This window comes from Pinus tabuliformis, chromosome Q, assembly GCF_031772625.1.
Source record: "Pinus tabuliformis cultivar Carrire ecotype Pingquan chromosome Q, CPIR1, whole genome shotgun sequence".
Taxonomy (NCBI): domain Eukaryota; kingdom Viridiplantae; phylum Streptophyta; class Pinopsida; order Pinales; family Pinaceae; genus Pinus; species Pinus tabuliformis.
The window spans coordinates 654,159,599-654,231,687 of NC_142296.1; the positions used below are offsets into that span (position 1 = coordinate 654,159,599).

At 36.9% G+C, this 72,089-nt stretch overlaps 1 protein-coding gene, 1 long non-coding RNA gene and 1 other non-coding gene across 3 annotated transcripts; all 3 read right to left on the reverse strand.

Annotated features, from left to right (window-relative positions):
- Positions 1–23,534: 23,534 nt before the first annotated feature.
- LOC149221205 (signaling peptide TAXIMIN 1-like) lies at positions 23,535–24,699 on the reverse strand. The gene is made up of 2 exons (XM_089382919.1): positions 24,462–24,699; positions 23,535–23,718 (listed from the first exon to the last, which is right to left on the reverse strand). Exons 1-2 carry the CDS (start codon positions 24,635–24,637, stop codon positions 23,535–23,537), a joined length of 360 nt encoding a protein of 119 aa, XP_089239045.1. The 5' UTR covers positions 24,638–24,699.
- A 13,866-nt stretch (positions 24,700–38,565) lies between these two features.
- On the reverse strand, positions 38,566–53,155 carry LOC149221206 (uncharacterized). Its single transcript, XR_016248818.1, has 2 exons — positions 52,900–53,155; positions 38,566–39,250 (listed from the first exon to the last, which is right to left on the reverse strand). It is a non-coding gene; the product is annotated as an uncharacterized LOC149221206 (long non-coding RNA).
- An 8,645-nt stretch (positions 53,156–61,800) lies between these two features.
- Positions 61,801–61,903, reverse strand: LOC149221207 (U6 spliceosomal RNA). The gene has a single exon (XR_016249781.1). It is a non-coding gene; the product is annotated as a U6 spliceosomal RNA (small nuclear RNA).
- Between the last annotated feature and the right edge of the window lie 10,186 nt (positions 61,904–72,089).

Below are 72,089 nucleotides of genomic sequence, written 5' to 3' on the forward strand. Positions count from 1 at the left end.
TCCATTGTAAAACTTAACGCAAACCAAACAAACATTTGTATTCTTCTATTGGACTATTGAAAATCAAAGCATATAGCTTACTGTTATAATTGGTATTGACTGCAATAAAATTCAGGCTAAATTTTGTTATGATAATTCTTATATGCCTTTTGAATATTCTTATATGGTTGCTCAAGCGCTCGAGTGGTTCATCTCGATCAAGATGTTAAGGTCTCTATGATACTGAGAGATAGTTTTCTATTTAATGGAGAGTTGTTCTATTGTTAAAATGGCGCTAGTGACGATCGGGAAAAGAAATTACTACAACATATCATCTTTATTCTTGAGATTGTCTTTAATGATTTGGTTTGAGATGATCATTCATTCCGAGTGTGGAGTTGTAGAGTGCCCATGAAATTTTTGTACCTCCTTATTCAGCGAATTGCAATCAAACTAATTTATTTAAAAATTTCTGTCATATTTGAAGGAGATCAAATAAGCATATATAACAATGTAGAAATTTTGACTGTAGATTAACCTGATTATGCAATATAACTAAAGCAAAATACTTAATCTAATTCTACAATCAAACTTGCGGAAGCTTAATAGATTTGAGCAAGATCAAGCAGAACACATATAATAGAGAAGAAGAATCAATACACATGAAACATAGAAGAATACTCTGGGGAAAGCCTCAGCTAAAAACCCCGCTATCTGTATTATCATAGAAGTGGAAATATCTCAGGATTACACACAACTTTATCTCTCACAGCGATCCAGCTCTTAGTACGATCCCTCCTGGATACTCACAGGCAAACAAGGCTTCTCACAAACCTTCTCCTCTACCCTCCAAGCCTCCTATTTCCTTGCGCAATTATCTCTGGGATGATCTCCTTCACCCAGTGTAACACTGCTATCACACACTGCTCTAACACACTATCAGAACTGTGCAATCCTCAAGGAACCTTATTCCTTCTGCATGGATTAGTTTCCTTTATAGGAAAATTCATGCAACTGATAGTAACCCATCCTTGACATTTAACTCAAATGGGTCTTTCTCAGAACAGACATGCATGAGTTAATGATGAGAGAATCTTTAGTTATCTGGAGTACACTAGTTAGATGCATGCATGCATTAATTAACTGAACTCACAATTAGTTCCTCAAACAGTTTGGAACTAATTTAACTAATTACAACTCCAATATAGCTCATCCTTATCTCCTTAATTTAAGGGATATTTGTTGCATGACTTCACAAAGGCTTCTAGCTTGAATTTCTCCAACTAATTAACTCAAGATGAATTAATTAATTATTTTTCAAATAACTATTGAGACTAAATTCAAATTTTAATTCTCAATTTTAATTCAAAGACAAATTAAAATTGGAATATTCTTGTTGCCACATTTCAACACTCCCTCTTAACAAGAAAGGGATTTTCTTCTACCCCGATCCTGTCTCTATGGAACTCGAATTTACGCTTTGACAATGCCTTAGTCTCAATATCAACATCTTACTCCTCGGTCAAAATATACTACAACAACATGATCCTCTTCACCACACAGTCTCTGAGATGATGATACCGAATGTCGATGTGCTTGGACCTATCATGAAATAATGGATTCTTACAGAGTTTGATACAAATCTGATTATCACAATAGATCAAAGTTGGATCCATCCTCTGATCAAACAAACCAACTAGAATTTTCCGCATCTAGATGGCCTCACATGCTGCCTGACTTGCAGCCATGTATTCAGCCTTTGTCGAGCTAAGTGCAACTAACCTCTGTTTCCTGATGTACCAAGAAACTGCAGCTGACCCAAGGTTCAAAATTCCTCCTGATATGCTCTTTCGATCTGATGGACTCCCTGCCCAATCTGCATCAGTGAAGCACTATAGCTTCACTCCCTCTGTTTGTCTGTACCATAATCCATATTGAGATGTGCCTCTGAGGTATCTCAAAACATGCTTAGCTGCCTTCCAAAACATCTTGGTAGGCTGAACCATTGCTTGACTTAGCTGGTTCACCGCATAACACAAATCTGGTCGTGTGTTCACTAAATACATCAGTGAACCCACAAGCTGCCGATACATAGTAGCATCCTCCTTCCTCTAGTTACCTGCTAGAGGAGTCTGCATGGGCTTGCACTTCTCCATGTGGAATCTCTTGAGTATCTCATTGGCATACTTGCCCTGAGACACAAACAACTCCCCATCCTTCTGCCACACTTCCATGCTAAGGAAGTAGTGCATGAGACCCATGTATTTCATCTCGAATTCTCTTACAAGGTCCTCCTTGCAAGACATGATCAACTGATCATCACCTGTCAATATGAGATCATCAACGTAAAGTACAATGATCAACTGCTTACCTTCCACCATGATGTGGTACAGGTTCACATCCACTTCACTCTTTGTGAAGCCCAACCCAGTGAAGTAGTTGTCGATCTTGGTGTACCAAGCACGAGGTGCTTGCTTCATCCCGTACAAAGCTCTCTTGAGTCGGCAGACATGTAACTCATGATCGAAGGTCTCAAAACCTTCCGGTTGCTCTATGTACACCTCTTCCTCAATATTTCCATTTAGGAATGCAGTCTTCACATCCATCTGATGGATATTCCAACCCATCTGTGCTGATAGTGCCAACATTGATCTGATATATGATTACCTTGCTACAAGAGCAAAATTCTCATCATAGTCGATCCCCTCAACGTGCAAAAAGCCACGGGCAACAAATCTTGCCTTATGCTTTTCCACACTACCATCAGCAGCTTGCTTTACCTTGTAAAGCCAACGAGAACTCACAATTGACTTGTTCTCTGGTCTTGGAACCACGTCCCAAACACTATTCTGAACTATGGAGTCATACTCCTCCACCATAGAATCAACCCAAATTGGCTGCTGCACTGCATCCTCAAAGGAAGATGGCTCGGTCTCAACACATTCCCCAACAAGGGCCATGTAACCAGTGTACCTCTCAGGTGACCTCCTCTGTCTGCGCTAAGAAGATGGTTCTCCCACATTCTCTCTCGCATCCGAAAATAATCTGTCAGCTTCTCTTGTGCGCTTCCGTCCCTCTCTGGAAGACTCTGCTTGAGTGGATGTCTCCACTCCTGGAACCTCTGCATGTGGCTGCTTCGCATCAGTCTGAGGCTTCTCCTCCTCAGGAACCAAAAGTTCCTCCACAGCCTGTAGTTGGAGCTCCCTCTCAAGGGAAACTTGCATGGCCTTCTCTTCATCAAACTTGAGATCTTTGCAAACCACTATCCTTTGATTGGTAGGCAAGTACACCCAACAGTTGTGAGGTGTATCAGTGTACCCCACAAGTATTCGCAACTCAGCTGTTGGTTTAAGTTTCTTTTGGGCATCCTTGGTCACATGGCAATATACCGATGAGCCAAAGATCCTGAAGTGACCCACATATGTCTCTTCCCGGAGAAAGCTTCCTGTGGTGTCTTCATCCCAAGTATGCGATGCGGGCTTCTATTTTGCAAATAGACCGCTGTGTTGCATGCCTCAGCCCACAAATGAAGTGGTAGGCCTTGGTCATGCAACATCGCCCGAGCTGCCCCCACAATCGTTCTGTTCTTCCTCTCGACCACCCCATTCTGCTGTGGGTTATGAGGTGCCGTTAGCTTCTGTTTAATTCCTTCCGCTGCACAGAAGTCCTTAAACTCTTGAGAGACATACTCTCCACCATTGTCGCTTCTCAAGGCTTTGATCTTATTCCCTGACTCTTTCTCAACCAAAGCTTTGAACTCACAAAACTTTGAGAAGGTTTGGTCCTTCTTCTGCATGAAATAAATCTAGCATTTACAAGAAAAATCATCAATGAAAATCACATAATACCTTTGCTTCGCGGTGGATGTTGTCAAGAATGGTCCACACAAATCAGTATGAACTCGCTCTAAGATCGCTTCAGCTCGACTGTCTCGATCATGAAAGGAAGACTTGGCATACTTTCCCAAGGTACCGCCTTTGCATGTGTCTACTTGCTCAAGTTTACCTTTGGGAAGTCTAGTAGAGATCTGCTACATTATCTTCAAGGCCCCATGATGCAGATGGCCCAACTGCCTATGTTATAACTCGCCAATGTCTTGGCTTTGCACCAATTCTGCTTCCGAACTCAATGCAGCATAGTCATCTACCTCTAGTTTATAGAGATTCTTCACTCGAATCCCAATCCTCTTGGTCTGACCCGTGGCTATGTGTCTTAGGAACGCCTTTCCTTTACTGAAGACAACATCATAGCCTTTGTCCTCCAACATAACGACCAATACCAAGTTCTTCTTCAGTCTAGGTACATACTTTACATTAGCCAAGGTGAGAGGAGCTCCATGCTCCCTTTGAAAGGCAACTGTGCCTTCTCCTGAAACACATTACTTTCCGTCATCACCCATCTCTATGTACATCTTGAGGTCTTTCTCCTCCAAGGTACTAAATAAACTTTTATCGCAGGTCATGTGGAATGAGGCTCCACTGTCCAGATACCAAACACAACCCACCATCGATGAAACCATGAATGAGATGAGGGTAAAATCCAATTCGAACTGAGAGGCTAATGCCTCACCTTCTGATCCTTTCGAGGATCCCTTCTTGGATTTCTTCAATGGGCAATTAGTTGCATAATCGCCCATCTCATGACAATTAAATCATCTCACTTTAGATTTGTCATTCTTCTTCCCTCCATGAGAAGAATTTGATTTGGAATGGGAAGCCTTCCCTTTCCCTTTCCTTGCCTTACTTGCTAAGGCCAGATTTTCTTCATCATCATTCTTTGATGAAGAACCATCTCTTGTGCTCCTCCTAATCTCCTCCTGCACCAGATCTGACCACATTCGTTCCCAATCCGACAGTTTCTCTCTTCCATTCACAAAGTCCTGCTAGCTATTCCAACTCTTTGGAAGACTGAGGAGAGCAAGACTCACCATATCATCATCGGCAGTAGTTATTCCTACACTACCAAGCTCATCTTTGCAGGTGGTGAGTGTTAGCTCTGCTACATGTTGCTGATTTTCAAGAAGTGGAAGTAAGCTCAGTCTTTGGTTTCTTGCTCAGAAGTGGTCTGCATCGGTTATCGTCCTCCTTCTCCTTCACCTTGCTTACTCCCTTTCACCCTGCTGCCTCCGCTTTTTCCTTCATACTCGGCATAAACCTCTGTTCTTAAAACCCCACGCTTCCGTAACCCATCGTCATCCTTCGATAGCAGCCGTTGATCGTTCTGATCCAACAGTCCCCGCCGCAAATAACATGCCCACCTGTCTCCCTTTATCAGTCTTAAAAAAAATCTAATTCCTTTATCGGGTTCGGTTCTAATCGCTATCGCAAATTGCATATGTATAAAGGCTCCCCCCTTGACTTCCGCCAATGTGATATTGCGATGCGATCTAATCGCTATCGCAAATCGCATGTGTATAAAGGCTACGCCCCTGACTTCTGCCGATGCGATATTGCGATCGCTCCTCCGCCGTCCGATCAGTCCCGACAAGATCCAACGGCCCATGCCCATATCGCTATCGCAAATCTCCCGATACCTCTTGCCGACAGATCTCCGCCGTCCATTCATTCGATCCAACGATATTCGCTCCTCCCACTTCCGCAAGCCGCCCGCGCGTTAACTCGCGATCACAGCGGTTTTCCTCCCATCACATCCACCACGCGTCGCCCGATAACTCGCATCGCTCACCCTTGAACGATTACCGCTCACCCTCCAAAAGCAGTGCGATACATACCATTTACCGCCCACTCGCCCATCCCCGCTCGTTATCTTCCGTGTATCTTCTCCGCCCGACGACCGTTGGATCTGTCCGCCCGAGATCCAACGGCTCACGTTTGTTTGCTCCCGCTTCCACCCGATTCCTCCCGCCAAGAGATCGCTGCCGTCCATTCACTTGATCTAGCAGCTGATATCTGTTCCCGTCGTGCTCATTCGTCCGCCATGTAGTCTTCGTGTCCTCGACCTGTATCATGCTTTCGAAGGACAAAGGGGGCCAGTGTTAGTACCCGGTGCATTTCATCTCCAACCACTACATTCAAGAAACAGAATGGCCGAGAACGAGAAGGACCAACCTCGAGCAGATCAGAGCATTTATCAGTTATGGGGCTTCTTTCATACAACACTCCACCTGCTCGAGAAGGACAACAAAGCAGCAGAAAAGATCAAATTCATTCATTAAAGCAAGCAGATTGTAGCAGAGAGTTAAAGCGGTTGGTGGTCCGTTATGACCCCTCCCCGCTTAGAATAGCAGAACATTTTGTAAAGAAACTCTATATATACCCAGAAAACAGATGTAATCTGGGAAATGGGTTGATGGTTGTTGTTTTGATGTAAGGTTCAACTTCTGGAGACTGTAACTACTTTGATACTTGCAGCGTCTGGTCTTCATTTTCAGCTAATACAAGCTTCTTTTGTTGTTAATTGCTCACTTTCCATTTCTACTTTGTTCTAGGTTGTGCCTGTTATGCATTTGTTCATGTGCTCTTGATATTTAGCATTAGAGGGGTTGTCATCCCACCTCTGTGTTGAAGTCTAGTATGTATCATTGAATGTGTTATGCAGGTTTCTATTTACTTAGTGCTAGAGAGCTGTCATCCTGTCTGTGCATTAGGAAATAGATTTGCAGATCTCTTTACTGGTTGTAGCCGGTCATCACATGGTCTTGTGCATCTGCTGGTGTGGTCAGTGTTCTCCATGTTCACCTAATCCTCAAACTATGAGTAATTGGTGGTCTAAAGCCTTGTAGTTTGGGGGTGTTCACCCATGTCTGGAGTTAAGCATAGTAGAAGTGGTTATCTGGCTTGGACAAGCATCATTCCTTCCATTCATCCATCTCCAACATTTTGTTGAGTTTGTAATGTTCCCGAGCATCTCCGAGATACAGCCTAGGAGAGTTTCTTGGGGTGATAACAGTGAGCTTGTTCAGATATGTAGAAATAGTATCGCCCTTCTCCATCTTGATTTTACGAAGCTTATCCTTGAGCACCAGTTTCCTCTGGTTGCTACTGTTCTGATAGAGGTCCTTCAATGTCTTCCACATTGAAAATGGAGTCACCTTCCCATGGAGACTCGAGACAATATGGTCTCGAACTCCCTCCAGAAGAATCTGTCTTGCCTTCGTCACACACTTCTTCCATTAAGCCAATTCTTGTGCATTAGCTGCAACTGGCTTGGGTATTTTTTAATCAATGAAATCCTTCAAACCATTGTCTTCTAATACAAATTCCATTCAATCTTTCCATGCTATGTAATTCGAGTTGCCATCTAGAGCATACTCGAGTCTCAAGCCATTGAATGCCATTGGTGAACTTTGAAGTATGATAAGAATTCGATTTTGCACCTGCAACCAAGAACTTAAACCTCAAATTTCCCTTCTCAATATACTGTTCACAACTTAGATCACCTTTGCTCCGATACCATATAGACATTTTGACTATAGATTAACCTGATTATGCAATATAGTAAAATACCTAATCTACTTCTACAATCAAACTTGCAGAAGCTTAATAGATTTGAGCAAGATTAAGCAGAACACATATAATAGAGAAGAAGAATCAATACACATGAAACACAAAAGAATACTCTGGGGAAAGCCTCAGCTAAAAACCCCGCTATCTGTATTATCATACAAGTGGAAATATCTCAGGATTACACACAACTTTAGCTCTCACAGCTATCCAACTCTCAGTACAATCCCTCTTGGATGCTCACAGGAAAACAAGGCTTCTCACAAACCTTCTCTTCTGCCCTCCAAGCCTCCTATTTCCTTGCGCAATTACCTCTGGGATGATCTCCTTCACCTAGTGTAATATTGCTCTCACACACTGCTCTAACACATTGTCAGAACTGCGCAATCCTCAAGGAACCTTATTCCTTCTGCATGGATGAGATTTCTTTATAGGAAAACTCATGCAACTGATAGTAACCTGTCATTGACATTTAGCTCAACTGGGTCTTTCTCAGAACAGACATGCATGAGTTAATGATGAGAGAATCTTCAGTTATCTGGAGTACACTAGTTAGATGCATGCATGCATTAACTGACTAAACTCACAATTAGTTCCTCAAACAGTTTGGAACTAATTTAACTTGACTTAACTCAGTTAACTGAGCTAACTAATTACAACTCAAATATAACTCATCGTTATCTCCTTAATTAAGGGATAATCTCCTTAATTTAAGGGATAACTGTTGCATGACTTCACAAAGACTTCTAGCTTGAATTTCTCCAACCAATTAACTCAAGATGAATTAATTAATTATTTTTCAAACAGTGAGTGAGACTAAATTCAAATTTTAGTTCTCAATGATAATTCAAGGGCAGATTAAAATTGGAATATTCTTGTTGCCACATTTCAACAAAAAATATCAAAAACATAAAAAACTAGGCATGGCAGAAAAGGCCTCAGCCTTGATGTATTCTTCACATTCTCATAATTAAAAAATTGTTATGATACAATTAACTACAAGAGGTTATTTGTCTCAAGATAGTGCGTCTATTTTGGACACTTCGGTTGAGAAAATATCTCAATCATACACTAATTTAGGAGCCTAACGAGTTGGAGAGAATCTCTCAACCAACTAGGCCTAAATTGACTCCTAACCATGAGGAACAAACTCAATCTAGAAAGGTAGGAATAAATCCTAACTTTCATGATTTAATTAATTTAATATTTTTGGACTTATTATTGTTTTAAACACGAGAGTGAGACTAACATTCCCCCCCTCAATGATAAGTTCAAAATAAGAACTAGGAACCATCTTCCAAGTTCTCATGCTGAAACTGTTGATCCTCAAAAATACTGCCTGAAAAACTGCCAAATATGGATGCCGAAAAAACCTTCAATCTAAAGTGAACATGAATAAGCTACAAGTCTGATTCATCTCTGAATTTTGCTTGACGTTTCCATCACGTGCCAAGCTGCAAAATGATCCATCTGTCCTTTGCTTTCAATCAGCATCCTTTGTCCACTGACAAAATGTTGATGACGCCCACTAGTGAATTTTCTTTGTCCACTGACAAAATATTGAGAATGCCCACTGGAAAATTTGCTAATGTCAGAACTGCTCAATGTTTTTTGTTGAAAATTTCCCACTGTTGCTTTTGTTTGTTCAACGTCCACTGGTGAATTTGTTGATGATGAAACCACCCACTGGCTACTTGATGTTGATGATGGAAAAAATTGTTGATCGCCCACTGGCGAATTTGTTGATGATGCCCACTAGATGCTTTGTCAATGCCCACTGGCTGATGAGGATGCCCACTAGTTGATTTTATGAAGACTTCCAACTGGATGCTTTTTCTAATGTTTTCGAGACTTTCAGTCTCACAACCACCTTCAATTCCATTATCATTTCCCCCCTTTGTTAGTTGAAAGGAGAGACAATCATTTGCACTTGATTTCTGAACTCCCCCCCTTCAGGTGTAGGAGAGTTTCACCATATTCATTTTACTATAGAATTGGTCTTTATGTGAGATTGAATCCTTCGGTAACACATAGACAATTTTTTAATTGCAGATGACCACTTCCAACGATCAATTCATGCATAATTGATCTTCACTCTTGGTGGTTGATTTCACTTGCAACATATTTCAGATGAAAGATGTTTCTTGCCACAATGGTGACAAGGATGGAGGTCAAAGCATTTACTCTCCATATGGCCATTTCATTTACAATGGTTACACTTAACCATATGCTGAGCATTGTCGAGAAAATCAGCACTTACAAACTAAACTGGTTTTGAGAAATATGGAACAAACAAAGTGTTTTATTTATTGTATCCTAGGCCATGTCGATCTTTGTTGAATGAGATTTCTTCCCAAGGTCTAATCACCTCCTTGGAATGACTATCATGTTGTTGTTCTTCATACTTGTTGCTGCTGCTAACATTTTGTCTTTGATTTATTAAATCTTTTGTATCACACTGGGCATCAATCATGAACAGTTCATCGGTTTGACATACTGCATCAAACTGATCAATTTGGTCTTTGGTACTACTTGTTGCATCATTAAGTAGTACAACTGGTTGGATGAGATCACTTGTGTTACAAGTTATATCAACCTGATTGATTAGTTCATCTGTGTTGCAACTTATATCAACTTGCTTGATTATATCATTTGTGTGGCAACCTTCATCAATATGCTGAATAATATTGTTTGTATCACAACTTTCATTTGCTGTTGTGATGAGGTCTTCTGTGTCACAACTTGCATCCTTCTTCTCTAGACATTGTGCATCTAGTAAATCTTGCTTTTCACTTAACTTAATTTGAAGTGCATGAATGAGTTTTTCTTTCACTTCAAGCTCAATTTTGAAGTCTTTCGTTGCTTCTAATGTACTGGCCATTTGATTAATTAAGGTTTGATTCTGCTTCAACTTCCATTCTAGTATTTCATCTTTGTTCTGTAACTCATGATTGCAATCTTACAAATCTTTAATCTCCAGTTCTACACTTTGAAGACGTTTTCCTCCTTTACCCATTATGAGTTTTGACATGTTCGCTTGTACTCGCTTGCTTGATTTTGCTTAATGGTTGCATGTAACACTTGCGGGATTTGAAGATTTCGCTCGCTTGAATTTTGTACTAGGATGAGGGTGTCAGATACCACCGACAATGGACCCAAAGTTTACAATGACAAGTTCAAATGATATTGACTCACTTGAATAGAATTGACTCACTTTACCTCCTATAAATTCACAATTTGGGTGTCGGTGTCAACCGAGAATTCACCTTTACAATTCAACTCAATTTTATTTGAATTGTTTACAAGTTAACTTACAAAATATGATTTTGCAAGTTACAGAATGACCAATTTTCGTTGAATGTTGATGTAGTCTTTTGAAATGCATGAGTTTGTAGTTGCATTAACTTGATTGCCTTGCATGAATTTGCTTGTTGATGTAGAATGCTGATGTTGCCAACTTTGATTATGTGTTGTAATTGCACAAATGCATGTGATTGTTTGTGCTAGATTGAATGCTCGTTGCAACTTCTTAATTTCAGGTGCTTTGATTAATGTGCTTGTTTCATTCACTTGCTTTAGACTCCGTGTGTGTGTTAGATACGATAATTATAGTGTCAAAACTAGATACAAAACATGCACAATCAATCACTACACAAGGTGTACATAATATCCCCTTATTCAATTTCGGGCAGATCTAGGACACTTCAACACAAAAAAAATGTCTTTATTAAGTATTTGAGTACATCAACCTTTCATCTTTACAACATCTTCATTGAAAATTCTCAAGCACAAAGTTTGAGAACTCCTTGGAGGCAAATTGTTTTCAAAAACTAGATGTTTACTTACTCAATCTCTCTCAAAGTAAAATATTACTTTGAATTACAACAATGACTTTCTCCAAAAAAATCACTTATCATTCCAAATACAAAACATTTATTGCTCCAAAATTACAAATTTCTTTTTCACCTTATCACTCCACAAAATCACACCTTATCTCTCCAAAATAATAAAAATTAAAAAAAAATAAAAATAAAAATAAAAATAAAAAAATTTCACTTTCATAAATTTCAACTCCATTCCCTAAAATTAAGAATCATCTCATACAAAATACTACACCTTATTACACCTCCAAAAAAAACTTTTGTTTAAAACTATTACACCTTATCTCTACATCACTTCAAAATGTAAGTTACCGAAAAAAAATACAAACACTACCGATCTCTCCTTGATTTTTTAAATCACTTTGAAAAAAGTGAATTAATTTTTTTGCTTTTAAACATTCACCATAAGTGAATAATGGGAAAATGCATTTGAATAATATTCACCATATGTATAAAAAAGTTTGTAATTTTCTGGGTGCATACCTATAGGCATTTCCTCCACACTGGAAATTTTCACCACAGCAGAAATCCGTGTCTTCACTAGGTGGAATGAGTCCAAACCAGACTCCAAAATTTAAAATGAACGCTTACTTTCTGATACCCGTAAGTCAAAGTTGAACGAAGCACCAATTATATTGTTGATTGCCACAGTGATGGTTTCCGACTACTCACGCTTCATAAATTATGTCAATTCAACATCGCTCAATTTTGGAGGAGAACAGGGCTTGATGAATTCTTCCACGCAACTGGTTTCATGCTGCAAACAGGTTCCATGCTATCCAATGATCTTCCATGGTGCTATACACAGTTTTTGCTGGTCGAATAGGGATGAAAGCAAGAACAACAACAATTTGACGTTGAAGGGATGTCACGGGAGGTAGTGTGGAGGGTGGCTCAAATGGAACGTAAATGCAAAGGCCTGCGCAGGAGTTTGAGGAGAATGGGCTCACAATATTTTACGCACAGCTTAATAGCAATGAACTCGGCCTTCTATGCAATTTTTTTCCTTTGTCATATTCGACATCAACACATTTAATTTGTTTTTCATTGTGATAACAGATAATATTTGGATTGAAAAGAATTAAACAAAATATAAACCTGAGAGAGAAACAATGGCGCCAACAGAGATATGAACCCAACTGTCTCCTTAGCTAAAGAAGTAAGGTCGTAGCATTAATCCTTCTACACCCAAGGAAAAAACGAAGAGGCAAAGCTTTGATACAAAAAAAAAATGCAGGTCACTTCTATGTTGTAGGTATTGCACAGTGGTTTCAATATGGTCTTCAAGTTTTTGGCTCGGCTTTACACTGAGAGTTGACACCCGTCGGAAGGAAATTCAAAAGTAAAAAAAAGCGTTTGATTGGAAGGTGTTTTGCTCTTTTCCTTCTATTAACGTCTTCTTTTGTTTCAACTGAAGTCGAAGGCTATGACATCCTTTGTCAATGTAGCTCAATCCCTGCTAAAGGATGCGGTGGTGAAACAACAAAAAAATGCTTCACTCCATGGTTTTTCAGATTTGACTTGGCCTCTGGTCGCTTGTTTAATGTTCCAGCTCCACAGGAAAACAAAAAAACGCTCCCGGTCAATTAAACAATGCTACTTTTTCAAGCTCCTATAGAATGCCACTGTCCTCAGAAATCAGATTAGCAGAATATAACTTCATTCATCGGAACTAGGCCCTTGGCTCCACAAAGAATGCCACTGTCCTCAGAAATCAGATTAGCAGAATATAACTTCATTCATCGGAACTAGGCCCTTGGCTCCACACAGTCGGCCACGCATAACTCAAAACAAATATATATATTCTCAGTCCATATTGCTCCCATACCACATGTAGGAGATCAAATAAGCATATATAAAAATATCAGAGACATAAAAAACTAGACATGGCAGAAAAAGCCTTAGCCTTGATGTATTTCTCTCTCATAATGCAATGTACAAATAATGATAATAATACAAATAAAGACATGGTGGAAAATGCCTCCGCCTTGATGTATTCTTCACATTCTCATAATTAAAATAATGTTTATGATACATATAAATACAAGAGGATATTTGTCTCAAGATAGTGCATCTATTTTAGACACTTTGATTGAGAAAATATCTCAACCATACACTAATCTAAGAGCCTAACTAGTTGGAGAGAATCTCTCAACCAACTATGCCTAAGCTAATTCCTAACCATGATGAACAAACTCAATCTAGAAAGATAGGAATAAATCCTAACTTTCACAATTGAATTAATTTAATATTTTTGGACTTATTATTGTTTTAAACACATGAGAGAGGTTAACAATATTTCAGTTAAAATTAATTGGAACAAATAATTTGAAAAAAGCCATTTAGTCTATAAGTTAGACTACGTTATTATAAAACATTAATGACCCCACCCTTATTGTGTTTCATCATTGATTAAGCCAAGACATATTATACAACCTAGTATGATTTCATCATTGATTAAGCCAAGACATATTATACAACCTAGTATGAGGGGATGTGGATTTCCTTCCATGCTTCTTAGTTGACGTGCATTTTTAAAAATAAAAATAAACATCTTTAAATAACAAATAAAATTGGCTATAATAAAAAAATATTTTCTAAATAAAAAACTGTGTCTACCATCATTAAAAAAACAAAAAAGAATATACATATTTTCTCTTATTTGATATTACCACCCAACATATGTGGTAAAATATTTCACTCCTATTCTAGGCCATAAATAAAATATTATTCTAGGCCATAAATAAAATATTTTGATATCTGTGTTAAGCAACATAATTTTAGGAGAGATAAATTTAAAAAAAATTAACATAATTTTAGGAGAGATCAATTAAAAAAATTATATGCTGAGTAAAATATATAGTTCTTATACTTTTTAAATTATTTTAATATAGAACTTAAATAATCTATTTGAATATTTATATTAACTAACATATTTTAATGTTGATTATAATAAAATATTTTGATATCCAAAGAGAATAAGTAATTAAAGTTAAAAATACAGTTACTTTTTATTAAAAAGGAGATATATATTTCATTTAATTTTTAATATAAAATTGATATCTCCAAGGGGAGAGAGAACAGAGCCGATGGCGAGGGTATCTGAATCTGTTTTACGCGTTGACGCAACTCGTCAGCCCAACGACCTGGGCATCAAAGAAGATCACAAGATGGGAACTCGATGCCCCCACATTAGATCTAAAGGTGGCTTTGTAGACTATGCCAAACAACTACTCTTCCGAAATCGCCATGAACCAGAGCATGATCTCCGAGAGGCTGAAAAACTCCTCCATTGGCAAGGGATGATTGCACCCTTTCTGGATCGAAGATTTGTCCATGGATAGGGCTAGATCCTATCAGACCTGATCATCCAAAAGCTAAATCAACCCTCACATTGGCCATATCCTGAAGTATCTACTCGATCTGGTTTTTCGCTTTGCAAATCCATCGACTTTGAGTTAAAATGCAACGGAGGGTCTTCTGATAAGTTTGGTAGTCTTCTTCACAGAGGCTTTCTATGATGCTCGAGGAATTTAGAAATAGATCTCAGGTCCTTTGTGGCTAATTGGATCTCGTTGTGGACAAATTTGACTTATTTCTCGGGGATAAGTAACCATGCCCTAGATCTGGTGCACGTTGTAATAGATTGGTCTTCGTTTTGGCTTGATATCTCAAAACCAGAGTCCTACGTAGCAGATCGATCCCCGATGTGGACAGATCTGTATCTCTCTATTCAGATCTGAGTGTTACCACAACGCTCTGTCTGGGAGGAAATGGTGGAGGACTGCGACAAAGAGGGGATGGAGGCGAACTCGATCTGTGGCAATGGGACAACGAAGGTAAAGAAGATGGCCAACATTTATTTTATGCAGATCGACACTATATAAATCGCTGCAAGGTTACAAGGTTGGAGATTGCCCCAGACTCGCAGACCGTTGCATACAAGGGTATTGATTTTCTTGAACTGGAAGATCATAAAATTTCCCAAATCTTCATAAAAACCCCGACAGACAAATCTAGAGTGGTCTGGATATAACCCTCCGATGGGGTTCTCCACCTAAAGCTGAATATTATGAATAAATTGGGATATCCATACCAACTACATCTACGAGGGTAGCTCCTTACAAGATGAGCGAAGTATACATGACTACAATATTATTCCATCTACTTCCATCATTCTCAATCTGAAAATAAGAGGAGGAGCAGCGAGATCAAGTAAATCCAAAGGAACATGAGGTGTTGTTGGATCTAAATTACCCAAAGGAACAAAATCGAATGAGGATCATAACAAAGCTAGTCTCTCATATAAAAACATCCTCCAAGGGAAATCAATAGCTACAACAAGCTCAACTCAGACGCTTAATACTCCCAATCCATTCATCTTGGAACATGCAAATTATGTCCCAGAACTAAACATAGACTACCATAAACAAACAATTTTTGCACAATCTACGAGGCACAAGCCCTCATATGCAGATTTAACAATTTTTGGCTAAAACCAATGGAACTTGTTCACTGGATCTTCACAATTTGGACAACAAATTCTGAGATACACCTTTGCTCCAAAGGCTTCTTCATTGTAAAATTCACATCATTAGAAGAATGAGACATTATCTTATGGGAAGGCCCATGGTTCTGGGGTTCGACAGGGCTCTTCATCACTCCATGGTTTCCAGATTTTGATGCAAACACCATGATTGTATCAAGGATGACGGTTTGGGTAAGGCTACATAACTTTCCTTACACTTTTGGCATAATCAAGTGCTATAAACCATTGGAAATATCTTAGGACGATACATAAAGACTGATGAACAAAGGATGAAAGAACGAATATATACTTTTGCACGCATATGTGTGGAAGTGGATCTCAGTAAAGGCCTACTAGACCACATTCAACTGATACACAACAAGCAGAGCTAGACCCAAATCCTGGATTTTGAGAACACAACTTTCAGATGCCGAATATGTCGCCAAACATGACACTTACAAAACACATGCCCTACTGCCAAGAAAGAGCAGCGAAGAAAGAAGAAAACACGGAAGCAACCAAAAGGATGACAATTCCCCCCAAATGAATTAGATGAGGAAGAAGAAGAAGCAGAAAAGGATCCCATTCCGAATCAGGAAGAACAATACATACCAAAAAAGGAAGAACAAGTCGAAAAGCCAACATAATTAAAAGGCCCCACAATTCAACTAATCATGATATCTAAAGCAAAGGACAATGGAGGAATAAAACGTCAACATGCTTCAGATAACTCATTTTAGACAGCCCACGGGGCTTTGGATTGACGGTGAAGGGGTGTATTGTTAAGGCACTCCTTGCGATAGGTCACCGGTTCAAATCTCCTGTGGGTGCTTAGGTAGTATTAAAAAAAGAAAAAAAAAAAAAAGAAAAAAAGAAACTCATTTCAGACAAGGAAACCACAAAAATAGAAGAAAACCAGCTAACTATGATCTCATCTACGCCATCTCAAGGAGAATGGCGGAAGGTTGAAAAGAAGAAATGGCGAAAAGTCTAACATTTCTCCTCATTTTTTAGTTGATTATCTATGTATGAACTTATGATCATGAGTCCCTGACTAGATGATGAACTTCTTGTAAGCAGCTACAACATGTAATTTTGTTTTCATTAATAAAAGTATGATTTTTTCTTGTTTTCATTAATAAAAGTATGATTTTTTCCTTGGAAAAAAAAAATTGATATCACAAAAAATATTTATAATAATAAAAAAATTCATTATAAGTGATAAATAAAACATTTCAATCTCAACTATGTAGATATTATACATCATTAAAAATAAATAAGAAATATATATATATATATATATATATATATATATATATATATATTATTTTTGTATGGTTAAAAACATTTAAGTAATTTTACTATTCTATATTTTGGCCTTTTTTCATATATATTTTCTAGTTAATTTTGTCTAAACTATAGTAAATATTTGGTGGAATTGTAGGTTTAATTAATGTAGTCTACACAATCCAAGTGTTAAAGGGGATTTTGGAGGCATTGAATCTATTTATGTATTCACAATTTTGCACTGTAATAGAAGTTTGCACTTCAAAGAGATTTGATCCATCTTGGTATATATGTAGTTATTACACAAAGAATAATGAATTTAGTATGAGAGAGGTTCACCACATCAAAAAATAATTAAAAAGTATCTACATTAAAAAATAAATAAATTAAAAAAACACTTACCTTAAGAAATAAAAAAAAAATATAAATCAAATTCAAGTTTAAAATGGATTTACAATAATTTATCCTATTTTAAAATATATTTATCCTAATTTTAATTTTAAGGGTGAATAGCTTGTAAAAAGTTACAAGTTCAAATTTAGAGGAGGATAGAGTATTTATTATTGCAACCATATAAATTAAAGGGCTAATACATGTTGATAATGAAAACGCTTATCTATCTAACAAGATTCTTAATTATGGAGATTCACCCCACTTTACTTTACCATACCATGATTTACTAATACCACATGCCTAAAAAACCATACCTCATATTCATATGGATTTTTTAATTTTAATTTTTATAAATTAATCAATTTAACTAAAAAGAAAAAAATGCATAACTAATTTTGACATAAATCTCAACTTTTGATTTAGGACTGTTGTTACAAATATTTTATAATATTCCATTGCAATTAAATCTATACAATCTACTTAATAATTATTGATAATTACATTAAAATTATAAAAAATTTAGTCCAAAATAAATACATTTATTAATATAATTACACATCATTTGTATCACAATAAAAAAACCAATAATATATGCATAACCTAACATTAAAATTATTATTATTATATAAATCTTATATGTAATATAAATTTTATTTACTCATATTTTTAAAAGTATTTTATTTTTAATTCAATTACACGATTACAGGTCCTTTGTATCACAATAATAAAACCAATACTGCATGCATAACCTATTATTAAAGTTATTATTATAATATAAATTTTATATGTAACATAAATATTATTTGCTCATGTTTACTTGGGGTAGTTTAATTAACGATGAACTTGGAAATAAAGTCTCACTTAACTAGAAATTTTGGGTCCAAATCTTGTGCTATCCCTTTAATCTGAGTGAAAAGTTAAAAGTAATAAAAACATAATCTTGTACAGTGATGTATGGTTTGACTGTAAGTCATTTGGGCGAAGCCCACCAGACAGAAGTTCAAATCTCATTGAGTACAATGACCTACTGTGGTGGAAGCTAAAGGGGCGGATTCCCCAATCCGATCTAGGTGGTACGTTGAGTCTGCTCTTGCTGAAATCACAAGAACTCTGCTCTCTTTTCAATCAATGGCTTACGCATGAGAAATAACAAAATAAGATGATATTTTCCGGAACCATGAGAAATAACACAATAAGATGATAGTCTCCGAAAATTCCGGTACATGATACTGTTATTAAAAAATCAATAAACTTTTAACAAACAGGAGCAGAACACAATTTATATAAACAATATGTTCAATCTGATTACGTTACAAAGCGTAATAAGAATAAAACGGCAAATCCTCAGAGAGCCCATTGTGACAAGAGGTGGGGCATCTCTCAGAGCCGTCGAAGCTCCTCACTGTGTAAAGAGGAGCTTTGATGAGTTCCGTGGCAACCTCTACCAAAATAGTGCCAAGCATAAAGCACGGGCACATCAACATCAGCAGAACACTGTCACAACACAAAACAGCCCACATATATATATATATATTTCAATTTTACTAGCAAAAAATAAAATTGAAAATTATATATATATTTTGGTGAATATACATGTCTATACTATGCTAATAGTATTAGGTTAGGTTTAAAGTCATTTTATCAAACTTCATCATAAATAAATATGTTTTAGTATTTTATAACTATTTTATTTATTCTCAATAATTAGGAGGCGCTCAAAATCATTTTATCTAAGTTCATTATATCTTCAAATTCAATTTGGATAGAGAGAATTTCTATTATTCTTTTAAAGTATCTAAAATAAATCCAATTGAATATATATATAATGCTTAAGGGTTTAGGATAGAAGGTGGTGGGGTGTACTGTTAAGTCACTTTCGTTGCTGGTTCTAAATTCTGTGGTCAAAAATCCAATAATATTCTAGTGTGATCCCTAATAATTTTGACGATTTAAATGCCTTTGGATCAGGGTTTTTCAACCCAAAAATTAGACTAATAATCATCTTTAAAAGAAACAAACAACTTAACAAACAAAATTAAAAAACACACTAACCTGCCAATCCTACACTTAATACACTTAAAACAACAAAATTGAAAATACATAAAAACCCTGCAGTAGGTAAGCAACTGATACAAAAGTGAAAAAATTAAAGCTTCCACGATTGCAAAACTAGAGAACTTGACGTTATACTATGTGATGGGAGGTGGCGATCCTGGTTAGCAAACAAACCCAAGTATCCACGCTGCCATTCCCACCAGGCTTATCAGAGATGCAATGATTGTTAGCGGAATAACCCAAAAGAATCCCCACGGCTCTATGCACTGCCCATCGTTCCTGCAAAATTTCTTAGAGACTACTCCAAAACTAGCGATTTCCTCTGTCTGGTCCTCTGGTTGAAGATCCATGTAAAAGCTCTCGAGTTCGTCTACTGCTACTAACGAATTCTCTCTATATATCACTGCAGTATTACTCACAGGATTTGATGTCTCCACATGGTGCCAGTGCATTCCACTAATAAAGTGAATGGAGAATAGTAGAATAAGTCTATTTCTTGCCCGTTCAGCGTTACTGGCTTGAAATCTGAGGAATTATTCGACTAAAATCTTTTCAGTTGTGCTGATTTTCAATTAAAAAATTCATCATAGTGCTTGAAATAACTATGAAATCATGACAGTTATGGACGTTATGAAAGTGGAGAAGTTGTGTGTGCATAACTAAGTTTGAGATAAGCCCGAGATAAGTGACGAGACTTGCATTACATTTTTAGTGAACAACGACCCTACCAAACTTGGATATATCATAAATTGGGAAAGACAAATCGTTACACCAATCATTATATTTGGGAATATTAAATTTTGACTCAAAGTTAACAAGTGTCACTGGTAGCGGCAATGTACTTGGTGATAAAGGGTGTGGGTGATTAAAAGTGTCATGGCATTTGCCATGTCCCTGTCTAAAGGTATTAGGTGAAATATTAGGCATGCATTAAGTTAAAAATTCCCTTAGTGTTTTTCCATCTGGTTTATTAAGTGAAAATATAAATAAAATGATATTTAATAAATTAGATGAAAAGAGACTCAGTTTAATCATTGTTTTAGTGTATAATAGTTAATATTTGGGATAAATAATAAAATTTAGATAATTGATAGTTTAGAGTGTAAATGAACATTCTATTTTTTTTCCAAAACAAAACAAGAGGTGTAGATGTTCCGTGTGCATATGGAGATTTTGCTATATATATATATTTCCCAAATAAATTAAAGACAAGTCGGACTATATATACCGCTCGGGCTTTTATGTTAGCAATATATAGATTCCTTGGAGCTATTCTTTTGTCCTAAGTGTTGTTCTTTAGTCCTAAGTGTTGTTGCAACCTCAATTGCTGCCCATGCTATTACCTATCGTTCGGCCACATGCACCTGTTATCAGCGTTACTTTTTTCTAATATTTCTTTGATGGTTTTGTGAAAACAATTTAATCTAAACATCGAACCCTTGCCTTAGCCTCCATTATTCGATACCCAGCCTACATTGGCATCAAACGCTTACTTTTGCCTCTATCGCTTGGCCATCATTAAGTCGATTGCAGATTCCCAGAATATTCCAGGATCCAAGGGACATGAGAACAGTCAATTTTTTGACCGCACCCATGTCCTTCAGATCCCAGAATATTCCAAAAATCTACAATCGACTTAAACTCAACTGCCTCCATCATTCGATACCTAGCCTACATTAAATTTCAGTCTTGTTGGGATTGCTGTTATGATGCAAATCCACTATTTGATAGCTAACCTACACTTGTCATATTTTTGGGCACGCTCTCACTCCACTTGCCAATATTGCTGGCATTGTTGTTATGATGCAATCGTGTTTATGGATTTGATTTGAGTTTTGTAATTATTGTATTGTTCTAAATTAAAACTTATGTTAGTCTTTTAGTTTTTTTTGTTGCTTTTATTTCATTTTGTTTTATTTTAAAAAATAGATGTAGTATTTGGTTGTTTTTTTTCGTTATTCTGGTTTCATTTTTACGTTATAATATGTTTGATTATGTAAAGCAATTATCTATCTTGATTTTTAAAAATAACGGATGGAGATCGCTATATAATTTATGCTATCTAGTTTTGTATTTTTTGAGTGGAAAAATTACCATTATTAAATATTATAGTTGTATTTTTCTTGAGTGGAAAAATTATAATTATTAAATATTAGAGTATTAAGGGTTCATTTAAGGGTAGATTTAGATTGTTAAAATTTAAAAGTTTGTTGGGTAAATGACTGATTTTGTGGTTAAAAGTTTATTAATGTATTTTTTAGTTTTTCTAATGTTATTGATTTTAACAATGTAAAGATTATTTTATTTAAATTTGTATGTTGAAGTTATATTTCTTACAAGTTCACTTAGGTTGTTGACTACCATGGTGTTGCGTGGATTTCATCTCAACTTGGGTTTACACACATGTGGAGCTAGTCACATATGGAAATTCAGTAAGATTATAAAAGGTTCAAAATCATAACCTTAATTATGAGTCTAGTCATGTAAAAACACTAACCCAACCCTAAGTGATTTATTAAGTTAAGTTAAATATGGGGCCACTAGGAAAGGAAGGGGTTCTATTCTTTTTATATTGACTACTATTCCATTATTGAGAGTAGAGAGAGGGAGTAGGATAATTGAGCCAACAAAGGAAGTAGAAGTCCTTGTAGTAACCTCGCTGAGGACAATGAATGGAAACTCCATAGAAAGTTCACCTTTCTTTATATTTTCATTTTCATATCCAAGAAGAAAAGAGTGAGGCATATTCTCACCTTTTGGCCAAGTTTTCCAATACTAGATTTGTGTAATATCCCTATCGTAATAACTCAATGTAAAATCAAAGTTACGAATTAGTTACAAAACTAATTCTTGAGGTTCGTGAAAACTGAAATCAAGAAAGGAAAGAAATTTGGATGCATGCAGCTGTTTGCCGAGCGGGAAGTTCAGTTTCCTTTGGAGCGTTTGATAAACTGCCTCCTTCCTCTGCCACGCCCACTTCTGGTCGCCGGATAGCAATAAAAACTAAAGTCCGAAGCCTCAGACGAAGGGTCCGAGGTTGTTGAGGACGCCTGGCAGAGGACCCAGCCACGAGCGCTGCCTCTTCTGCAGCCCATTCTGGTGCGCTCTCTAGGCATGATGAATTGAGCTAGGAAAGCAGAACAAACAGTCAAAGAGGGGAATGCGCAGTGGTTACAGAGGAGAATTCGAAACGGGTAAATTGGAGCATGAAAGCCTGGAAGAGTGTTAGCTCCTCGCACCAGAGCCAGACAGTGCCCTGAACTGTCTCTAGCACAAGAAGCTTCGACCTTGCTTTGCCAGCAAAAGCAGATGTGAAGAGTGAAAATGAGAACCATGCCGAGCTTCATTGTTATTAGATTGACGGGCCTAGGAGAGCTTCATTAATGCAGTAATAAAGGTTATTGTGTGAACTATTAACTGCTGCGTCCTGCAGCTCCATCTGGCTGGGGTAGGTTTAGGCCCCCTCCTGCCAAGCCATCCTCGTACTACATTCTAAATTGATCACCGGCATCGGGCACAAAAAATAAAATATTATTTACTCATATATATACATATATATATATTAATTCAATTTTAATTTTTTATCCATATCACAAGACGCATTGAAAATACATACAACAGAATATCGATTTATCTGATTGATTCGTGAATACACAACGCTATTCAATCACAGATTGTATATTTCTAGAAATTAATTAACGATATTAGTGCTTCATGTCCTCCGATAACATAATCTTTGCTGTAATTTTTTTGTATTTATCTGCTCTCTTTTCAATCAACGGCTTACGTGAGAAACAACACAATAAGATGATAGTCTCCGAAAGTTCCGGTACATGAAGCTTGAATGAGAAAGATACTGTTATTAAAAAATCAATAAACTTTTAACAAACAGGAGCAGAACACTCGAATTAAACAATTTATATAAACAGTATGTTCAATCTGATTATCTTACAAAGCGTAATAAGAATAAAACGGCAAATCCTCAGAGAGCCCATTGTGACAAGAGGTGGGGCATCTCTCAGAGCCGTCGAAGCTCCTTACTGTGTAAAGAGGAGCTTTGATGAGTTCCGTGGCAACCTCTACCAAAATAGTGCCACGCATAAAGCACGGGCACATCAACATCAGCAGAACACTGTCACAACACAAAACAGCCCACATATTTATATATATTTCAATTTTACTAGCAAAAAAGCAAAATTGAAAATTATATATATATTTGGGTGAATATACATGTCTATACTATTCTATTCATTTTCAACTATTAGGTTAGGTTTAAAGTTATTTTATCAAAGTTCATCATAAATAAATATGTTTTAGTATTTTATAACTATTTTATTTATTCTCAATAATTAGGAGGCGCTCAAAATCATTTTATCTAACTTCATCATATCTTTAAATTCTACTTGGATAGAGAGAATCTCCATTAGTCTTTTAAAGTATTTAAAATAAACCCAATTGAATATATATATATATATATATATATATATATATATATATGCTTAAGGGTTTAGGATAGAAGGTGGTGGGGTGTATTGTTTAGTCACTCTGATTGCTGGTTCTAAATTCTGTGGGTAAAAATCCAATAATATTCTGGTGTGATCCCTAATAATTTTGACGATTTAGATGCTTCTTGATCAGGGTTTTTCAACCCAAAAATTAGACTAATAATCATCTTTAAAAGACACAAACAACTTGACAAACAAATTAAAAAACACACTAACCTTAGAAAAACAAAATTGAAGATACATAAAAACCCTGCAATAGGTAAGCAACTGATACAAAAGTGAAAAAATTAAAGCTTCCACAATTGCAAAACTAGAGAACTTGACGTTATACTATGTGATGGGAGGTGGCGATCCTGGTTAGCAAACAAACCCAAGTATCCACGCTGCCATTCCCACCAGGCTTATCAGAGATGCAATGATTGTTAGCGGAATAACCCAAAAGAATCCCCACGGCTCTATGCACTGCCCATCGTTTCTGCAAAATTTCTTAGAGACTACTCCAAAACTAGCGATTTCCTGTGTCTGGTCCTCTGGTTGAAGATCCATGTAAAAGCTCTCGAGTTCATCTACTGCTACCAACGAATTCTCTCTATATATCACTGCAGTATTACTCACAGGATTTGATGTCTCCACATAGTGCCAGTGCATTCCACTAATAAAGTGAATGGAGAATAATAGAATAAGTCTATTTCTTGAACGTTCAGCGTTACTGGCTTGAAATCTGAGGAATTATTCGACTAAAATCTTTTCAGTTGTGCTGATTTTCAATTAAAAAATTCATCATAGTGCTTGAAATCATGACAATTATGGACGTTATCAAAGTGGAGAAGTTGTGTGTGCATAACTAAGTTTGAGATAAGCCCGAGATACATGACGAGACTTGCATTACATTTTTAGTGAACAACGACCCTACCAAACTTGGATATATCCTAAATTGGGAAAGACAAATCGTTACACCAATCATTATATTTGGGAATATTAAATTTTGACTAAAAGTTAACGAGTGTCACTGGTAGCGGCAATGTACTTGGTGATAAAGGTTGTGGGTGATTAAAAGTGTCAATGGCATTTGCCATGTCCCTGTCTAAAGGTATTAGGTGAAATATTAGGCATGCATTAAGTTAAAAATTCCCTTAGTGTTTTTCCATCTGGTTTATTAAGTGAAAATATAAATAAAATGATATTCAATAAATTAGATGAAAAGAGACTTAGTTTAATCATTGTTTTAGTGTATAATAGTTAATATTTGGGATACAGATAATTGAGATGTTCCGGGCGCATATGGATATTTATATATATATATATATATATATATATCCCAAATAAATTAAAGACGTGCCGGACTATATACACCGCTTGGGCTTTTATGTTAACAATATATAGATTCCTTGGAGCTATTCTTTTGTCCTAAGTGTTGTTCTTTAGTCCTAATTGTTGTTGCAACCTCAATTGCTGCCCATGCTATTACCTATCGTTTGGCCACATGCACCTATTACCAGCGTTATCTTTTTTATGATATTTCTTTGATGGTTTTGTGAATACAATTCTAATCTAAACATTGAACCCTTGCCTTAGCCTCCATTATTTGATACCTAGCCTACATTGGCATCAAACGCTTACCTTTGCCTCTATGGCTTGGCCATCTTTAAGTCGATTGCAGATTCCTGAAATATTCCAAGATCCAACGGACACGAGAGCAGTCAATTTTTTGACGGCACCCATGTCCGTCAGATCCTAGAATATTCCAAAGATCTGCAATAAACTTAAACTCAACTGCCTCCATCATTCGATACCTAGCCTACATTAAATTTCAGTCTTGCTGTTATGATGCAAATCCACTATTTGATACCTAACCTACACTTGTCATATTTTTGGGCACGCTCTCACTCCACTTGCCAATCTTGCTGGCATTGTTGTTATGATGCAATCGTGTTTATGGATTTGATTTGAGTTTTGTAATTATTGTACTGTTCTAAATTAAAACTTAGGTTAGTCTTTTAGTTTTTTTGTTGCTTTTATTTCATTTGGTTTTATTTTTAAAAATAGATGTAGTATTTGGTTGTTTTTTTTCGTTATTCTGGTTCCATTTTTACGCTATAATAGGTTTGATTATGTAAAGCAATTATCTATCTTGATTTTTAAAAATAACAGATGGAGATCGCTATATAATTTATGCTATCTAGTTTTGTATTTTTTGAGTGGAAAAATTACCATTATTAAATATTATAGTTTTATTTTTTTAGAGTGGAAAAATTATAATTATTAAATATTAGAGTATTAAGGGTTCATTTAAGGGTAGATTTAGATTGTTAAAATTTAAAAGTTTGTTGGGTAAATGAATGATTTTGTGGTTAAAAGTTTATTAATGTATTTTTTAGTTTTTCTAATGTTATTGATTTTAACAATGTAAAGATTATTTTATTTAAAATTTGTATGTTGAAGTTATATTTCTTACAAGTTCACTTAGGTTGTTGACTACCATGGTGTTGAGTGGATTTCATCTCAACTTGGGTTTACACACATGTGGAGCTAGTCACATATGGAAATTCAGTAAGATTATAGAAGGTTCAAAATCATAACCTTAATTATGAGTCCAGTCATGTAAAAACGCTAACCCAACCCTAAGTGATTTATTAAGTTAAGTTAAATATGGGGCCACTAGGAAAGGAAGGGGTTCTATTCTTTTTATATTGACTACTATTCCATTATTGAGAGTAGAGAGAGGGAGTAGGATAATTGAGCCAACAAAGGAAGTAGAAGTCCTTGTAGTAACCTTGCTGAGGACAATGAATGGAAACTCCATAGAAAGTTCACCTTTCTTTATATTTTCATTTTCATATCCAAGAAGAAAAGAGTGAGGCATATTCTCACCTTTTGGCCAAGTTTTCCAATACTATATTTCTGTAATATCCCTACGTAATAACTCGATGTAAAATCAAAGTTTTTTTTTTTTATCGATAATACTACTCTAGGAAATTATATTATGTACATAGAGAAATTACATGCAGTGAAACAAGTTTTCCAGGCCAGCGATGGCACTATGACATTGCAGCCAACAGAGGCGTGCATTGAGCGCTGGATACCCCAAAACCTCAACAAAAAGCCCTTGTTTTAACATAGACAGTGCCCACGCAGGGGCTGAGACACTGAAACACTACCCACGCAGGGGCTGAGATCCAAAAACACTACCCACGCAGGGGCGACCCTGTAAGTTACCAGACTTCCATAATAAACTTGATGATGAAATTTAAAACAGAGCAGGATCAAAATTGAAAACAGAGCAGGACCATACATAATCAGCGTCCAGAACGAGACCAAGCTAACATGCGACCAAGACATAAGACCAAGTGACCAAGACAGAAGACCAAACATGATCAGACAACCAAGACCGGGTGCATCAAAAAAGGACCTGAAGGGCGGGCAGATGATAGAGTTATTCGTCTGGCTCCAAGTCGGCCAGGTCCATCTCCACGATTGGGTAGCCTTCAAAGGTGTCATCCTGGTCCTTGTTCGCGCCCGCTCTGGACGATGACGCCTCCTGCGTCTGAGTCTGGATAGGCGCCTTCCCTCTTGCATCTTCTGCTTGAGCCACGCCTTGGTCCAGCGGATTCGCGGGAGGCAATTCCTGATTGCTTGCCCCCTCGAGGTCCGGCTCTGCCTCTCTGACAAAGAGGATGGAAACATGGGCATTGAAGTTGCCCAACTTGAATACCGCAGTGCCGATTGCTGGGATTTCAGGCTGCCTTGGCGGTCTCTCATTCGGATCGGAGGTATCCACGAATTGAGATACTTGCAGGTGGGGGATTCCAGCCCGACGTAAACTACAACAGCAACAGCACTGGTGATACCCTTCTGCCACTGCTTGAGGGCGAGAAGGTGCCCCACGACCAGGCCCTCTTCGACATGGCTGTCTTTCTCTAGTTCTTGCCATATGAACAGAGAAGCTGCCCAGAATGTCCGCTCTACAAAACAAATGCCAAATCTCCAGAAGCGTCCAAGTGCAGAGAATGTTCTCACTCGTCTGCAGAACCAGAACTCGCCAAGAATGTCGCTGCAACATTCTTGCTCCATCCTTAACCTCCGCGGCCTTCCCTCGGAACCAGAGCGCCATGAATGCGCTTCTCCCTCGCCGTCAGCCAGCATTAATGCGCATTAAGGTGTTTTGGAGCGGAGGGTTATGGTATTAAAGCCTTCGTCCTCTTCACGTGGCATCGTCCTCTTGGCATGTGGCACCATGCCATTTACCACCTCTTCACCCGCATCCGGGGGATGTAAAATCAAAGTTACGAATTACTTACAAAACTAATTCTTGAGGTTCGTGAAAACTGAAATCAAGAAAGGAAAGAAAGTTGGATGCATGCAGCTGTTTGCCGGGCGGGAAGTTCAGTTTCCTTTGGAGTGCTTGATAAATGGGAACAAAGTGTGGATTGCGAGGGCGTTCTTGCTCTATCTTGACGTTACGATCTCCCTTCTTTCTTGATTTTCTTGGAATCTGACTCTGATGTTTCTTGATTTACTTGACATTTCTTGTATGTTTATTTGCATGGTTATAAGCATAGTTTACTCGACCTATATTTGCGGTTGTAAATGAAAATATTCATGATATGAACGATCCTGCCTATTGGCTTATACGATGTATGCATTTATTACATTTCTTCTATGTTCTTGTTCGGTATATCCTCTGTCATTTAGCAATATACTTTGAAGGGTGCAAAGGAGGTTCGGGTTATAGGGTTGCCTCCGAGCTCAACCCTTACATCTAAACTTTTAATTCGCAACCCAAGCATACAAGTTTCCATATTGCTGTATTGAATATGTTTTATTTGGTTTTATGTTGCTGGTGCTCTTTCGTGGCATCCTTGGTGATGAATCAAGCTACCAGCAGCTCCTCCATTGGGCAACCAGTATGACACACTCCTAATAAGGGTGGCGGCCAAAAGGACTAGTGGCCCAGTGCATTCCTTCAATGACAAACTCCAGTAGTAACATCAGCGACGCCATGCTTTCAATACTGCACGAGTCGCCAATTCCATACCTGTTCGAGGGAATGGTTTCCATGCTCAACCCTTACATCTGAACTTTTAATTCGCAACCCAAGCATACAAGTTTCCATATTGCTGTATTGAATATGTTTTATTTGGTTTTACGTTGCTGGTGCTCTTTCGTGGCATCCTTGGTGATGAATCAAGCTACCAGCAGCTCCTCCATTGGGCAACCAGTCTGACACACTCCTAATAAGGGTGGCGGCTAGAAGGACTAGTGGCTCAGTGCATTCCTTCAATGACAAACTCCAGTAGTAACAGCAGCGACGCCATGCATTCAATACTGCACGAGTCGCTAGTTCCATACATGTTCGAGGGAATGGTTTCCATGCTGGTTTAGTCACCTTTTCTTCTATTATTCTCCTCTGCTCTTTCTGGAATATATCTCGTCGCGCTCGCATGAGTGTTGACAGTGTCAGTTCCAACCATATAGCGAAGATTCAAGTGGAAATAATATTGGTGGATGCACGATTCACGAGGAGAAAATTATTGTGATTTTGCCTGGGATGAAAGGCCATCATTTCTGGCCAAGGCACGCCTGTGCCGAACTATGACAATATTATTTGCCTGCAGCTTCTCGACCAAAAGAATGAAGTGCAGGGATCAAAATTTTCACACATTATTATTGAAGGAAAGTTCTTTCTCTGTGTGGAAGGTGATGGAGGCAAGGAGGCTGCCAAGGATAAGATAAGTAACTTGCTCTCCTTCTAGAAGGAAAAATATATGTGTGTTTTATTTATCTTTTTGAAAGATTTCCTTGTGTTAAATGCCGAGTCACTTGTCATTTTCTTGAAAAGGGATATATGCTTAAATGCTTTGTGATACTAGTTAATTTCGAAGTTTCTTGTGAAATAATTATGCATTGCATGCATGATAGAAATTGCTAATGATGTGCTTCTAGGCACATAGATAATCATTCTAACTTTCTTGAAGAAAAACATATGTTTTATATACACATAAATATAGTTTCTATTTAGAAAAAGAGTGCATTCTTCATGCATGAAAATAATGACTTTATGCGAGATTTCTTGAAAACAAAGATAGAGATTCTTTCCTTAAAAGACACATATGAATAGTGTTCATGCAAGAACAAGAATCCATACTTGTTTCATGAAAAGATTATGTGCATTGAAGTAAAAGTAATTGTGTTAGGAAAAACACATGTTGCATGCACATAAGGGTGGCTATGGTGACATTGGAAACATGATTTGGTGTGTACATAGAGAAAGTATTATGTTGACTCTCTTGAAAATAATAATCGATGTTAACTTCCTTGGAAATATTAATCTCTTGAAAAGATTGTCTTGCTAGATAAGTTGGATATTGTTTCTTGATTTTTAAGCATAAAGATGGGTATCTATAATAATTTCTTGAAAGGGAAGCATGAGAAACTTACATATAGGAAGATAGAGAAATGGGGTTATAATGACCTCCTTTAATAAAGAAGTATGTAACTGTTTACATGAAATGATGGTAGAATTCCAAAGAAGGGAATAGAAGGGCTATTATGATAAGCTATTGGATGCACAAAGTATAGTCAATGTGTTATAGAGATATATTCTTTGTATGGATTGAAGAACTATTGAGTCATTTTCTTTAGGAAAATGATATGTGATTACTTTTATGCTAACATAACTATTATCTTAGTTTCTTGTTGAATGAGATGTGTATGCACACGATATTTGTGTTAGCTTTCATTAGAAAGGATATCTGTTTGCTTGCGGAAAAAGACAACTAGTTGTGTGAGATTGCTTTATATATTTGCATGTATCAAAAGTGATAGCTAGAGGACCTAATCTTTTGATAAAGTATATGTAAATTTTCATGTAAGAAGATTATAACTGATGTTGTAGTTAGTCCCTTCAAAGGTATGCCTTAGTGTTTTGTCCTCTAAGAATATGTGCTTATGCGAAGGGAAATGCTAGTTAATATGATTATTTATAAATGTAATCATGATGTCAATGTTGATAATGATAACATGGGCAGGTAAAGTTGGATTACTTGTGCAAGGCATAGATTATATTTAACGTTGTGGCAGGAAAAGGATTAATGGTCCATGCAGATGAGTACGAGTTGCGGGATCGTACATTGCTAGAACAATCATGCCACAAGGAATGTTGCATGTGGCGGTATGTAAGTAAAGGGTTTCATGGAAAATGTATTAGCTTTTAGCTAGTTATGTGACAACTTAATGATAATTCATTGTAATAATTTTATAACAATGGTTAAGGGATGGAATCCCTTATAAGCCATTGAGTGAGGGGTGAAAACCCTCACGAGCGTTTAATAATAAGATTAAACGTTTGCTGGTTTTCACCCTACGGGGTTTCCAGGGTATATCAGTGTTCAATGGTGTGATTGCCTTTTGTGTCAGTTTGATGATGTTGAATCCTTGATGATGATGATTCTTTATTTGATGTGATAATCATAATGTCCAAGTAAGTGATTAATTAATATGGTTAAGGAAATCATGAAATGGATGCAAGGTTCATGAGACAGTTTATGTTATTACACTACAACAGTGGTTGTTAATGGTTATGTATCTTACTATCCTCTACTGTAATTACTTTATGTACTAATGAACATTATATCTAATGGTTAATGATGAATGTGGAGTTGTGATTTGGATAATTACTTGTGGGTAATTTGTATAAAAAATTCTAACTCCTTGCTTTTACATGTGAGGTTACTGGGGTATGTTACAATTTCCTTGGGTACTTGTCGTGTTTTGTGTGTCTATGGTAGGACATTTATTTTAATTTTTTTTTTCATCCTCAATTTATTTTATTGCCTTTACCACTAAGCTAATAATATTGAACTTTTAAACTTAAGTAAAACATTGCATGTAAATAATTTACAATCTTACGTAAAACATTATATAACAATAATTTACAAAAAATTGTACGAACAATTGTTTAAATAGAATATCCATGGTAATTTACAGATCAACATTACATTTGAATTATAATACATTATCATTTTTGATTTAGTTTTGGACCTATATTAAAAACATGTGTTTGATCAAAATTTCATCATTGATAAAGTATAAATGTTGAAACTTTTCCATAATTAATTTTGACCTATATTTCAAGGATAAAAATAACACACTTTTCACTACATTGGGTTGAAAACAATGTCAAAAGTATGGCTGTATTGGAATGACTACATACATAACTATGAAATGGAAAAAATGAAAAAAGAATTTCACTACATTGGGTTGAAAACAATGTCAAAAGTATGGTTGTATTGGAATGACTACATACATAACTATGAAATGGAAAAAATGAAAAAAGAATAATAAGCTAAAGAATTTAGAAACCCAAGGTACAAATATGTGTTAGAAATTGGGGGCACTTACTCAACTTTAGAAGCGGAAAGAAAGAATCATAACTCTCCCTTATCATTTTGTGAGGTGAGAAATTATATTTCTTACCCTCCTAGATCACTCTTTCCAACCTTTTAAAGCACATGGCCCATTTGAACCTACTTTTAAGCAATGACCTTTAATGGAACCAAGCACTTTAAGTGCGATATAAGTGCTTAGGAAATTGGCACAACAGCTTGATAAACCAAGTGATTTATATATTTTGTATTATAAAAGGTTCATCCTACAATCATGCTTAATAAAATAAATTAATAATAATCACTACAAAATAAAATAAATTAATAATAATCATCAAACAAAGTTACATATCATATTATCAATATTTTTCTAAAAGTTAGATATTCTTAAAAAATAAATAAAATTAAAATTTTAAAATATTACCAAATTATTATTAATAAATATACTAATAATTATTAAAATCCCTTTTATAATTATTAATAATTTATTTTTTCTTTGTTGTTAAAAGTGATAATGAAAAATGATTAATAATTTTTTAAAGTCCTTTTAATAACTATTAATAATTTATTTTTTCTCTACTGTTAAAAGTGATCAATGAAAAATGATTAATATACTTTTTTAATATTTTAATACATTATAGAAAACATTTTTTTTTGCTGCTTTATAATTAGAATAGAGGTAGATGTGTAGGCCCAAACGTTTCACATAAACATTTCACTTATGAACAATAATAAAGGTTTAAAAGTGGATGTGTAGACGTAAATGTTTAACACAAACATTTAACATATAAACAATAATAAGAGGTCAAAAAGTACATGTGTAAGCCTAAATGTTTAACATTTAACATATAAACAATAATAAAATGTTAAAAGTAATATAGAGCAGAATATGGTGGAGATGTTGTAGTGTAAACATTTAAATTTTGGCTCAATTAATAATAAAAAATTAAAAGTAATAAAAATAAAATTCAATTTGTTGTATTGTAATTTTGTTTTGCATGGTGGCTTAGCTCCTCCAACTCAACTTAGAAATGATGCTTTGGGAAAAATTGCATAAGTAATTATATGTTACATTATTCAATGCTAAATTAATAATTGTTGATAGATAAATCATCCTATAGTCTTGCTTTCATAGTGAGTAAAAAATCTATATGTGAAGTGGATAAGTAAATTTCTTGCTCAAACAAAAAAACTTGCATAAATTTAGGCGAGTAGTAACCACTAGTAAGTCTACACATTTACAATTTTACTCCTACATAAGCTGTGAGGAAAACATAAATAAAGTAGTGAGGTAACTCCTGTACTTATATTTTTTACATCTTATTCCTATCCATTTTTTATGCAAAGACTTGCTTTGATTATGGTGGGAAGTAATTGATGGTAGATATGTTATTTACTTGAATATACTTTATAGTAACTCCTGTAAGTATGTTTTTTACATCTTATTCCTATCCATTTTTTATGCAAAGACTTGCTTTCATTATGGTGGGAAGTAATTGATCGTAGATATGTTATTTACTTGAATATACTTTATTTTCAAGTATTTTATTTTTTGATGGTTTTCCTGCAAAGTTTAATAATAAAAAATCACTACACAAATATCTAAAAATAATACATGAATATTGCAACCATATCCATAGGTTATGACATAAAATATGTAAGACAATTATCCACATGGTATTATATTGTTAAAAGACTGCAATAAGACCTTCAAGTGATGATCCAGTAAAATTTTTGAAAATTATTGTTTTTAATAATATTGAAAAATACATATTTATTTTTCAAAGTTAAAAATTATAAATTGCATTGGTCAATGCTTAAATAATAGCGATCAAGAGACAAATATATTGTTAGAGTCCTGCCTAAGCATGGTTTAATAATGATTCCATAACTATATTGAAATTTAATTAATAAACACATACAAACATAATACTTACAATAAACTTACAATATAACAAGTTTCTTAACCATATATATCCACCTCCACTTTACCATGGATATTATTAACTTGTAAATACCATACCATGGCTTATCAATACCAAATGCAAAAAAAACATAACTCATTTCATAATAAAAAATTCTTCTATCATATGGATGGAGGGGGGGAGAGAGAGAGATGGAGCAGGGAGAGAGGATATAGGGAGACAAATAGTGACAGAGTTGGAGGGAGGAGAGAGAGAGAGAGTGATGGGGAGGAGAGAGAGAGGGAGAGAGAGGAATGAAGAGAGAGAGGAGAGAGGGAGGGAGGGAGAGATGGAGTTCAGGGGGGAGAGAGAAGGAGGGAATAACAAAGTCATATATATAGAGAGAGTGTAATACTCCTTAGTAAACATGTAAATATTTGAATTACTTTTTTGAGTTACTTGGCTGACTATGGACCAAGTTAAAGTGTCTAATGTGAATAAGCCACGAACTTGATGAATGTTCATTTTTATTAATAAAAATAATTTGAATAGTCAACAATAAAATTATGAGGAAACTAATGCTATAGTGAATTTCATATTCCATAACAGTTGAAGACAGTTAAAGACAGAGGCAATTGCTTACCCAAACTCCTCTCCCTAGAGATAAAATATCTTGGGTGGAAAAGGAAGCCAAGAGGTGAGAGAGAAAAAAAACCTGAGGCAACCTTGAGGAGAAGGGACCATAAGAATAAACCCTCTAGCAAGATGTTGTAGAGGGAGGCAGGACGCTTCCAGGATAAAAAGTTCTTGAGCTGGTTGGCTAGTGGAACTTTATCTGAAGCTTAAGTGCTCAAAATAAATGACCTAGACTGTAGCTCGTTGGGACCAGGTGGTCTTGGGTGAAACTATGAAGGTTCTTGATCTGAAACTATTTTGGATATGAAGCTAGCTCGGGGGCGGGTTTCAATTGATACACTGATTCTCACTATTGGGAGGAGCATTCTAAGCCCTGTAGTTTTGTGGCCAACTTATCAACTGTAAAATAATAAAATGGATAAGTGAAGATAACTATTTGAATTGCTAGTTTCTTTTCCTATGATTGTTACATGTATTCTGTATGACTGTGAAGTGGTATACATAAGCATTAAAGTTATGTAGGTTGGATTGTTAATGATTTGTGGGAATATTAAGAACATGTTGCTGTATTATGTGTGTTTGTGCAATGGGGTTAGTTCCAAGTCGGAACCAGTGAGGACTGGTTAACCTAGGAACAATCCCTCGACAATTAAATCCATGTCAACTAAATCTACGTCTAAGGGTTAGTTCCAGGCTGGAACCAGTTGGGGACCCGTTAGCCTGGGAAAATCCATTATTCTGGAATTAAGTTTCTTTTAACAACTAAATAAATAAATAAACTAGCTAATTATAAAGACAAATGATCCAGAATGTACTATCCATTTATAAGAAATCCTGTAACCCTCAATGGTGGACCTTTTCTATGATGTACAAGAAAGTAACAACAAAAAATAATTAGAGCCATTATCATTTTTTATTAACACACAAAAAATGGAGATATGCCACATGCATAAGCCATATTGGAATGAGTAATAAATTATTAAGGAAACCTTTTTCAAAACCATTTTTCTCAAAACCATTTTTTTCGAAACTAATAATGCGAGGAGGGGTAATCTCTGTAACACCCTCTTTCCACACTTACCTAAGCTTACCGGTCTACTGGGGTAAATATGTGACGAAGAGTTACTATGATATGATTCAATTCCATAAGTGTAGTTAAGGAAGTGGAACTAACGAACCAACACTTTATAGACCTCCCTGAGGTGCTACAGGACCCCTAGGAGCTAATCCACCACTCCAGGTTCCCAACCCTAGAGTTAACCTAGCCTTTCAATGAATTAAACCCATAGTCTCTCCCATGACATGGGAATGCATGTGACTAGGACCCTTCATTCGCTCCCACATTGACTGCAAGGGAGAAGCTGCAGTGTTTTTCAGCCAGTTCTATGCTAGAGACTGCGAGATTTAAGCCACTTTTTTAGGGCTAGTCTCCAAACCACTGCCTGAAACATGATGAGACTTTACAAGACAATAAATGACACCAAGAAAAATCCTCTAACAAAAAAATTGATTAAGGAATTCACCTAACCAATCGCAACCATGACAGTGATTTCGTCAAACATATCACAAATATGAAATCTATAGGTTTCAACAACAGATCTGAGCATAGGGGTCTCATATTTATCTGAGAATCGGTAAGAAGCATTGATGCCTTATCACATAGCTGTAATATCATCTATTAGGTCATATACCCATTGTTCATTTATTTACTAATCAAAACATGATGAGAGCCATACATCATCGCTATCATAAAAAATGTTCATAACCAACATATAACCAACAAAAATAAAAAGGGTATAATAGCCATAAAAACCACATATGAATCAATACATTTACACATAAAATACCGAGGAGAAAGAGCTCTTATTAATAAATGCATAGGCCGAACAAGTATGGGAAGTCCACGAACTTCCCGACCATACACTAGGTTGAAGAAAATATCTCTTTCATCTAGTCACCCTCGTGCCATAATCCAAGCATGAATGTGGGATCTCATGGAATAAACCAACCAAAACCAAACCAGGGCTTTGAGAGGCCAAACCACCTCAACCCTCAACCAATGATTCCACCTCAGATTCAGACATCGCTAACTATCACCAGATCAGTCTCTACCCAAGATGTCCAGGGCTCCAGAGCATTTGTTTCAACCCAGTTTCCAAGACTAGTAACTCAACCCATGACTGCTGCCAGGCTCCAGAGTGTTTGTCCAACCAAGGCTCCAGGACTAGTAACTCAACCCACAACTGTTGACGAGCTCCAAAGCGTTTGTCCAACCAAGGCTCCAAGATTAGTAACTCAACCCACCAAGGGCTCTAGAGAGTTTGTCCAACCAAGGCTTCCAGGACTAGTAACTCAACCCAAGTTGTTATAAGGATTCTATAGCGTTTGTCCAACCAAGGCTCCAAGACTAGTAACTCAACCCAAGCCGTTACAGGGCTTCCAGAGCATTTTTCCAACCAAGGCTCCAGGAACTAATAACTCAACCCACAACCAAAGGAATATGAGTGCTAATCAGGAAAAAAAAGTAAAACCCACAATACCATGGCTATCCAGGAAATGGAAAAACTAGGGAAAACCATTGTCAATCCAGGAAATCCTCTATGCCAATGACAACTCATAACCAAGAACCCACATGCATGTTCCATGCATGTCAAAACTAGCAAGGAAACCATACATGCAACTCGATACCTGCAAATAAATCGAACTGTAGCTGTTGATCCTGTTGTCCTCTTGCGCTTCCTTCTTTCCTTTGCCTTCTTGCTCCAAATCCCAAGTATGCCACACTCCTCTAAGAGTACTCCAAGGAACTCTAAGTTTCCAAGAGTAAGCGAGAGAGAGAGAATAAAAGAGAGCTCCGCAAAAACCTATCAAAAAGCTACCAACTGATCCTCATAAGCCTTTTTATCAATGAGGCCTCTATTTTCTTCATTTTCTATTATTTTTGTTCAATTTCCTCCTCACATGAAACCTGCGACCTTTCACCTTCGTTTTCTCCTAATTTCCATTATTTTAATAAGTAAAATACCATTTAATGCCTCATGCCTTTCCAAAGCCTTTTCCATTGCTTTTTCCATTTTCCTTAGCCATTAATAAACCGAAGTGACACCCCACTAGGATGTTTTCTTCCCACCATTCAGCTTGGAATATGTGTCCCATGACCTTGGTATTATATTTTTTACATGTATTTTTAACCAAGGTTGTTACAGAACTACCCCCCTTGGGGGAAAACCATCCTCGGTGTTCAATGACACCTATAACCAACAAGACTACTAAAAACCAAAACATACTGCCCATGGAGCTTTATTAGACAACTCGTTGCAGTATTTACAATGACACCCTGCTGAAAACATGACAACCATACTGTTTACTAGAGCTTTATAGCACAACTCGTTGCAGTATTTACAATGACACCTTACTGAAAACATGACAACCATACTGTTTAATGGAGATTTATAATACAACTCATTATAGTATTTATAATTACAACCACATATATTCTTATACACATTTTTTTCAACCAACAAATAATCATACTGTCTATGGAGCTTTATAAATCTAGTTCGATACAATATTTGCAATAATATACAAATATACACATATGCACATTTTCTCAACGAACAAATAAAGGGTTATGATGCCTGCATCTACAACAAGGGAATCCATAGGTTCACACCTCCACCCTCAAAGTAATATCAGGATTCACCTCCTTCCCAAGAAGTCAAAAATCCATTGCCAAAGTCAAAGATGCGTCCACTGTTCAACGCTACAATCTTGTGCCACTTGTCCTCTAAGTGAACAATTACCGGCTCATTGTTCCAAGGCACACCCCCAATGTGCATCTGATTCCATCTGGAAATGCTAATGACCAAAACAAATCCATCCTCGACCTTCCCTTCTCTGCTACATAGTCCCTCGGGCAATTTGATCACCCCCTTCTGTGCAGTCACACACCTTCCAAGTTCCACTGGCACCCCCATCCTAGGCAGTCCATCCCTTTGCAAGGTTTCCTCGCATCAAAAGGTCCAAAAACCAAGGCATATCCTTGCCTCAAAACCATCATACTATTCATAGCATGCTCATGACAATCAATGGACATTATTGGGTACTAGTGTTCCACAATGACCCTGCTCCTGAATGCTTTACCAACATAGTGCTGCCTATTCCAATTCCTTTCACTGATGCTGCTAATTCTTGCAGTCAATTTCAACGATTCCAACCGGGCATTGCATGCTTTCCTGTACCAAGCACATAATTTCCATTAGATTCAAAACAAATTGAAGTGGATTCAAATCATACCTCATTGGTAGTTCGTCAATAAGGTACACTTGCAACTCTGTTTACTTCCTGTCACAACAAGTCAAACTAGCTTTTTGATAAAATCATCATGAATAAACATATCACATATGGTTAGCTCAAAATGCAACCATCATAAATTAAAATAACGAACCACATGAAATCATCATAAACGTAATCATAAATCACATGTAGCCATCATAAGTCAGAATCATAGATCACATGCATAATAAAACTGAAATGGAGTATTGATACTTGTCCTTTAATCGATCCTTTTCGTCTGCACACTGGATCGATTTCCATACTTGACAAACACCCAGTGCCTTCTCTTCAACCATGTACAGATACACATAGTGTACACCACAAACATATAACCACACACCATACATTACATGCATCTACACCTGACATAGAACACATACACCTACACCCAACGTACATGATGACACATAGCCCTGCATCTGGTGTACGACACAACATAATACATACACCTACACCCGGTGTACAACACAAAACAATACATATGCCCACATCTGGTGTACAACACAATATATATACATACACAGAGTATAACAAAACGAATACACATGTCATGATACCACAACTACACAATGCACATACATAGTACCGCATGTCCGCAACATAACATGTACGACATGCACATAATACAACATGTATGCCAATACCACATGTACAACATGTACACAGTAGCATCTGTACATAACACCACTTGCATAACGTGTACACAACATCACATGTACATGACACCACATGCACACAACACCACATATACAATTATGCACATAACACCATATGTACATAGCACCACATGTACAACATGCATACAACACCACATGTACATAACATTGCATATACAACATGTACATAACACCATATGTACACAACACTGCATATCTAACATGCGCACAACACCGTGTTGGAAATACTGAGAGGGGGGTGAATCAATATTTATTTTCAATTGTTACTTTTACCAGTTAGAACATTTATATTTAGAACACAAAATGAACAATAAGAATAAATGCTTTTATTAATTTCTTTTTCACAATAAATCAAGTACAATGTATATAGGGCTCCAACCTTAGATGAAGACACCGATCTTCAATCTCCCAGGCTCTAACCTGTTGCCAAGCACCAACTTGGACTTTTGTGAGGCTCCAACATCTAGGGAAATGACCCTATCTTCTCAAGGTACCGACCTTGCGTTTAGAGGCTCCAACCCCTAAGGCACCAACCCTTCTCTAGTATAGACTCTGATCTGGTTTCTTGAGGACTTCGATCATCTAGGGCTCCAACCCTATCTTATCCAAGGCACCAACCTTGAGTTTAGGAGCACCAACTCTAAGGGCACCAATCTTATATTTTCCAAGCACCAACTTGGACTTTCCAAGGCACCAACCTTGTCAATTTTGAGACACCAACCCAAGGGCTCCAACCCTATAGCTTCACTTTGTCAAGGTATGTTTGGTTGAACTTCACAGCTCCCAAAGTCTTCTTCATCGAGCCCTGTCAATCTTCAGCTTCACTGTAATCTTCACGTTACATCATCAATGACAACCTTGATCCTTTCACATGAAGGTGTCTCTGCTGTCCTTCATATTACCCAACCACTTTCTCCAAGGTCAGTTCACGATGACTAATGCATCATGGTCTCCAAGATTAACTCCAAGGACATCTAGGGATTCTCAACAATGTGTCTACAATAAGCTTCACTAAGCCTCAAATTATGTGACAATCCACAATATGAGGTCTGCAATGATTAACCACACAGTTCATGTTCTATTCCTTGTAAGGCCGAGCTCTGTACACTGTAACAAGGCTAAAATGAGGTCTGAGCAGGATGAGCTCTGTACACTGTAACAAGCCTGAAATGAGGTCTGAGCAGGCCGAGTTCTGTAATAAAGGAACAAGTTCGAGCATCTGAGAAAGGTCAAAGTTACAAACCTATAATAGGTTGAGTTGCAGGTCTGTACTAGCCTGAAATTGTAGGTTTGTAATTCGGTCTACAATAAAGACTGAGCTGAGGTCTCTCCAATGAAGTCTGTAGCTTAATAAGGGATGTCCTAAGGTTCCTCCAACAAAAAGAAAAGTCTGTAATTAATCCTGAGATCTGTACCAATTTCCAATAAATGATAAATAATCCTTGTTTAGAACCCAAACCAGAGAAAGATATATTTGCAGCTCCACGCCCTTCTTTATTCTTCTCACTTCAAGTCCGAAATCTGTCTCTGTGCTTGACCAAAGTGATGGATGATGAAATGAATTTTGAAACCACTATAAATAGTGGTTTTTGCACAAAAAAATGAAAGGACACGTACTTGTTTGGAGGCCGACTTGTGTAGGCTTGTTTAGGTCATCTTACTAGGCATAAAAATAACTTTAACTTGTAAAATCAATAACTTTCAAACTACTTGGAGTTTTGGGCCAAGTAATAACTCATTGGAAAGCTAAAAATATGCTCTAAACGATGGCGAAGGTCTCATAGAGAAATTCTACTTCTAAGGTAGTAAAAAATATTTTTTAATGTGACTGGTCATTTATTGGTGCAAAATTGGAGGTAGGTTCATTTTCCCTTCTTCAACATGTCATTTCCTTCTTCATCATAGGGTCACCATATCATAAATGATATGTCATCAAACATATGCTACATCATGTAGTCTTCCATTATTAGGATCGCCAGAGGTAAGGTCATAAAGGATTATGGCTTCACATTATCAGAGGTTTGTCATGTCATCATGTGTTTATCATCAAGATCATCTAAGGTAGGACATGTCATCATGTGTATGTCACATAAGTCATCAAGAGATTCTAGATCATCAAGGTGTATTGACATATTTATCAAAGATGAGTTATAGTCATCCTTTATCCAATGTCAATAATATTTTCCAATGACAAATTGACATCAATGACAACCTATATTAAAAATCTCCCCCTTTGTCATTTATGGAAATATTCTTGCCCTTCCAATATTCTCTCCCCCTTTGACATCAATGGAAAATGAGATTCCCAAATACTCCCCTTGTCAAGCTGCTTCTTTTCTTCATGAATATTAGTTCTTCATAGGTATGTTACTCCCCCTGTCACGGTGCTCTTCTTTCTAGCAATGTGGTTCATGATAGATGTGCTTACATACCTTCATGTGATGAACCAACTCCCCTTGTCTGCAAAACCTCCTCTAGCTCAGAAAAGATTACCTGCTTAGTGATCAAGTGGAAGACATCTTCAACAACAGTCCATTGGATAGATAAGAGATCATGTTCTTCAATGGAGTGTTCCTGAGAAATGATCTATCAAAGAATGATTGTCAATATAGCTCATCAAGGATTTCATAAGGCCCATTCATGGATGGTTTTTGCAAGAATGTTTAATCATCATAAGCTCCCCCTAACTGTATGCATGGTATTCCTTTTGGCAGAGTCTCCCCATCAAATACTTGGAATATCAAGGATAACTTCATCAGGTCAACAACATGTGTTGTTGGCTGGAGTGTTCAAGAGACTTTTGGATTCAATTTGCTTCCTTCTCCATACTTGTGTAACTTTCTTCTCTGGCATGGTTCTAGCTTGTGTAGGGCCCAAGTCAAGTTACAATTACGTGCCATATGTCCAATGTTATGACACTTGAAGCACTCTATGTTGTTCATGAATAAGAATTCATGTCTTCTTGTAAAATTGCTTCTCGAAGATTGTCAGGGACCATTAAATATGTCTTTGTGATATGCCCTACAATCTTTTGCCATGTGCCAAAAGTTTGTACAGGAATAGCAATAACCAAGTAATATTTGGTACCTGGGAGAAGAAGGTTTCCTTGATGTACTTTTGAAGTCTTTTTTCCTTGGGATCCTTTGATGATAACCATTGCTTCTTGCATCCTTGATACCATCTGCATTTCTTCTTGGAGTAGGATTTCTTCCAATGTCAACTTGACTCTTGCCTTTGCTGGGAGCATCAACATTTCTTCCTGGCTTCCTCACATCCTTGTTGTTTGAATCATTTTTCTTCTTGCTTGAGGATTCACTTGCATAGCCAAGGCCTAATTTATCAGGGGGAGACCTTTTATGACTTAGGATGTCATCTAGGGTTTGAGAACTCATCAAGTTCTTAGTCAACAAATCAACTTCCTTTTTAAGAAAGACAATTTCTTCCTTCATTTTCTTGCATTCTTCATCCTTCTTTGAGAGTATGATCTCCATTTCTTCCTTCATATTGGTTGCTTCGCATGATTGGGCCTTAAGTGAGATGATTTCTGCTCTTAACTTGATGATGTCATCATCCTTCTCTTCTAGTTAGCATGTCATGGTGTTTTTCTCCTTTTCTATTTTATCAACTTGTCCTTCTAAGAATGCCAATGCTTCTATTGCCTTCTTAGCTCCCTGTGCTTATTTTCTTGCTTCTTCAGTTGTGATCTAAGGGAGGAGACCTCTTCCTTGTATTGACAAGTCTCTACTTCAAGTTTGTTCATGCTCTTGTGCCTTTTTTCGAGGTGGCTTGACAAGGTATCTTCCCGTTTCTTTTCCTTATCTAATTGATTTGTCATGGATATGATTTTTTCATGATGATTTCTCTTGTTTTTATTAAATTCTTCATTAATCTTGGCGAGCTCCTCATCTCTTTCTTGTACTTGAAGCTTGACATGGTCAACTTCCTTCCTTGTCTTGTCTTGGTCACCAACTTGCGCTTTCTTCTTAAGTTCCTTATTTTCATTTTTTAAATTGTTAATCTCTTCTATGGCAACCATATGTTTAGTGAGGAGATCTTCTTCAAAATCTTCTTCATTCTCTTCATCTTCTAAGTCTTCTTTAGCCTTGATGTTATCACTCTCATCTTCAGCTTCCTTGATGGGCTCTGGATTTCCTTCTCGTTTTCCATCGTTTTCTTGACTAAAGATCATTGTCAATGCTCCTTTTGAGTGAAGATCATGAAGTTTATCCCATATGCCTTTTGCTGATGAACATTTTTCAAAATTGGCCTTCATAGAATCAGGTAGCCCATTCAAGATTTCTTTCATTTCTCTTGTATTATGTTCCTTGGATTCTCTATCCATCATGCTATCAACAATCACTGATTTCCAGACTTCAATGCCTTGAGTCTTTAAGAAATTCCTCATTATTGCCTCCCATATATCAAAGTTTCCATTGAACAATGGAGCCTTCACAAATTGATTGACTTCAATTTCGGTGGTTGAGGGAGACACATCTTTAGGAGGATTGGAACCTTTATTCCTTGGTTTAACCATTTGTGTTCTAATGATCAACCTTCAAGCTGTTAGGCTTTGAGTGAAGGCACTGGCTCTGATACCAATTGTTGGAAATACTGAGAGGGGGGTGAATCAATATTTCTTTTGAATTGCTACTTTTACCATTTAGATCATTTATATTTAGAACACAAAATTAACAATAAGAATAAATTCTTTTATTAATTTATTTTTCACAATAAATCAAGTATAATGTATATAGGGCTCCAACCCTAGATGAAGACACCGATCTTCAATCTCCCAGGCTCCAACTTGTTGCCAAGCACCAACTTGGACTTTTGTGAGGCTCCGACCTCTAGGGCACCAACCTTATCTTCTGAAGGCACCGACCTTACGTTTAGAGGCTCCAATGCCTAGGGCACCAACCCTTCTCTGGTACATACTCCGATTTGGTTTTTTGAGGACTCCGATCCTCTAGGGCTCCAACCCTATCTTATCTAAGGCACCAGCCTTGAGTTCTGCTTTAAAATGGATTTACAATAATATATCTTATTTTAAAATATAATTTAATGGTGGATAACTTGTAAAAAGTTACAAGTTCAAATTTAGAGTAGGATAGAGTATTTGTTATTACAACCATATAAATTAAATGACTAATAAATGCTAATAATCAAAACACATATCCATCTAACAAGATTCTTAATTATGGAGATTCAACCTGCTTTACTATGGAGATTTTTAACCTATAAATAAGCTTTGTTATGATACCACAGACCAAACCATGGTTTACTAATACCACATAGCTTAAAAAGCCATACCTTATTCATATTTTATTTTTATTTTTATAAATTAATCAATTTAACTAAAAAGGAAAAATGATATAACTATTTTAACATAAATCTCAACTTTTGATTTGTAACTATTGTTACAAATATTTTATAATATTATATTAAAATTAAATCCATACCATTTACTTAATAATTATTAATAATTAAATAACAATTATTAAATTTTTAATCCAAAATAAACACACTTATTAATATAATTACACAATTACACGTTTTTTATATTAAAATAAAAAACTAATAAAACATACATAACCTAACATTAAAATTGTTATTATACTACAAATATTATTTATATTATATTATTATTATAATATAAATCTTATATATAACATAAATATTATTTACTCATATTTAATATTTAATATATATATATTTATTTCGATTTTGGTTTTTTATTTTTATTTTATTTCACAAAACGAATTGAGAATACATACAACGTTACTCAACAGAGTATTGAGTATTGATTTATTTGATTCGTCAATACATTTTTTTTTCAGTACGAAAAAAACAAGATTTATATTAATATGTGCACTGTATACATATGACACTGCCTTATAGAGCAATATACGATCAAAAATGCTGTAGAAAAGGCTGAAAATATAATACGATCCAATCCATCATGATCCTCGAATAGGCAGGGCAGCTTCATTTTCCAGGAACTTGATCCAGATCAAAAGATATACAGATAGAGAGCATTCATAGCAAAAGATCAAAATGTACCTTATTGTTCATACTAGAGGAGACAAGGGAAAGACAACATACCTCTAAATGTGAGCATCAAAGGATAGAATATAGGAGAAACAAAAATCAGAGAGATTACTAGATACCAGGAATGTAGAAGTCCTCTATCAAATATATAGAGTCTTGAATTTGCACCTCCAGTTTCCATATACTAGGATCAATTGAAAGTCCCTTCTTTGATAGGGAGTCTGCCACAGAATTCAGAGACCTGTCCACGTGAGAGATGGAAAAAGACTGAAGACTTGACCATAACATTTTAATCATATTAATCCATCCAGAGAGAGAAGGATTCCTGTTAATTAGCTTCCTTATGGCCAAACCTATAGTGTTTTTTGAATCTCCATAAATATGCAGCCGTTGAATATTCAGGAAGGAGGAAAACTGTAAGAGACCCACTAATGCCACAGCCTCCCCCTTATTGTTAGATCCACTTCCACCATACCAATAAATAGAATAGTGAAGGTCTTCCACCATCGATATGAAAACTCCACAAGCACACATTCCCCTTTGTGCAACACCATCAAAAAAAGCCCTTGGATACTCCATCGACTGCAAAGAAAAGATGCTAGCGCTGTGTGTTTTTTCTGCAGAATCTTTTTTTGGAATGGAGAGGTACGTCGAGGTAATCTGTTCAAACAGAGGTAGATATGTACCTTTCCCCTCACGGAATATGGCATTATTCCTTTTCTTCTAGACTGACCAGAAAAGCAAAAGAGGAATGGATCTATGTGCAACTTTCTGCGATCCCCACCAACTAATGGCCTCCTTGACATCTGTGTGATCTATAAGATGAAAACCAAAATATGCTGCTAGATCCTTCCATAACTGATAGGTATAGCTACATGTAAGAAAAATATGATTACTATTCTCCTCCCCATTTTTACAAAGCAGGCAAATACCAGGACCATGCCAATGCCTTTTTTGGAGATTCTCCCAAGCTAGAATCTTATTATGGAAAACGAGCCAGGAAAAGTGAATAATTTTGTTAGGCACCCCAGTTTTCCATAAAGAGGCAGGAAAGGTATATTGAAAAGGAGTTGGAATCGACTTAACCAAAACCAGATAGATCTCTTTGAGATTTAATTCATCATGTCTCTTAACACCTCTCCATGTCAGTTGATCCTTACCGTCAGAATTGCAAATACCAGAGCCCCTAATTGATATCATAATACTGTTCCACTACGGAGCATAGGCTTGACTTAGGCCCAAGGACTGCAAATTTTTCCATATAGGAAAAACCCCTTGCCAGTCTTCAATAAGTTGATTCCAATAAAAGGTTCCCGATCTGTGCAAAGCAGAGATGATAGATCGAGGGAAGCTAAAATCCTCTCCCAGCCCAATAATATGATCATAGCCAATGAGCACATCTGTCCCATTTTGGATATGCCAATATAAATTCTCAAGAAAGAAGGATTGAATTCTGCGAAAGCTATTCCAGATGGCAGATCCCTGAAATTTCTCAATAGTACCAACATGATACCAGAAAGTGAGATCTTCGTTCTCCATGTACTTTCTTCTGATGGTATCACTCCAAAAACTGTTCCCATTAATACTCCTCCAAAATGATTTACATAAAAGGGCTTTACCAAAATTCCTTATATTCATAATACCCCATCCGCCCAAGATATTTGCGAGGGAGATTTTTGAGAGATTGGTCAGATGGTATTTACTTTTATGTTTTCCACCTCTCCAATTGAAATTTGCCATGAGCCTGTTCAGATTAGCAATGATGTTGGAGGGAAAATAGAATAAGTGGGTCCAATAAACAGTGATCTGTGCCAGAACTGATTGTGCCAACACTTCCCTGCCCGCAATGGATAGGCATTTAAACTCCCATCCTTCAATTCTCTTGTAAACCCTGTCTGTTAACCACAACCAATCAGAACTTTTGTAACCTGCAGGTCTGAGGTGAAAACCCAAATATTTAAAGCCCTCCTTCAAGGACTTTGTACCAATATTAAAGAGAGCCGATAGATAATTCGAAGATTCCTTGTCATCATCATCAGAGAAAAAAGAAGATTTTCCTTCATTTATGTAGAATTCAGAAGCATTTTGAAATTTCTTTAGAATTTCATGAATGCAACGCCAAGATAGCTTACAAATCATACCAAAAATCATGATATTGTCGACAAAAAGACTGTGGGAAATATGAGACCCACGACATATTCTGATAGGTTTAATTTTGTTTCTTTTACCGCCCCATTAATGTGAAGACTGAGGGAATCCATGACCAGAATAAACAGGAGAGGAGACAGAGAGCAGCCCTGACGAAGGCCTCTGGCAGCAGCAAAATAATTTGTAGGGAGACCATTAATGAGGATAGCAAAATTCACTTTCTCAACAGATGCCATAATCCATTCGATACATTCATACTTTAGGCCAATCTTACAAAGAATGCATCTAAGGAATCCCCAGTCTAAGCTATCATATGCTTTCCTCAAATCCAATTGAAGAATGGCCACACCAATCTTTTTGAGATGGAGGGAATGTAAACATTCTTGTGTATTCGCCGCCACAGCCTCAATTATATTTCTATCGTTTAGAAAACCATGTTGTTCTAAGGAAATATGATTTGACAAAATATTTCGGATTCTATTGGAAATAATCTTAGAGGAAATTTTATAGATAGCATTGCAGAGAGAGATCGGTCTGAAGTCTGAAAAAGAATTAGCTTTCTTCTTTTTGGGGATAAGGGTGATATATGTTGACGTATAATGAGGATGAAAAAATCCTCTCATTTGCGACTCCTCCACCATCCCCAGGTTGTCTTTCTTGAGAAGATCGAAGAAATGGAGATAAAATTCAATAGTCCAGCCATCAGGGCCGAGAATTTTATATTTTTTGAAAGATTTCATTACCTCCAATAGTTCATCTTCAATAACTGGTTGGAAAAGGGAATCATTTTGTTCCTCATTAAACATGGAAGGAAAAGGAGCAATTCCCCATAAGATGTCCTCATAGTTAATATTATCTTTTCTTTTGTAGAAATTTTTAAAATATGAAAGAGCTTCCATTGAAATTTCCTCTTGTGAGGAAAGTTTGTCCCCACTATCAGTTTGAATTTCCCAGATTGAATTTATATCTCTCCTATGATTTGCAAATCTATGGAAAAACTTAGTGTTTTGATCTCCTTCTTTTAGCCACAATGCCCTGCTTTTTAACCTCCATGTAGATTCTTCTATTGCAAGTAATTTGTGCCTTTTCTTTTCCAGATCATGTATTTTATTGTGAACCAAAAAAGATATATTACTTCCTTTGAATTCCCCAGCTATTTCATCCACACTGTCTTGTATCTCTATCAGAGCAGCACTGTTAGCTTTTCGCTTGTTTCTCTGCCAGGCAATAACCTTGACCTTTAGTTCCCGCAGAGTATCCAAGAGTTTTTGGGAAGGAGAAATAATCTAATTTGTGCTGCTAGAATGCCAATTTTTTTTTACAAGATCGTTGAACTCCTTGTCCTCCAACCAGACTCTATTAAATTTATAAGGAAGACCTTTCTTGTAATTCCTATTACCCCAAGATAAAGTAATAGGTCTATGGTCAGATATGAAGCAATTAATGACATAGGAAATAGGCCTGCCCAATCGAACCAGGAGGTTATCTGAGATCAAAAATCTGTCCAGGCTTTTAGCCAGATAAGAGGAACCAATTCTGCCATTATTCCATGTAGGACCCGCACATTGGGGAAAAATGTCTGTCAAATTATGATGAAGTAAGGCTTCCTTAATACTACCCGCTAATGGATCCATCTTTCTTCCCCTGCCCCAAACCTCATCCCCACATAGCGTACAATTTAAGTCCCCTCCCATGAGAAATAGATTTAACTCCAAAAGCTCCGAAGATAAAACCCTGTTCTAGAAGAGGCGACGATCCTTATAAGGGCCATAAATGTTTAAGATATGGATAGAATCAGAAAAACCCCGAATATTTGCAAGTAGGAGAATTCCAGCAAAACATTTAAAAGCTTTAGCCGCAATCCATAATGGATTCCAAAGGATAACAAGTCCCCCAAAAAGTCCATTAGCATCAGTAGCGACAATGTGCCATTGAGAAAACATACGACGAAAGTATATAATTGAAGCCTCAACAAAATGCATTGTTTCTTGAATTAAGATAATATTAGGATTGTTGTTGGTAAAGATCTTCTTTAGGGAAAGGAATTTTTGGTCCGCCCCCAGACCCCTAATATTCATTGAGATGATGCTAGTCATAGTTGACTGTCAGTGGCCAATCCTGCTCCAAGGGGCCCATTATCAGATAGTTCAATAATTGGAATATCAATCAGGGAATGGTCCAAATTCCTAGAAGAAACAACAGATCTTCCTCGGAAATGTCTAGTGCCTCTATTATGCTTTGTCCTTACTGTAATATTTCGAGCAGAATTTGCACTGATGTGAGGAGATGAAGCAGATCCTGGTTTATGAATAGTGAGAGGGGATAGAGCAAGGGATGATTTCTTTAAAAGCATGTCCAAATCACTTCCTACCGATTTCGTAGGAGAGGAAATTAGAGAGTTTGGAGGAGTAATAAAGGGACATGGAATGTTCTTATTTTGCGACCCAGGCTTCCAATTAGGTCCAGATATCTTCCCCGAATCAGAGAGTGGAGACAAATCAGAAACAATTTCTTTTCCTTTTCCTTTTTTAAGAGAGGAAGAAATGTTCGGAGAAGGGGATGCTGAAGGGACATAAGTAATATGTGATATAGGATTCGAAATAGGTTTAGGATGAGGAAATTGTGGAGGAGGAGGAACTTCGCTACATGGAAGAGGTTCCAGAGGGGGAGATATAATCGGTAGATCAGAAACAAAACCCTGTGAGGAGAACTTTCTAGGAGATAAGGATACAGATCGATAGTCCTTCTTGGGGAAGTGGCAGGCCTTGGAGTGTGGAGATAGAAAGGTAGATAATGATTTGGACGTACCTCGAGAAGGCGACCTGCTATTAATAGAATTCCAGCCACCTGTCGAATCCTTTTGCTTTGGTACTGGAGAATTATGCATAAATTGGTTATTCTTCTTAAAATTTTTGTCCCAACGATGACGATTACAATTTTCTTTCAGGTGACCTATTCTATGGCATGTGGAACAACGAAATGGGACACCCCAGAAATCCAGCCTTTGTCTCAAATTTAAATCTCCCCACATAAGCTCAATATGGTCTGGAAATCCACCTCGAAATTCCTTTTCTATTAGAATCCACACAACTCTTTTATCCTTAGCACCCAAGCATTTCGGGTCAACGTATACAAACTTCCCAATTGCATTTCTTATATCAGATAGAGACTCACGGGTCCATAGTTCTATAGGAAGGCTAGGGAGTTTTACCCATATGAGATTGTTGGAAGGAGTATTTTTAAGAGGGTTATAGCTTATGTACCATTTGTGGAGGGCCAAAAAGCTCTTCTCGTGTACCCAAGAAATAGATAGGATTTTCTTTAGATCTTTCTCGTCCAGGAAATGGAAACTATACCAGTGTCTCATTAGTCTCACAATTTTTGGAATATATCCAAGCAAATGGTTCCAGCGTTTCCCTAGCCAAGACCGCATTTGTGACTCGCCCATATCTAGGAAATGCCACTGTCCAACCAGAGCTCTTTTCTGTAAACTTGTAATTCTATCAGCAAGAAAGGCACTATCGAGTTTGCATGCAGAGGGTGGCAAAATAGTCTTCATAGGCTGTTGTTTCCTTCTACGTCGTGGGAACTCATCCCCGCCACCTTCTATATCACGTTCCTTCATGGAGATAGGAGGAATAATAGTATTTGCCAACTCAGAATGCCAATCCTTTCGTAAAGTACCGCTAGCAAAAGCATTTTCAGCTTCGATAGCGGCTCGTACTAAGGCTGACGAAGCGGACACGTCAGAGAGGATCTCCATGTGTATCGCAGAAATGGACAATAGATTTTACACAAAGATAGCTCAACGGAGGGGTAAAGAGGGTGATGCATATGGCACAGAAAGCAAGGAGGATATAAATTAAACTGTACAGAACCAAAAAAGGCTAAGATAATATGAAATACGGAAAGATAGGGAATTCGCAGAAGCTAAATCTGGATCTGATTCACTTAAGGGAGGATATAGTTAAAAATTAGAAATCCTTCAGAGAAGTACATACAGGCAGACAGACTTTACATGTGCCATATATAAATAAAGCTAATATTAATAAGAGGGAAAGAAGAATTCAAAATTATGACGAAGATGACGGCTAAGAAATAATCCCAAATCGTGTCACCCGTACCAGCCAAACACCAACCCAAACTTTCCGCCTAAACTTACAGAGAATGGAATCGGAATACAGGATACCGACACCGGAAAAACCAGACTAAGCAACTACCTATAGAGCCAAGGCAGAAAACCCTTACGCAGAGGACTACCCATGCTCTCATGTAGCCAATAATCAATGAATTTTAGGAGAAATTACTTTTTAAACGAAAAAAAGACCATAATAAATTGTATTAAGAAATATCCGGAAAACAACAAAAACAACTGTAACAAATACACCAACATTTCCCTATTCTGCAGCGAAAATCTGTGCAGGGACGGGAAATAATGAAATAGTTTGTAAAGATTGTACACGAAAAATACGAAGAAAAGACCTCCTTGATAATCAGAATAGAACCCTGAAAGAGAATTTCTAGTCTAGCAAAATACATTCTCTTTTATCATAGAAGATTGCATGAAAACAGAACAGAAAGAAAGGTTTGAGCTTTTTTCACAGGGAATATAAGAAACAGGGATATATTAGGCCCCACAAAAACTGGAAACAAAATATGGAAACCAAGAAACGTACCTCTGTGGTCCACGCAAGGCCTTCATTATGTGGAGAAACTCTGAACCATCGTATACACCAGTCATATTACTAGAACGAACCAGAGCTGCCAACGATGCCGCAGGGAAACTCAAAACTGGAAGATGTTCACAGGTTCACTTACAGGCCAGTAGGACTATCAAGGACCCGACAGTAAAAAGGAGGAAAAAAGGAAATGCTCAGCACTCCTGTTATACTCCAGTGAGTATAACAGAAAGGAAAGTTCCTTTCCACTCTAGCCTGGACAAATGAAGGAAAACTCACTAATGGCGAAAAAGAGTAGATTTAAACAGATTATATCTACCTCCGAACTTGACTCTTATCTTTAGGGCAGGGACGCGTGTAAGGAAATGGCCTAGAAAGTTCAGGGAAGGTTGCAAGATGTCGGAAAGGCAATGACATAGAGCCTGTTGCAGAGGACTCGCTAAATGCCAAAAACTCGAAATAATGAGACATGAAACGTCTCACCATTCGAAACTATAACACGCGTCGAGGGCATGGAACAAGTCCAAGAGCCACGTGCCACTGCAGAAGCCATTTATGTCAAGCTAAACGCCAAAAGAAAGTAATAAATGGGATCTGAAAGACATCTCACCTAAAAGAAGAAAGACATACGTTAAAATAGCTGGTTGTCGGATAAGGCCACGCGCTGGTGTATGGATGCTAGCCATGATTGCAGAAGCCCTTGCGCATAGCAATAGAGTTCCCTGGATCTGCATTCCTCACCCACTAAGATTCGTCGATACATACAATGCTATTCAATCACAGATTGCTTATTTCGAGAAATTAATTAAGAATATTAGAGCTTCATGTCCTCGGCAAGGGCTAACAAGCATGCCATAGGGCATTAAATGCCCGCTTAGTTGCAAGCTCGATAGCCCGATAACACGCGCGGGGTGAGTAGATAAATAAAAAATAAGCGCGGTGTGTTATCGGGCTATCGAGCTTGCAACTAAGCGGGCATTTAATGCCCTATGGCAGGCTCGTTAGCCCTTGCCCATGTCCTCCGATAACATAATCTTGGCTGTAATTTCTTTGTATTTATCTGCTCTCTTTTCCATCAATGGCTTATGTGAGAACTATTCTATTCATTCTCAACATGTTTTTGGTATTTTAGAACTATTCTATACATGTTTTTGGTATTTTAGAACTATTCTATTCATTCTCAACAATCAGGCCAGGCTTAAAGCATCATAAAGAAGCATGTTATAGTATTTTATAATTATTTTATTCATTCTCAACAATTAAGATAGGCTCAAAACCATTCTATCTAAGACCATCATATCTTTAAATACAATTTGGATGGAAACTATTTAAAATAAATTTAATTGAATATATATATATATATATATATAATGTTCACTAGTGTAAAATAGAAGGTGATGGGGTGTATTATTAAATAATTCCATGATGTGAAGGTTACATGGTCTAATCTCAATAGATAATTTTGACAACTTAGATGCCTTTCTATCAAAACTAAATTAAATTTGGATAGGGAGTAATAGAATTGAGAAGAGTGGATGTCCATTTCTTCCACGTTCAACGTTACTGGCTTGAAATGTGAGGAATTATTCAACTAAAATCTTTTCAGTAGTGCTGATTTTCAATAAAAAAATTCATAATAGTTCTTGAAATCATGACAATAATGGATGTTATCAAACTGGAGAAGATGTGTTCTAATTATTGTGCGTAACTAAGTTTGAGATAAGCACGAGATACATGACGAGACTTGCATTACATTTTTAGTGAACAACGACCCTACCAAACTTGGATATATCCTAAATTGAGAAAGACAAATCGTCACACAAATAATTATATTTGGGAATATTACATTTTGACGCACGTGACTAAAAGTTAACAAGTGCACTGGTGGGCGATGTACTTGGTGATAAAGGGTGTGGGCGATTAAAAGTGTCAATGGCATTTGTCATGTCTCGGTCTAAAGGTTTTAGATTTGCTGAGGATGGTGGAGGCCTCCCGTATGTCAGGTAGTATTCACAGTGCTTTATCTTCCACGCTGATTGCTCTTATTCCGAAAAAGGATCGATCAGACTCTTTTCACGACTACAGACCTATTTCTTTATGTAATATTTTGTTTAAAATCATTTCAAAAATTATAGCTGAAAGGATGAAGCCAGTTCTTAACTCCTTTATAACAAGGGATCAGCACGCTTTTTTAAAAGACCAGAACATATTGGATGCTGTGGCCATGACTCAGGAATGTTTGTTCTCAATGTTGTCAAACAATATCGATGCGGCTATCCTAAAGATTGATTTGAAAAAAGCGTATGATTGCGTCGACTGGGGCTTCTTAAGAATCTTGCTGGCAAAAATTGGGTTGAGATCTCAAGGCATCAACTGGATAATGGCGTGTGTGGAAAATGTCAGATATTCAGTCATTATAAATGGAATTCCATCATCTTTTTTCCTAGCGGAGAGGGGACTTCGTCAGGGTTGTCCCCTCTCCCCTCTGCTATTCATCTTGGTAATGAACTCTCTCAGCCTACAGATCAACAAAGCTGTTTCAGAACGAAGATGTCGGCCGATCAGGATCTGCAAGGACACTTTCCTATCACACAATCTCTTTGTTGACGATGTCCTCATTTTTGCCATGCTCTGCAGGGCAACCTGGTATTGCCTAAATGAAATCCTTGATAAGTTTCAGATAGCATCTGGATTAGTTATCAACAGGAACAAATCTTCGCTGTATCACAATGAGTCAAATATGGATACTGTTCAATGGATAGCTGCTCTGATCGGCATCAACCCGGTTTCGATCAAGGAAGGGTTCAAATATTTGGGTTTCAACCTGAAGGCAAAAGGTAATTCCAAACAGGATTGGCAATGGTTAATTGACCGCTTCTACAAAAAAATTTCTGGATGGGAGTCAAGATTTCTTTCTTTAGCTGGCAGATTTATTTTAGTGCAGGCAGTTCTATCTCAATTGGCGATTTACTGGGCCCACCTCTATTTCCTTCCCGCTTCTATTATTAACAAAATGAGCTCATTGACTGCCAATTTTCTATGGGGTGGTAAAGCTTTTTAGAATAAGATTCATTTAGTTAAGATGGATTCTATTTCTAAGTCGAAGAAGGCGGGGGCCTGGGGTCTTTTAGATATGAGGACTTTCGGGAAAGCCCTTCTTTGTAAGTCCCTTCATAGAGGTATCTTTGGTAAGGGTCTGTGGAGCAAAGTTATTAATATGAAATATTTAAAAGGCAGGAGTTTGGAGTCCTGGTACAAAAGGAAATCTTTGGGCATTAAAAAAGGGTCTACTATCTGGTTAAGCTTCAGGAAAATTCAGCCTTTTTTCATGGAAAATTTACGATGGCAAATATTCTCGGGCTCAAGCATTCTCATTGGTTTCGACTCCATAGTTAATGGTTTGGATTCCTCTTTCTCTCCTCGCTTGGTTTCCTTCCTTCATTCAAAGGGTATTTTCACGTGGGACAAGCTGATTAAAACTTGGTCTCACTCATCTCCTGTATGGAAGGAAGGGGAGGACTTACTTTTGCCTCTCTCCATGCGTCCCCTTTGGCACTCTGTTTTACAGAGCCTAAACGGCTTGGGGATTCATCGTTCGGGCTCCAGGGATGCTCTGGTCTGGGCTCTTCCGCGATCTTCTCAGCCTATTCGAGTAAAGGATTTATATGCTTCAATGTCTTCAGGCCTCTCGTGTAATTCCGACCTGCTCTTTCCTCCTCAACTATGGAAGGCGGCATGCCCACTTAAAATGATTTTATTCTCGTGGCTGGTCTTCAGGAACAGGAACCTTACTTGGGAGGTCCTTCAAAAGAAAGGTTGGCATGGTCCGGGCAGATGCGCCATGTGCTAGAATGCGACTAAGACAAATTTTCATATGTTCTTCCAATGTGCTTCATCTCTCCATATCTGGTATGAACTTTCTTTGTCTTTTGGTTTTCCTTACCTAGTCTTTTCCTCTGTTCAGGATGGCTTTAAATGGTGGAGCGAGCAGAGTTTATCCCGGCGAACTTTGTTTATCCTTGTCTATTGGTTCTTGTGGAAATGGAGGAATGCTAATATTTTTCAAGATTCAAGGGCGCCTCTGAACTCTATTCTGTTGCGAATTTTGGCAAGTCATGACCTAAATGGCTGATTTTGGACCTTGATTCTCAATTATGTGTTTCTTATCAGGGATTGTTGATATGTTTTGTTTTTGAAAGCGTTTCAATCTTGTAAATCTTTTCAGTTTGGCCTGTTAATATGTGCTGATCGGTCTAAGACAATTCTGAAAGTTTTTGGACTGATATGATATTATATTTTGGTATCCGGTAATTAGTTATTTGGAATACCTGATACCCTTCAGTATATTTGGAAAATCTGTTTCCAACATATCTATGTATTCAGATCATTTTATTCTCTTAATATAAGCTATGATGGTTTTTTCTCTCTGAAAAAAAGAAATATTAAGCATGCATCAAGTTAAAAAAAATTTCATTGTTTTTTATAGGCACACTGAGCTCATCATTGATTTAGCGCATAATAGTTAATATTTCCAATGAATAATTTATAGTGAAATTAATAAATTAATAAATTATGGTTGATGTTTCCAAATGTATTTTTTTTTTTATTTTTAAAATTTAAGATGCATTATATTGTAAATTGATTATGAGTAAAATATATGAAGTAAAAATATATAATTGGTTTTTTTAATATTATTTTTTAAAATATATTATGCATTAAAAGATTGTAAATTTATAGATTTAAAATTCCATCAATAATGTTTCAAATGTTATATATTTTTTAAAAGTTAATATATTCAACTGAGATTATAGTAAATGAATTTATAATTTTACAAATGTTTATTTGGTTTCAAATTTATTTTTGAAAAATTCATTATCTGATGATGATGATGATGATAGTGGTTAACGTCCACTGAGACCAAATTGGTCTATTGGACCTATAATCTTCTTAATTTTTAATTGTCTGGCTCCTCGTCTTTCTTGGCGAGATTGATGCTGTAGCTTTCTTTATTCATTTATTTTTAAGATTTTGCACCATATTTTGATTTTTTTTCATTAAAAAAACCTATAAAATAATAATTTATAAACCATTTACATTTAAAAGGATAATTTATAAACAATTTAATTCCTTCCACTGCCTTATAGATTTAAAATTCCATCAATAATGTTTCACATGTTATTTAAAAAAAATTAATATATTCAAATGAGATTATAGTAAATGAATTTATGAATTTACAAATGTTTATTTCATTTCATTTTATTTTATATGAATTTATTTTTGAAAAATTCATTATATATTATTCATTTGCTTTTAAGATTTTGCAATATATATATATATATATATATATATATATATATATATATATATATATATATATATAGATATATATATATATTGTTTTGTTTTGTTTTTTTTTTCTCCATTAAAAAATACTATAAAATAATAATTTATAAACCATTTAAATTTAAAATAATAATTTATAAACAATTTAATTCCTTGCATTGCCTAAATGTTAGCATTCATGATGTATGTGAGATTTCTAACAAAATAATTCGAAAGGGATTTGAGTATGATGTTTTTAGTGGCATGTGGTTATGCAAAAATATATCCCAATCTCTGGTGGGCAATGAACCACGCTACCTTAAAAGGGGTATCCACTACTATATCTCACACATCATGCTCTTACCCCTTGAGCTCTGAGTAGTTAGTTAAATAAAAACCATAAAAGGCAAAAGGCATAAAAAGAAGGGTGGAAAAATCAAGGTTGGGGCACCTCATGTACCACTATTTCTCCCTCCTATACATTATATACCCAAGTGTAGGCATCCATTTTACTAGCTACCCTTGTACCCCAACATGTGGCCCAAGGCTCCCCCTTTTCATTTCATAATCCATTCATCCCTTTGCCACATGCCACCACCTTTTAAAGGATTCACTTTGGACGTACTGCCCCTTTTAGAAGTAGAAACCAACTAATAGGATACTTGGTTAACCCCATTTGGAGCTTGGAGACATTAGCACATGCCAAAGGCCATTATGGAAGGGCATGCCATTATGAAGTTCTCACTTGTTGTCCATGGTTTGTAAGCTCTTTTACTTGATTTCCTTGATGACTTGTTGTACTGGAAGGCTAGGGGACACAATGGATCTCATGCGAGATTGCAGGTGGTCTCCATGTTGGATTTGGTCTCCCTATACGAGGTCCTAACCTTCCATAGGGATACATTGACACATGTATGGTGTGTGTTGAGAGTCATGTGCCTCCACAATAGTAGACAACACTCCATGGATCCCTAGAGATGTTCAAAGATTACTCAAGATTCACCTATTGGACGATGAAGATGCACCTGGTTCGCCTAATTTTCCCATCCAACCCCACAGTTGTACCATGCACTTGGCAGATTTACCAACATTTGTATGCTAATGTGGCAACACTTACACAATTATTTAAGCCCTTACAGATGGTCTACATGCATCTTTGACTTACTTGGAGACCCATGAGGTCACTTGTGTGCCCTCACAACCATTGGGAGCACCACAAGTTTATTATGTGGAGAACAAGGGGCAAACCCTTTGTCCATTTTGGAAGTCAAATTCATCATTTTAGCACTCTTAAACTTCATTAGGCCTATTAGAGAGCCCAACGACACACGTTATTGATTATTCGACCTCTTGAGAGGCTTGTTATTTTGTTTATGAGCTAGTTTGGTGAGCTTGTCACCAAAAGTTAGTTATTTACAAATTAGGCTCAAATTAGGTAATTCGAACTCCTAATGAGTGTATAAATAGGAGAGACATGAATTCATTTTGTATCATCACTTGGATTTGGAACTAGTATCTCTTTAGAGATTTTTGCTATCCTTCTTGGAGGACGAATTTTTGGAGCATGGAATGAATTTTTGATGTTTGGATAATTTTCATATGTCTTGAATCTTCTTATGGCAAGTTTTTTGGATGGTTGGATATATTCTTATACATGTAAGTACACTTTAATGCTATTCTTTCTTTCTAATTTTGTCACATACATTGTTGCTGGGATTTCTCTATACTAGGGATTATTTGTTGCATCTCTTGTGCGAAGTTGTGGAAATTTTGTTTCTGGATAGTGAATGCTTCATGTATGGGCCATGTATAATGAACGAATGTTCCTAGGGATGTTTCATTACTGAAATTCATCTTGAAAAGCCATTGATCTTGCAAAACGAAGTATAAAGTCTTTGAAGCTACTTTTGTCGCTGCCCTAGTGCCAAGCGAAGTTGTCTTTGAGGCCTCCTTGACCTAAAAAATTTAAAGGTCCATAGTCATAATTCCACCTGACTCCAATATCCCCAAAGGATTAGGCACCAATACACCCAAAGGTGATCACATTAAACCTAATTTCCTTCTCCCCTTTCCTCTTCTCTACGTCTAGTCTTCTAGGTCACCTAGGGAATCAATTATCTCACGATATAACCATCCAAATACTTCGATTTTTGGTCCACAACTGTGTTGGTATGTCCTCAAGAAGCCCTCCAAATTTCATGAAATTCCAACAGTGGGATCTTGAGATATCGCAAGCCCTAGATCGAAGGCCGATTCTTGCCCTTAGTTTCCTTTAGGCTAGAAACCTCACTGGGATGTTTGCATTGCCTTTCATTGAAAATTCATTCCTTGATCCCTCTCCCCTCCCCAATTAGGTCAAGCATATCATTAGTTTCTAAATCCTATCCCTTTGACCGAACCTCGAGTCCACTTGGTTCTGTGTGGTCCCATGCGCTATCAAGGTTAATTCTTCAAAGATTACCTGGAACCCAAGTTTCCACAAGAATTCTAGGGCTTAGGGATCTCCTTTATAAGACACATACTCAAAACCTAACCCTAGAAATTCCCCCCAAATGCTTCCTAGAGAGCCTTCTATCTTGTCTTCTAAGAAAATCAAGCCACATATTTGAGCCTCTTATGTGAATAGGCTTCCAAGATCACCCCTCGCCCTATCATTGGCTCATCCATTTCGTGATCCTTATCATAATAGGCCTCCTCCCATTAGTGAATATCCATAAAGAGTAGGGAGCCTTAGCCAAGGTGATAGTGGGGTATTACTCCATTGTTTCTCTTAGCCTAGTAGTAACCATTCAAGGATCCCCTTTTAGGACCCCTACTAGTTTGAGCGGTAACATGTTTGACATTTACTACTATCATGAGCGAAATCAATAGATGGTTTACATATTTTACTGCTTTTTTCTTTTCAACGTTATGCAAAAATGCAAGATAGTGAGTGAAGGGATTGGTTGGAAAGCGTGAATGGTCGTAATCATTATCCTATTGATTTGAATTGGTGCAGCTTTTGTCATTAGTCTCAGTGTGTTTTGGAAGAGGCTAGCGTTTAGTGTTTAAAGTTGAATTTCGTGTCAACCACATTTAAATTGTTATTTGATTTTTATTAAATGTTTATTTCATAATTATTTATCAAATGATTATTAATATAATTGTTATTATTATAATTATAATTATTTATTATTATAATTATTTAATATAATAATAATAATATAATATTAATTATTATTAATATGTTTCTTATATTTATATTTATATTATTGATAATGAAATTAATTTGATAATTGATATATGTGTTTGATATGGGTCTATCCGCGTTTATCATCCATATTTATTAATGTGGTTGTGCTAGTTTAATTAATCAACCTAACTAAAAGAGAAAAACAACATAACTCCTTTTTTTTTTTTTAGTGTGGTTCACAAACACCCTGGTTAGTGAGCGGTCGCTACGTCCATGGAAAAATCTGGGTTAATCGTCCCTCGGCCTTTGGCAAGACCTAACCCCAAGGGCTTTGGGCAAATTCGACCCTGTGACCTCCTGATGGCGAGGCACAGTTTTTAACCAACTGAGCTAACCCTTGAGGCTTAAATTTGGACCATTTCTCGATTTGTGCGTGTCATCCTTTCGTAGGGGCCATGCTAATCTTCTTTGTATCGTTCCAATTTTATCGGATGTCTCCAAAGAGACAAAAACAACATAACTCCTATTAACATAAATCTCAATTTTTGATTTGTGACTATTGTTACAAATATCTTATAATATCCCATTGAAATTAAATCCATAGCATCTACTTAATAATTATTGATAATTAAATTAAAATTATGAAATTTTAGTCCAAAATAAACACACTTATTGACATAATTACACAATTACATGTCCTTTGTATCAAAATAAAAAAACCAATAATACATGCATAACCTAACGTTAAAGTTATTATTATAATATAAATTTTATAATATGCGTTTATCATCCACATTTATTAATGTGGCTGTGCTAGTTTATTTAATCAATTCAACTAAAAGGGAAAAACAACATAACTACTATTAACATAAATCTCAATTTTTGATTTGTAACTATTATTACAAATATTTTATAATATCCTATTGAAATTAAATCTATACCATCTACTTAATAATTATTGATAATTAAATTAAAATTATGAAGTCTTTAGTAAAAAATAAACACTTTTTTTTTTTGCTTAAGCAAGAGTGGGTCCTTCTATTCATTTAATTAAAAAAGAAACATAATATACAATAAAGACCACGGAGGTGTGGCCCACCAATATGATAGGCCAACCAAAGCCTTTGTATCCGAGACATCATCTCAAACAACGGGCTGAGGGCCCACCAAACATTACAAACAGTCCTCCTAAGACTGTGCGATCCTCCTCCACAGATCTAGCGGTCGAGAATCATTTCGGGTGGCTAACAAGCACACCCTTTATCCTTCAATTCGGACCCGATGAGCCCAATGAACTGTATTTAATAAGCATTTCGGGTCCGTCCGGGGCTCTAACCTTCGAGCACTTTACCTGCCTGAAATCCACCATTTGCTCGTGATCCCGATGAGACTGTGCGACTAGCACGGAACTTAACCTTTGATTCAAACTCGAAGCTAGATTAATATCCAACCTAAATAAATTCGAGTCCGGTTTCCTCATTATCTTTCTTGCTGTTCTCCACGCGAAATGCATGGGATTGCTACGATTTCACTGACCTGCTTCCCTTTTATCTGCATCCGTGTCCCAATGATTCAGGGTCCATGTTCTAATCTTGATGTAATTAGGGTCCATAAGTGTATCTTTGGCCCACCTAATCCTATTTGTATTCTTCAGTCTGAGCACCATTAATATATAAAGTTCCAGGAGCAATTTCCCGCCTGAAGGCCAAATGCAGACTTTAGAGGGATACCTAACCTCCTGCTCGCACTTTGCCATATACTGCTTTCCCCTGTGTACCAAAATTTCTTTGTCTCCCACAGTCTTCATCCTACTTATTCTCCTTGCTCTGATAGAGCTCTTTGTCTAAGGTCGCCTGTCTAGAACATTTTTCCCTCAAATGTCCTTGGGGAGTCCCTATCCAGTCATATCTTATATTGGTTTTTGTACAGAGCACGCCTTCGTTTGCCAAAATATACATTAATCTGTTGGCTGTTCTGCGCACATGGATAAAACTAAGGGTTCTCATGTTTTGCAGGTGGGATTGAATGCATTGATAAACTTGCAGTAACCTCCAATGTCTCGACACTTTGTCTGGTGCTGATCCATTACCAATTTTCTTGACCGAATTAATTATCAATTCGGAATCAGCTTCAATTATGATGTTGTGTAGATTTGAGTCCCTCAGGATTTCTAGGCAATGTTCCATGGCCATGAGCTCTGCCATATTATTGGTGGCCTTCCCCAAATGACAGTAAAAGATGGTTTTTATGAAACCTCTTTCATCTCTTATAACTCCTCCATACCCAGCGATACCAGGGTTTCCTTTTGAGGCTCCATCTATATTGCATTTCATAAAACCCTGAGGTGGAGGTTGCCAGAATTCCTTATCAGCTGTTATATGACTTACTGTCTTGTTTGTGCCCTTGGGGGAAAGCCCCTGCAGTTCCAAATTTAGAAGTATCTGCTCATCCTGATCTTGAGGTTGGTTATCAGGGAGATTTTTTAAAAGGGTTCCTATAGTCTCTTTGAGCTGTCTTATGATCTGAGTCATGATGCTCTGTGGTGACCCAATCTTGTTCTTGAAGATTCTATTGTTGCGTTCTTTCCAGACATCCCAGATTATAAAGCCTAGAACCAAAGCCCACGCTTTGTTGATTATTTCATTTGTTGAGAAATTTTTCCTCCAATTCTTCAAAGTATTGGTAATGCTACCAATGTCCCTGTCTGTTTGTCTAAAGATTGAAGCCACCCAATTCCATAAGGTGGAAGTGAATGGGCATAGGTTGAGAAGGTGTTCCATAGTTTCTTCCTGTAGTTCACATAGCTGGCATCTGGATGGTCCAGCTACCCCTCTTTTCCTGAGATTTTCCCAAGTCAGAATTTTTTTATGCTGCACTAACCACATGAATAGTTTAATTTTCATCTAGTTTTGGTTCTGCCATAGGTCCTTCCATACCTTATCAGGGTTTGGGAAGTCTAGCCCCAGGGCTATTCGCTTGGCCTCTTTGAGGTTAAATTTGCCTTCATTGTTTTTACCCCATCTTAGTTGATTTGAAGATGTTGATATTAGAATCTTTCTCTGTTCCAAGATGACTGTAAGAGCTTCTGCCTGGGCTTTCAATGGGGAGTCATCACTGTAAACTAGGTTCTTCCATTTTCTCCATTTTCCATCACTTCTTTCCTGATCCCAAAAGTCATTTACTTTGAGTAACCCTTTATCATCAGTTTCATTCTTGAGATTGAAAAATTCTTCTTTTAACAGTCTAGGTTCTTGTTGCCAATTATCCTCCCAAAACCAAGCGAGGTTTCCATCTCTAATCTCCCAGAAACTGTGTTTCTGAACTATGGCTCTATTTTCCCAAGCTTTGTTCCAAATGTGGGAGCCTTTGATGAGTCCCGTCATCCTAATGTAATCCCTTTCTTGCCAATTGCTTGCATATTTTTGTTTCCATACTTTGGCCCAAGGGGAAACCGATTCTTTTAGCCATCTCCACCATAGTTTTTCCCCCAAGACTTTGTTTAGGGTTTCAGGGTCATCAAGTCCCAAACCTCCATGTATCTTTGGCTTACATATTTTATCCCAGGCTACCAAAGCCCATTTCTTTTTCTCTTCCCCTTTGCCCCAAAGAAAATCCCTTTGGATATTTCTGATGTGTTGCATTACTCCTTTAGGAGTTGGAAGGACTGAGAGCATGAAGATGGGGACAGTTTGTAGGATAGCTTTTGTAAGCACTAGCCATCCTGCTATATTCAAAGACCTGATAGTCCATTTCTTGATTTTGTCCTGAAGTTTATTAGTAACCGGCTCCCAAACTACCTTGCTTAGAGGTTTGTCTGTTAGAGGTACTCCCAAATATCTGGAGGGTAGCATATCTCTTTGGAAGCCTAGAATTCTGGTGAGGTTTCTCTGAATAGCAATATCAGTATTAAAAAAGAAAATCTTTGATTTGCTTAGGCTTACCTCTGTCCCCGCAGCCATAGAAAAGTCATTCAGGATTTGTTTGAAGGCTTGAGCTTCCTTGACCGTGGGTATACCCTGCAGCATGGTGTCGTCCACAAATTGTTGATGGGTCAAGGCATCCCCATTTAAAGTGAGTTTGAGACCCTGGATTTTGCCCTCTCCTTTGGCATATTTAATTGCATTGCCTAGCCCTTCCATCATGAGAATAAAGAGGAAGGGTGAGAGCGGATCTCCTTGTTTGAGTCCTCTCGAGGGCTTAAAGGTCTTTGATGGTGAGCCATTTAGCAGGATTGAAAAACTTGGGGTGGTTACAAGGGCCATTACCCATCTTATCCAGTTATGGTCAAAGCCATCGGCTATCAATATTTTTTTGATGTAAGCCCAGCTCAGCTTATCATAAGCCTTTTCTAGGTCAAGCTGAATGATCATACCTACCTTCTTATTACTCTTAAGTGAGTGAACCACCTCGTGAGCTTGAATGATGTTATTAAGAATTTGCCTGCCTTCCACATATCTAGTTTGCTCCTCAGACACGAGAGTTGGGAGCAGGGGCTTAAGTCTGTTCACAATTACTTTTGAAATAATTTTATACACCACATTGCATAATGCTATGGGTCTAAATTTGTCTGGTGTGATAGCATTCTCTTGCTTTGGAATCAAGGCTATGAAAGAGGTGTTGAGTGCCTTCAGAACAATTTTGTTTTTCCTTGAGTCCTCCACCACATCGAGGATATCTTGCTTGACTATTTCCCAGCATGCTTTGAAGAAGTCAACGTTGAAACCATTTGGACCTGGAGCTTTCCCATTTTGCATTTCTTTGATGACTTCGCTGATTTCCTCTTCATTCACTGGCCTGTTAAGATTATAATTGTCTTCTCTTGTCACTAGCTTAGGAATGTGCTTTGTGAAGTCCTTGATAAATTGAGATCTGTCTATGAGAGGCTCCTCGGCTATGCCTTGGAAATGCTGAACCAGAACAATTTCTATTTCTTGGTGTGTAGTGAGCTGATTTCCGTGAGTATCTTTGATTTTTGAAATCCTGTTTTGCGACCTATGATCCATGGTAGATTTATGAAAAAACCTTGTATTTTTTTCTCCTTCTTTTAACCATTGTACCCTCGATTTCTGTTTCCAGAAAATCTCCTCTTGCTTGCATAAGCCTTCCCATTCTTGTTGAACATAATCAACTTGTCCCTTTCTCTCCTTGGTGAAGCCCTATGTAATGAGGGTTTGGTTAATTTCCTGTAGTTTTCGTTCTGCTGCTTTTTTGTCTTCGAATATATTGCCAAATTCATTCTTATTCCAATCTTTAAGCCTTTGTTTGACTTGTTTCAATCTCTGATGCATAAGGAACATTTTAGTACCCTGAACTTGCGTATCTTTTGTCCACCATCTTTCAATATTGCTGATGAAGTCAGGATGGCTAAGCCAAATGTTTTCAAACCTGAAAGGTCTGTTTCTTGGAGTTCCTATAAAGGACGCTTCAAGTTGAATAGGCCAGTGGTCCGAGCCTCCAAAAGGAAGTATCATTGCTACCAAGTTATGGCTTGTGAGGATGAGGTCCTCTGAGATAATGAATCTATCAAGTTTAGAGGCCACTTGAGACGCTCCTCCCCTCTTATTATTCTAGGTAAAGATGCCATTACTTGTCTCTGTATCTACAAGCTTCATATTGTTTATGAAATTCTGAAATTTTATAGAATCTCTGCCTAGTGATCTGGTTCCCCCTTTTTTCCGATAGAGACCTGATCATATTGAAGTCCCCTCCCAGAATCCAGGGGATACCCGAATGTCTTCCTCTTAACTCCTCCAATGAGGTTAGAAGTCTGAGTTTATCTTCCGGCTTTTGTGGACCATAAACATTTGTGAGCAAATAAACTTCCTTGTCCCCCAAAGGTTGGATGACCACTGATAAATAGTTCCTGGATGCTTCAACATCTAGGATACCAAGTTTCTGAGGGTTCCAGAGTGTGAGAATCCCTCCTGCTGCTTTGTTTGCTTTAACTTCTAGATATTTATATTTAATAAGCCATTTGCTATGTATCTCTCTTATTTTTTCTACTGAACATTTTGTTTCCTGGATGAAAATCATATCTGGTTTTTCTTCTTTCATTCTATTGCTAAGATTTCTTTGTTTCCTTTTACTTCCTAGACCCCTAATATTCCATGTTGTGAGCTTCATTAAGAAAGATTTGTAAATGAGTAACTAGTTAGGTCTTTCATCTTACCTGAATCGATCATGAGTTTTCCACACTCTATCAGCAGCTCATTCTGTTTTTTCCTACCTCTTTTCCTGCCTGGGTTCCTAGGAGCTAGTCCCGATGTTGCCTTCATTGTTTTCACCCCTTCGTTGTCCTGACTATCATGGTTTCTTTTGACTCCCGAACCTTTTTCCTAAGTTCTCCATAGGAATAGCTGTTGCACTCTATTAAACTCCTCTTGAGGTAGAGAATCCATTCCTTTGGTAGTTCCCTACTCCAGAAACTTTTCCAGATCTAGATGCTCGCTATCAAGCATATCCTGCAGTTCATGATCCTTTGTTCCCACCTCTCTCGGAGTCATCTCTTGGTCCCTATCAAGTTCCATAGTGTTCGACAGATCCTCCTTTTGTTGGTTGTTTTCAGGTATATCCTCCATGCTCTCTTCCTTTTCCTTCTCTACAGGGCTGTCCTCTAGTGTCTGGTTCGCTTTATCGTGCTCCTCTTCTTCTTCTAATACCTTGAACCTATTCTGACTAAACTGCTTTTCCTCGTTGATTTTCTTTTGGTACTTTCTCCCTCCTTTACCTCTGCTCCCCACTTTGTTAAAGCTTTCAGTTTCTTTCCCTGAGGTTGTTTTAGTTCTGCTTTCCATTTTGTTTAAGGGGTAGTCTCTGAATAGATGCCTGTGTTCATGGCATTTGCAGCATTTGAAAGGAACATGCTCATAGTCCACCGCTTGCACCCATTATTCATAAAAAAATTCTAGAATTATTTCATCCGATAGAGCTCTAGAGAGGTCCATCTCTACGCATATACAGGCAAAGTAGGTATACTTTCCTCGCATTGTGGCCTATGATATTTTAACAAAATGCCCTAGTTTATTTCCTATTGCTTTTAATGATTCTGGCTGCCAATAATCCAGAGGTAGGGAATAGAGTCTTACCCAAACTGGGACCGAAGCGAATGTCTCACGCTCCGGGACAAAATTCATCACCCAAGGCCGCATATAGAGGCCAACAACAGCATAGAAGTACGACCCTCCTTAAAACACCCTTTCTTTATCCTCTATGTTTGTAAAAACTACAATGAAGAAACCCTTGGATCCAAGGTGCAGATCTATACCCCCCTTAGGTTTTCAATGATTCTTTATCGATGCATGTAAAGCCTTCTCCGTTGGCCATAACCCCATGAATTTACAAATGACTACATAAGTCGCCATGTGTTCCCTATGCGCCTGTAGCGCTGGATCACTTAACACCACTCGGGGTGTGATGGTTGCCTTAGGCTTACATGGTCCAGTCCGATTTCTGGTGTTAGCATTCTGATTTTCTTCTTCTATTCGCTTTTCTCGTCTGACTTCTTCCTGCATATCTTCCTGCCTCTGTGAGTTTCTGTTTTCCTGTTTCCCTCCTCTTAAAACCTCAGTTTCAGCCCCCAATGGTTTCTTGAATCAATTAGAGACTGCCTGACTGTAGGAGGGAGTGGAACTCCCCCCCTCTCGCCTCTCCATGGTGCCCAACACTGAACTTCTACTGCAAACCCTAGCTCTGCATGTTTTCTACTATCGTCGGGAGAACCTCTAATCTCTAATTTATCAATTTAGTCCCAAAATAAACACACTTATTAACATAATTACACATCTTTTTTTATCAAAATAAAAAAACCAATAATACTTGCATAACCTAATTTAACATTAAAGTAATTATTATAATATAATTTTTATATATAGCATTTATATTATTTACTCCTATTTTTGAAAATATTTTATTTATTTTTACTTCAATTTTGGTTTTAGGTTTTCTTTTTCCATTTTACAAGACGAATAACACAACGTTACTCAACAGAATATTGATTTATCTGATTCGTGAATATGTACAATGCTATTCAATCATAGATTGTTTATTTCAAGAAATTAGTTAACAATATTAGTGCTTCATGTCCTCCGATAACATAATCTTTGCTGTAATTTTTTTGTATTTATTTTCTTTCTTTTCAATCAATGGCTTACGTGAGAAATAACACAATAAAATGATAGTCTCTGAAAGTTCCGGTACATGAAGCTTGAATGAGAAAGACACTGTTATTAAAAAATCAATAACTTTAACAAACAGGAGCAGAACATTCGAACTAAACAATTTATATAAACAATATGTTCAGTCTGACTACCTTACAAAGCGTAATAAGAATAAAACGACAAATTCTCAGAGAGCCCATTGTGACAAGAGGCGGGGCATCTCTCAGAGCCGTCGAAGCTCCTTACTGTGTAAAGAGGAGCTTTGATGAGTTCCGTGGCAACCTCTACCAAAATAGTGCCACGCATAAAGCACGGGCAAATCAACATCAGCACAACACTGTCACAACACAAAACAGCCCACATATATATATACATCAATTTTACTAGCAAAAAACAAAATTGAAAATTACATATATATTTTGCTAAATATACATGTCTTTACGATTCTATTCATTCTCAACAATTAGGCTAGGTTTAAAGCCATTTTATCAAATTTCATCATAATATTTTATAACTATTATATTTATTCTTCTCAACAATTAGGTTAGGATAAAAATCATTCTATCCAAGTTTATCATATTCTCAAATTTAATTTGGATAGAGAGAATTTATTGTTACTTTAAATCACTTAAAATAAATCCAATTGAATATATATATTATGCCTATGGGTTTAAAATAGAAAATGAGAAGATGCATTGTTAAATCACTTCTTGATATGAAGATTGCTGATTTTAAATTCTATAAGAAAAATCCAATAATATTATGGTGTCGCCCTTAATGATTTTGACGGCTTAATAAACTGATAGTCATCTTTAAAAACCACAAACAACTTAACCAACAAAATTAAAGAAACACACTAACCAACCAATCCTACACTTAAAAAAACAAAATTGAAGAAAAAAACCGCTGCAATAGGTAAGCAACTGATACAAAAGTGAAAAAATTAAAGCTTCAAAGATTGTACAACTAGAGAACTTGACGTTATACTATGTGATGGGAGGTAGCAATCCTGATTAGCAAACAAACCCAAGAATCCACGCTGCCATTCCCACCAGGCTTATCAGAGATGCCATGATTGTTAGCGGAATAACCCAAAAGAATCCCCAAGGCTCCATGCACTGTCCATCGTTTCTGCACAATTTTTTAGAGACTACTCCAAAACTAGCGATTTCCTCTGTCCGGTCCTCCGGTTGAAGATCCATGTAAAAGCTCTCGAGTTCGTCTACTGCTACTAACGAATCCTCTCTATATATCACTGCAGTATTACTCACAGGATTTGATGTCTCCACATAGTGCCAGTACATTCCACTAATAAAGTGAAAGTGATTGGAGATTAATAGAATTGAGAGGAGTGGAAGTCTACGGCTTGCACGTTCATCGTTACTGGCTTGAAATGTGAGGAAATATTCAACTAAAATATTTTCAGTAGTGCTGATTTTCAATTAAAAAATTCATAATAGTGCTTGAAATCATGACAATTAAAGTGAAAGTGATTGGAGATTAATAGAATTGAGAGGAGTGGAAGCCTACGGCTTGCACGTTCATCGTTACTGGCTTGAAATGTGAGGAAATATTCAACTAAAATCTTTTCAGTAGTTTCCAATTAAAAAATTCATAATAGTGCTTGAAATCATGACAATTATGGACGTTATCAAAGTGGAGAAGTTGTGTGTGCATAACTAAGTTTGAGATAAGCCCGAGATACATGACGAGACTTGCATTACATTTTTAGTGAACAACGACCCTACCAAACTTGGATATATCCTAAAATGGGAAAGACAAATCATCACACCAATAATTATATTTGGGAATATTAAATTTTGACGGAGGTGACTAAAAGTTAACAAGTGCCACCAGTGGGGTGATGTACTTGGTGATAAAGGGTGTGGGTAGTGGGTGATTAAAAGTGTCAATGACATTTGCCATGTCTCTGTCTAAAGGTTTTGCTTAAAACATTAAAAATTTCCTTAGTGGTTTTTTGTGGTTTTTCATTTGGTTTTTTTTTCTTGGAAAAAGACGCAATTTTATTAATGAAAACAAAATTACATGTTGCATTGGCTAAGAAACATAGCATCATTTAGTCAATGATCGATGATAATAAAAAACATACAGAAAAAATAAGATAATGTATATGATGGGGAAAATCTAAGCTTTTATCCCCTTCTTTTTCTCGACCCTTCACCATTCCCCTTGGGACGACATTGAAGAGATAAGTGCAAGCTGATTCCCTGCATCCATTTTGGCATTGTCCTTGTCTGAGTCTAAATTATCGGATGAGTGAATACACTTGTTCCCACTGATATCCCCTTCTTCTGGTATCCTGTTTGATTGCACTGGTTGATTCCGAGTTTTGGTTGGGTCTTGTGGGGTTCCCCCCTGTGATTCAGGTTCCATTGATGACTGGTTATTCCCCTCTGGTGAGGGTTCATCCTCAGCTTTTCCCTCCTCTTTAGGTTCCAGTGGGGGATATTGCCAACCTTTGGGTTGTTTCCCAAGACTCTTCTTTCTTCGAGTGTCTTTTTTAGCTTCTGGACACG

Excerpts from the sequence above, each read along its gene's own strand:
- LOC149221205 (XM_089382919.1), bottom strand. The coding sequence starts at position 24,637 with ATGGATCTTCAACCAGAGGACCAGACACAGGAAATCGCTAGTTTTGGA. Across the intron at positions 23,719-24,461 it reads ATGGCAGCGTGGATACTTGG|TGTTCTGCTGATGTTGATGT; the intron begins GTTTGTTTGCTA and ends GTGTTGTGACAG.